This window comes from Amblyraja radiata, chromosome 18 (assembly GCF_010909765.2).
Source record: "Amblyraja radiata isolate CabotCenter1 chromosome 18, sAmbRad1.1.pri, whole genome shotgun sequence".
NCBI classification, from domain to species: Eukaryota; Metazoa; Chordata; class Chondrichthyes; order Rajiformes; family Rajidae; genus Amblyraja; species Amblyraja radiata.
Window position 1 is genome coordinate 41480593 of NC_045973.1, and position 72089 is coordinate 41552681.

The window sequence follows — 72089 nt, forward strand, 5'->3', positions numbered from 1 at the left end:
TTTGATCCTGACCTGGGGTGCTGTGTGGATTTTACATTCTCCCTGTGTCCAGGTGGATTTCCTCCAGGCACTCTGGTATCTACCACATCCCAGACGTGCAGGTTTGTAGGTTAACTGGCCATTGAATTTCCCCAAGTGTGTAGGATGAGAAAGTGAAATTACAGAGAATTGGTGGAAACAGGTGACGATGTTGAGTGTGGGCCCAATGGCCTGTTTTCATGCTGTATCTTTCCATCAGTCACAAACAGCTTTATTTACTGGTACCATTCGAACAATGACCTCAAATCATAAGCAAATATGTTTACCAAAATTGTAGGAACAAGCATGGATTGAAGTGAATCATTGATAAAGGTTATAAAATACTTTTTTTTTGTTGCAAATTGACAAACCAGACTACATGTCTTGCAGTGATAAATCCTTTTAATGTTACTGTTTTGTCAACTATGTTAAGGGAAGCTAACAAGAGCACAGAATGGAAAATTGAATGAACTAGTCCTAGAACTTGTCCGTATGCAATGAAAATATTCAATGTCATTCAAGCAGAGAAATGATTGAAGACTCATGTCAAGTCTCTGCTACAGAAAGCAATACAAATGCAACAAACCCTTTCCGTTAAACTTCTACATGTATGGGAAATAAGGGCACTATGAATGATGCCATTTTCAAATCGTTCCAATGAGTTAATTCGCTATGCCAGTTCCTAATGAAATGTTCAGAATCAACCAATTAATACAATTGTGCCTGTACATTTTATTCTGAACAATTACTAAAATTGGCCAAGAACTCGGCTCTCAAACAGTGAACAAGATATTTAATTACAAGTCAAAATGATACCATTGCTTTGGGCTGAAGTAGCTAGGTATTCAAGTGACTTGCTTTATTTAAACTGCTAACTCAAATGTCAACCAAGCACCACAACCAATCACTTCAGCAGTGCTTCCTAAGCAGGGTCCAGACCAGAGGAGGAACTGCAACAACTATGCTCCAAATAAAGGCCATCCATACAAGAACAGAAGGTTCTGAAGAAACAATATCAAAATAAATAATCCCAGTGTTTTATCCGCACACCAATTTTGAAAGAACAGGCCACTAGGCAAGTAGATTTAGTACTACAAACTGCCATACCAGTGGTACTTAGATTTCACCCACTTGTACTGCAGCCATTAGTTGTACATGTATTCCAGAGATCAAATGACTTGAGCTCAGTTACTAATGCTCAAAGCTGCTCATTTGCGGTCTATTTCCAGTCTACATTCATTTCAAAAAACAGCTGGCCAAACACAAGCTTTTCGACCATGGCATAAGCTGGTCTTTAAATGGTCAGTATGTTCTTAAAGACTATTTACAGCGATTATGGCAATTTTGTATATAAAGACCCCACAATGCAAGATATAGCACCCTAAAAGCACGCCACTACTTTCAAAACAATCTGCCTTTTGCTTGAATCATAAATAAAACAGATGACTGACAGCTTTGCAGAACTACAACTCAAGTGATACCAGTTGAACCCAGCTGTCGAAAGTACTCAAAAAATGCTCCCTGCCAGATCTGTCAACTTAAATGCTCAACCAACTTAAGCACATACTTTTCTTCTATCAACTCAATTCCCCATGTAATTTTTGATGATCTGGAAATAATCTTTAAAAAACCCACAACATTGTCAGCTAATCCAAGAACAGCAGCAACTATTACAATAAATGATAATGGGCAATCACAAATTAGTTTGGAAATATAGCTGAATTACAGGATTACATTTACAAATTTCCATTCTGGGATGGAGACATGGCCAGTACAGATGATACTGGTTTCCTTCTTGGATTAGCTGACTTTGAAATCCCAAATAGATTTTTTCAATTATAAATTGATTAATATTGCAACTCATTGTCAAAAGGTCATCTGGGAAGGAAAACTATCACCTCTGGTCAAAACAATATGCGTTATCTTGTTTCTAAATCTCCCAATTTCTTTAGAGGGCATTAAATACGTTGGTACTTGACAAAAGACAAACCTGTTGCCAAGAAATAAGGTCACCAACTCCAACCAGAACTCTATATCTAGAGTACTCTTTAGATCTAAAAAAAGTCTGGGTCTAAACAAAAATTCAATGTCCGTTAATATTTTCAACCTCTCCACTAATGTACTGTGTATACACATGCCACTTCCAGATGCGTTGCATTTGCATTGTTTTCCTCTATCAAATCTTCAGAATAATTGTACCAGTGATCAAATTAGTTTATGTAAACTAATGAATCTTAGAAAGATCACTCAGACAAGCTTTCCCCTTCCTCCTCCAGCTTTATTGATAGTTTAAATTTAAAATTACATTTCTATAGTTCTAAGACTTCAGTTGCTTTTACCTTGTCTTAAAAAAACCCGATTTCAAGCAAATGATTATCTACAGTAGTCTAATTGTATTATACAAAAATAACATCTTGATTTCTGTGTAAACACATTCATTCAACTGCTGTGTAGATCCAATCCTATTTGCTATGTGTTTCGGTTGTAATTTCATAATGGGTATAATAGATGCTAAACTACATTCAAAATTTTAAACCTCTGCTTGCACATCTGTATCTCAAATACCAACTTCGATTTCAGCTACTGTAAGCTGGTTACTCCTATGCTTTAAACCTGTACTTTTCCCAACCATGGACAGGTTTGCTCGTTTAGTTTTGTTTACTCCCACTTTGTTTACTGTACGTAGGGCCCCGATACAGATGTTGGTTTGTCTGATGAACTGCTCCCAAAGTCAAACAATTCAAAGCCAACATTTCAAGAAATCACATGCGGAAGTTTCAATGCAACTTCCAGGTTTGATTTCCTCACGGAATCACTTCCAGAACCCAAAAAGGGCCTCTGATCTGACTCATCTCTTCCCACTCATTAATCCCTATACACCAGTGGCATGGAAAGGGGGTTCTTTTACAAAGCATTATACATAACACCTCTACCAAACTAAACATAAACATTTGTAGTTAAATGCAGAATGCATTTTTCAACCCCTTTCCTTTCACATTTTTTTGAGTAAAGCTCACTGGCCTGGGACTAGCCTCTATCTGCCAACCATTGGCCAGTGAAGAGGATTCAGAGGAAATAATACAACCATCAATCAGAAAAGGAGGGGGCGACAATGCAAGGTTTAAGCTGTAGCCTCAATCGTGCATTCCCGTGCAAGATGTCCAGCTTCACCACAACGGTAGCAGTTTACTTCACTGGCCTTGCTGCAATTGATAGCGACATGACCAGTTTCACCACACCTGCAAGTTAAACAAGACAATTTCACATTAAGTTTTAAATACTCATTAGGTTTATTACTACACAATAATGAAACTCAATTTCAGTGTGAAAACACCATCCAAACCCTCAGCTTGCAGTTCATCGGTACACATGCTATATGCATATTACATACAGCGTTAACTGGAGATCAGCTTTACCACAACTGCAGAAATTGAAACAATGAGCCATTCCAACACCAAACTAGTATGAAGTCACATCTCCACTCCTTCCTTCTTGAGGCAATATTCTGTACAATAAGTATGCGAGTGAATCCTTGCAAAAGATCGGGTTTTCTTTAATAAAATGTGGCGCTGGTGACCCAGAGAATTGATAGTTATGTGGACATGCTCTATCGAGCCAACTGGTTCTAAACATAAATGCAGACACCCGGATTGTTTCACCGCAATAACGTTGCAGTTTTAGTTCATTTGTCCATCATGTTGCACACTCAGGGATTTCACACGTACTTGTAAAAAGATGCTTGTACAAAATTGTCACTCTGCTTGAAAATAGTGTCCAGTGATAATGAACACAAATTCCACCTACCAGAAATGAGCACGTTTCCAGGATAAGCAGGCCAATGACAAATGTGAGGTAGTTACTTAAATTTTTTCAAACCCTCCCCACCCTAAAAACACTGCCGGAACAATATAACAAATTGAATGTGCCCCGCCTTCTCAATGACATAACAAAGCAGCCAGCACCTAACCCATAATCATCAGTTCAAACTAATGGAAATGTAGGGCATTAAATTATCAATCAACAAGAGCTTTCATTTATATGCAATGCATGATTTTTGGATTAATTTGTAACATCTGCAGAAGTATTCAATTGATATTAAAATGTAAATCCCAATAAAACAAGGCATGATACGAACCACCAAGCAGATATGTGATTGATGACATTTTGATGGCAAGATTAAAGAACATAAAATTTACACTGTGCAAAAAAATGATCATGCATGCACCTTTGAAGAATCTAAAAGGTTTAAAAACGTTCAGATTGAAACAAAATTAAGCTGTGCTAAACAATTTATAAAAAACTGCACACTTTGGAATGTTTGATAAAGCTACAAGGGAGGTTGCAGAGTCTGAAAGAACCCAAAAGCTTCCTGTATTTCAATACCAAAGGGTCAGTTTATGTGTTATATGGTATAAGAACTGAAAGCTTAAAAGATTTTTGTTGCATGAAGGTACTCCACATGAGCTTCAGGGAAGTGTTCAAAAAACCATTATGATTTTTAACTGGCAGAGAACAGATTAAAGATAATTAAAAATAAAATATCAGAGGATCTGATATAGAGTTGAAGAAAACAGCAATAAAAGGCAGATCAAGAAGAAAAAGGCAGACGTTATGGATGAAACATACGCTGCTGGTTACAATAACTACTACAAATGGGAAAGGCTAGATGCATTTATTGAACAGAATTGGGAGAATGGAATTGGTTCAGTAGCAGGAAGTATGCAGACTTTTTGATGGATACGGAAGAAAAACATCAATAGATCATTTACCTGGAACCTACAGCAAACTCCATATGTGGATAATTCTTTATAATCAGAAGGGCATCTTCCACCCTGCACCTTCTCTCCATTAAGCCATGCCGCTATAAGGAATTCACTATCAAGAGATCTCATATTAAGGGCTTGAATCTCTCACTTTTGACCCAGTATAGTTTATTTGAATTTATTGTTTTGCAATAAGTATTTCTGGTTGAATTCACTTTGAGAGATGCACAACTGACTTCTCTATGAAGGTGCACAATGTGCAAAGTCACATTACCGTGCTAGAATATACTGTTGTTAACCAGGATGCCACTGATCAGCAAAATCTACGTACAAATCTAATTGAACAATAACCTACAGGAACATTTTGAAAACTATATACAGCATTCCTAATGAAAACTAAACCAGTAACAGAGAATAATCAGTAAAAACGACTGTCCCAACTGAAACATTCAAGCCCTCCTTGCACATATCTGGTGCCAATGTTCTTCAAGACTTCTTAGACATTGCACCATTTAATGAATGCACAATTATTTTAGCAATAAATTGTAACTTTCATGTTTAACCCATTTTCAAGTCACAAAATTATTTTAATGCTAACAAAATAACATCAAACGACACCCTCATAATCCCCAGCCACCCAACCGTCCCTCTTTCCACACGAGCCAACACCAAATTGAAAATCTTCAAGGATTGCAGGTGTGATACAGACCTCACTCCACATTCAATCCTTGAAGATACTTAATTTGGAAAGCAGAAAATAATTTCCGGCGTACAGGTTTGCACAGCGCAAGACACGAGCGTACGGGTTTACACAGCGCAAGACATGAGCGTACGGGTTTGCATAGTGCAAGACCCGGTCGTACGGGTTAGCATAGTGCACGACCCGAGCGTACGGGTTAGCATAGTGCAAGACCAGAGTTGGGAGACAACCAAGGCGTGGGACAGCACTGGTATTGTCATGGATGTATAAATATCAAGCGACAGCTTTTAATATAATACATTACAAGTTTTGATACCGAAAGATGTGGAAAAATGACAAACACTAGATAAAAAGTTGACAACAGGAAGTTACGTTTTGTTGATGTAAGATTTTTAATATTGGTTACATGAAACACCTAAAATTTAGCTGAGTAACTCATGACAAGAGCTGAGCCAGGTTGATTATTTCCATTTCTTTCCAAGCTCGATACAAAATGCAACATTTAAAGTTCACAGGCTAACAATAGTTATTAAATCACAAATTTCAAATATTTGATATGATTAAATTTAAAGTTCAGCAGATATTTCAGTTACTTATCCATTTTCATTATTGCATTACAAGTGGCCATGTACTGGCATTGCAAATAATACCCAATAATTTTCAAACATAAATGCATGCAGTACTTGTCATTTTATTTGACTCATCAGATGGCTTGAGCAACGGAGCAAGCTGCTGCATACCCAACAACTAAACAGTTTAAATTTCCTACATTATTTGAGGCTGGAACCAAAGTTCTAGCAGGAAACCTAACAAAAAGTTCTTGGTTTTTAATAATTTATTCTCACCTGTTAACAACATTTTTTTTAAAGTAGTCAATTTGTGCTGGCAAGTTACAAGTGGCTGAGCTACACTGGGAAGTTCCCATGATAATATTTGGTCCATTCAATTAGGATAGCATTGTAAGCAACTGCACTAGTCTCAGCAATCCAAGGTCAAGGGGTAGGGTTTTCTAGTGGAGAACAGCAGAGATGGACACTGGCCACCACTCTTGGTTCCAATTACTTCCCAATAATAGCCCCTTACCTTAAGTGCACTTGTGTAGATGTTAGTTCAGCAGCATTGCCTTGATTTTTGGATCAGCCCCATTGTTGAGGCACACATAATGGAAAAGCCAAATGTGCTAAACACAGAAAGGCACACAAGAGATTTTAGCCTAGTAGGAGTGTTCATATTGATATTAGAGGCAGGAGACAAACTAACCCTGGTCCCACCCCAACAAAGTCCTGTTTTGCCCATATTACAAAAATGTTACCCAGTGCATTTGAATTGCTGACATGCCCAGATGCTATTCTAGAATCAGGGCTGACTAAACATGCAATTGGTTACAACCCTTGATTACTCTTCGGAACACTTTACTACATTTACATTGCAAAAATGTTCATGTAGTCAGCCACGAGGACAGAAAATAAACAGTTGCATTGTGATATGGGTTAAATGAAAAAAGCATAAACAGTACTCAATGATTAAATGCAGTGCCATGAGCGTGTTTCACGTGTTACTTTGCAAAAAAAAAAAATCTTTCAACATTGGATCAAATATTGCTAATTTTCAGAATAGGTCATCTATGACTAAACAGAAATTAACAATTGAATATAAAGCACATTCACAAAAAAGATGGGTCCTCTGCTCCATACCTATAGCACTTGACTTTAGTGCAGTCCTTCTGAATATGCCCAAATTCTCCACATGAATAACATTTCTGCTCATCAGCATGATCACAATCACGGGCCAGATGTCCAGGTCTGCCACAGTTGTAGCAGCATTGTTCTCTCTCCTTCTTTGGCTCCTTGCAGTCTTTGGCAATATGGCCACCCTTACCACAGTTGTAGCAGGCTGAAATTCGACAGAGCATAAATTATTGGTAAGAAGTTACTTTACCACATACCATAGAGAAAAAAAAATATTTACCATCTTCCTGGAGTTCACAATCCTTTGCAAGGTGGCCCGATTCACCACAACGGTAGCAGATATCTGTAAATGGTTTAAAATATTTCAGCTCAGTAACAGCTCTGCACAATGCCACATATCTGTAGTAAATTTTGAAAAAAACGGCTCAATTTAATATGCTCTACTATCATAGAATATGCAAAAGTTCAACAAAGAAAATGCTGGAAGTACTCAGCCATTCAGGCAGATATCAATTCATCAGAACACAATGGCCTCTGACACAAAACATTTACCCTTTTCTTGTCTACATGTGATTTTCTCCAGTATATTGTTTTCAATCCAAAAATATCTGAAATAACTTGACACAGAATTTTAGTCAGATCACACTAACAGGCCCTGTAGCCCATCTTGTCCAAGCTGACTAAGAACACCCATCCAAGATATTCCCATTAGCCTGAGCCTGATCCATATACCTCCAAAACCTTTCCTATCCGACCTTAACAAATGTATTTTAAATGTTATTGTACCTACAGATTCCTATCAAATATTTCCACTGATACCTTAAACCCATGCCGTCAAGTTTAATTCCCCAACCCTTCAAAAGAACTGCACTCACCCTAGTTATTCCCTTCATGATTTTATACACCTCTAGTCATTTACACTTCAATCAAGGAATAAAGCCCTAATTTTTGCATCGCGAAAATCGGTATTGTCTGCTCTCAAATGGATCAGGCAGTTTAAATGGCAAGGAAATACTTAAAATGTACAATCTGTGGATCTTCTAAAAAAGTGCACTAAAAGTAGGAAAGTATTAATAGTTGGGAAAATCTGACAGGCCACCAACGTCCAGAGTGTGACAGATTTTTGGAATTTTACTGTATCTAGAAGGGTTTATACATGCTCGCCATAAATCGTTGAATTTTTAAATGTGACCGGAACAGTTATTTTCTGCTAAAGATTTAAAATGATGCCCAAATAGACAGCCAATTTTATACATACTAAAATTTTGGATTAAGCTATGCTCCTAGCTCGACAACCAACTCTAAGATTAACATCTTGGTATCGACCTGAGAATTATAGGCCAGTTTCACTTTTCTCGGGATAAAATATTCCATAAGTGATGGAAATCTAATGCAAGTTAGCCACATGCTTGAAATACCTCCGTTAAGGAAATTAAAATTGTACCCAGTACTCTGGTGTGGTCTCAACCTCCCAGTTACTGCAGCAGAATACCAATTTTATATTTGCAACATCCTGCAATTAATGACAACCCTGCCATTCTAAAGGTACAAGACATCGGTAGAATACCACATGGTGTTCTACTTAGGACATGGCAGCTAAAGTTATCAATTCAAATATACATTTATAATAGCCTGTCTCAACTCAAGATTTTCACCAAAATTAAAAATGAATCAAATACCACCCAGTTACAGGCCAGTTTTTTAAAACTGCTATAAACAAAATTTGTTTTTAAGAATCAGGATACCACTGATTACTTCCCACAATACTCAAGCTTTTTCTCAATCCCTTGTTCCCAGCTTACCTCTTGCAGCAGTGAAGCTTCCTCTTCCCCGGCCACGAGGTCGACCACGCACACCTGCACTACTTGGACACTCGCGAGCCCAATGCCCAATTCGTCCACATTTAAAGCACTCGTTGCTGCTCATGATGAAATCTATTAAGAAATATTATGACATTTATATTGCTTGACGTTAAATGATTGAAACTATACACAATCACAACTTCAAATGACAGCAAGTTGTCTTAAGATAGTCTGCAGTGTATTTCTATTTGGCATTTTATTCCACATCAAGGCCAAGTGTATATTTCAATCTTATTTAAAACTCAAATACCATCCCCAAAACATAGATAAAGAGGAATTCAAAAAAAGTTCACTTCAGTCAGTTTTTTCCCCCCCATTAGGATGATAGCTTGGAGAACAATTAAGGAAATTCAAACATGACACATAGCTACACAAAGCATCCAGTCCAAAAATGGTACTGCTCATGTTCGACCTTTACCTCTTGAACTATTTATAAATGTGTGTATGCAGGAGTCAACAGATCCAAGATAGCACAAATACAGTGAACCTCCAACTATTTGAAAATGTAAATGTTTGGCACCTGCCTCAGTGGGTGATGTTATCTGCACTTCTTGAAATTAGCTGGAAAAAAAGGTGCTGATCCAACAGTCTGGAAGATTGCTAATCTAGCACCAATTACAGATTATACCCTTTTGCAGCATCTTGAATTCAGATATCCACACTGCCGTTGGACTACTTATGAATCATAAAGAGCTAGTGTCTTTCTTGTCCCTTGACATGGTTCCACCTGTGATGTTGCAGTTTTGTTAAATACAAGCTACAATCATAGCCATATTCTGAAGATTTGCATTCCAAGCCAGATTTTTCCCAAAATGGCCACAATGGTACTGTCCAAACAGAAAGTTTAAAAAAAACAAAGCAGGAAGTGGAGGTCAAAGAGCAGTAAGTGAAATTAATAAGGGCAAACAACAATTGGAGTCCAAGTACAGGAAAATGCTAACATTATGGTACTCTACCTGCTTCACAATGTAGTTAAATAAATGACAAATGGAAATGAGTGTGATTTAAGTGCCATTACATAAACATTGCTGCAGATGGACTAAAACTGGATGCTGAGTGTTCATGGTGTTAGACACTGAGGGACAGGTAAAAGGATTTGGGGGGGGGGGGGGGGGGGGGGGGGGGGGGGTGTTAGTAAGATTGACATCAGTGGAGAGAAATAATCTTGGCTTGGTAGTTACAAAGGGCAAAAGACACAGGTAGTTAAATCATAGGCTATATTCCAGGTGCAATCTATTGCAAAGATGCACTACTTTGCAGGTTAATGCACTATCTAAAAAGTACAGCGTAGAGGGCATCAGGAATCTTCTCGGAGGTTACGTGCATACAAAATAATGGGATATAGGAAATAATAATGAGATTGATAACTTAAATTGGCTATAGTACAGAAATAAGATATCCAAAACTTGGTTTTAAATTGACAAGAAAGTGATAAAGATTTGAGTTGGATGCAACATGGAAGGTCCATTCAAAGACAGTGGACAGCCAAGAAGAATTTAGAAAAGCACAAAGAGCAAAAGAATATAATTTTAGGGCAACTTCCAACAGGAAACGTGGTCCATTGGAGAATAATTAAATGGTTTATCCAGTTGTCATAATTAATGTAGGCCCAGGGATTGTAAACATTGAGACAAGGAAATTAGAGAAAAGCACAGTAGACCAAGTAAACTGGTAAGACTGCAAGCACTTATAAAAGACTCAAGGGAAGTGTTGGTCCCATATTTTATTTATTTAGCGAATGCAAAGTCCTTTAGCCAAGCAGTTGCCTCTTGATCTGCTGTATGAAGGGTGACAAGTCCTCCTTTGAGTCTTTGTTGAGGGCATGCTTCAATGATGTGTTGCATTGTTTGCTGCTCTCCACAAGCACACCGTGGGGTTGGGCTAGCTGCCCCATTTGTGAAGGCTGGCCAAGCAGGGGCCATGCCCAGTCCTGAATCTATTCAGCGTCGTCCACTGCTGCCTTGGGAGATTGGTGCCAGGTGGGGTCTGACACCAGATGTTTATTTGGGACGTCCTTGGACTCCCATTCCTTTTTCCAAGCTGATTGGATGGTGAAATCAGCTGGTGGTGGGTTCTTCCAAATTGGTCGTCTAGATGGAAGTCGAGCAGTGGTTGGGTTGAAGATGTCCATGTGAATTGGCAGGTGAGGGGAGTTTTTGGTCTTTTGGAGCATCCTTTGAGTGAGGACTACTCGCCGGATGTGTGGAGGGGCTATGTTGGATAGGACAGGGAGCCAGGGGAGTGGTGTTGAGCGGATTGTTCCTGTGATGATCCTCATTGTTGAGTTCAATTGGGTGTCCACATGGTGTGTGTGGGATGACCTGGACCAAACAGGGGCACAATATTCGGCTGAAGAAAATGCAAGGGCTAGTGTTGAAATGCGCAGTGTGGGGGCTGCGTCCCATACAGATGCACAAATTAATATAGGCAACCCACGTTACAGCCGGTGAGGCTCTCGAAGTTAAGTCTTCGAAAATTCATAAATCATTACCCAAAAATGAAACTAAATGTGCTTTTATGGAATGTGAGAATGAAAGTAAATAAAAATCTTTCAGCTTGCAATTGGCTCTGCATGTGCAGAGGACATTGCTTCATGTTACATAAAATAAGGAATGTTTTCTAGGAGTTCAAGCATCCACCTGCAGCAGTTATTCAGCTTCCCCCATCATTATTTTATGTTATGAACAAATTATTTAAAAAACACTAGAAAATAAGAAGAAACTGAAAGGTGAAAATTACTATTGAGCTTAGCCTAGAGTTTTGAAAAAGACACACACAGATAGCAAACATTAGTTATCCTCAAATTCTAGCTTTCAAAACTGTTCCGATGAGTTTGAGGTTAGTGGCCATTGAATAAAGAAAATAGGGCATGTTAGCCATGGATTTTGTGGAGAAATATTGGTATCTGCAATGACTGAACACACTGAAAATAATAGGATGACACAGAATCAAGATAGACCAAAACGTAGGAGAAAAATGCATCAATTAAGTTAGCAAATGGCACACTGAGTTTACTGCAAATAAGTTGGACTTTAGAAATTGGGAAGTTTTGTTCCAATAGTACAGGTGTTGGCAAGGCTACAGCATAAGTATTAGACACTGATTTTGGCCCTCACCCGGGAAAGGATGATATTGGAAGCAGTCCAAAGGAAATTCCCTGGGACGAAAGGACAGTTCTATCACGAGAAGCCAAAAGGGTTGGATAGTATTTGTTGGGAGTTTAGAACAATGAAGGGTGAACTTGTTGAATTAAAGGTCCTAAGGATAGAATTTGAGATGTTTTTGTCAATGTGAAAAGATGTGACAGGACTTCAAAGGGCCAATCTTTTAAAACGGAAGTACGTAGAAATTTCTGAGCGAATATATCGTAACAAATTCTGCACTTCAGATATGTATGAAGGCAATCTCATTAAAAAATCTTAAAGGGGAGGTGGAACAGTTTTGTGGACTCGGGTTAACTAACATTTTGTTCAAAATTTAAATCCAGTACTCAAAATCTAAAAATGATTGAGATGGCCATATTGTGGTCAGAAGAAGCAGATCTGCTTGCAACCAACACTGTAAAAAGACAAGGGAAAATATATGGAGACACGGAAAAATTAAATTGTGGTCATAAGCTTTATTATTGCAATTAGCACAGTACTCCTGTTACGAAACATCACTATTCTTTATCTTTAACCCTTATAACACTATCTAGCGTTTAATTCTGATATCACGCTGACAAAAAGTCAAGATACATTGAAGGATATGGTTTATTCAGTTTCATACATTCTTTAATTGTGTCTTCTACTCAATTCTACCAGATCTCTTCTACCAACTTTTGATTTCTCTAATCTTGAATACTACAAGTTACACCAGTTGTTGTTTTTTTATCTGCTAAACTGCAAATGTAAAACTAAAGATTTAGAATTTAATGCCTGAAGCTTAATTCCAGCCATGTAATTCAGGCTTTTGAAAATAAGACTTGTTCATTTTTACTTTCGAGACTTTCAAACAGATATTAATAACTTTCATATTATTTGTGTGATATTATGTTGTGTATTCTTGTCTCAAAAAATATATTTCAAAGCTAAGATAACCCAAGGGTTGATAGTCCCAACTATAATGGCCAGAGCTAAAGTTGCAAGAAAACCTGGGTGTAAATGAAAAATGTCAAGCAAATTATAAGGCAAATACACCCTGACTGCAAAAATGCTTGCACAGATGTTAATATATATCAACATTAACTAGTTAGCTATGAAGATCACAACATGTTTCAATTATGCCTTGGTTCTGTTTAACGGATAAAACAGTTCAAGCAAACCAACTTGCATTCAATTAGAGATTTACAAGGTGGCAGCGTGTTTCAATGCTACACTGAAATAAATGAAACCCGGCGGGCCAAGACAGAAAGCAAAGCAGAGGAAAGAAACATGATAGGACAACACAGGAAGCAAAGCAGAGGATAACAAAATTCAAACCAAGAAACTCAATACTGTAGGCTAAATGTAAAATGCAAGCAAACCCAAAGATAAAATTTGGATACCTATTAAATATCCAATTCTTGGATGCAGAATAGATGATTTAAAATAAAATATAAACGTTGGAGAAAAGTGCTTTTCTATATTATATTAAAGAAACTAGAGAGGAAAGGGTGCTTGTGTGTCCGTGTTAGCCGAATCACCGCATACAATCCAAAGTACGTCACCTTAGGGGAAAAATAGACATAAACACATGTACAAGTGTCCAAAAATAATTTCCTAGTGAAGCCAAATTAGAGCATTTCCTATATGTGGAATGTATTGTTGGGATGGAGAATTATCTCCAAGAATTTTTAAATTACATCTCAAAGATTATTTTCTGAATCACTGAAAAGGGCTCAATTATTAATAGCACCAGTGATCATCAAGACAGAAAAGAAAAAAAACAGGGAGAAAGAGCAACTTGACGGTGGCACAGTAGACCAAAATTTATTTTTTGGATATTATTTCAAATCAGGGCGATTTTATACATCACTGACAGCCTCCCAGCATCATAACACGCATGGATTATATTAACCCCACCTCTTATTCCAGCACATAAATGACATTTTTCACAAATAAAAGTGAAACGAAAAATAAGACTACAATGAAATTGGCAGTTGTCTTCAGGCTGACGAGAAACCTGCTCATCATTTGAAACCACATTACAATTCACAAGTCAATAGTTACAATTATAAACGAGGGTTCCACCAGACCCCTGCTAGGTATAGGTTTAAATTTTAAATCTACCAGAAACCGTAGTCGTGACACTCTCCACGTGGGATATTGCAAGCCCCAGTCACTTTCCCGCCAAAGCCAGGTTAAGTAAAATTTCAGGTTAAAAAAATTAATTTTAAGAAACGTCTGATCATATCACTTAACGCTCTGAATCTCTCTATTAATTTCACTTTTACACTTTAGCTTGTGTGTGAATAAAACTCTGCTGTAGCCAACACGGGCCTAGCCGACTGGCCTCAGCCGCGGAATTTCCAAAGGCTGTGGTCCGTCACAAAGCAATGGCGGCAGGAAAACCATCACGGTGAGCAGTGGTGTGGCCCATCTCACGTGTGCGGGTGAACCAGTGCTGGAGCAGCAAGGGCGGGCAGATTCCACAGGTACCCCCCCTCCCCCCGGCCCCGCCACCAGCCACGACACGCTGCCACACGCACTTGGAGCCTAACATGGCGGCGGGGCCTCTGCTCGAAAGGCGTTGCGTTAATACGCAGCAGGCAAGTCATCGGGCCGACGCTGGGGACGGGCGGCGAGGATGAGAGGAACCAGGCCCGGGCTACGCTGGGCCCACAGCCTGACGCACAGGCCGCAATGCGCCGAAAGAAATCAATTTGTGTCCCTCAGCACTTCTTCGGCGTTCAACCCCCGGGAGAGGGAGGGAGGGAGGGAGAGGGTCGCCCTCCGTTAACGGTGAAGGCAAGGGAGGGGAACCGAGCCCGACCGCCCAACCGCGCCCGCCCGCCCGCCCGCGCCCACCACCCGACGGCTGTTTCCCCAGGCCCTCGGTGCCGGGGCCGGAGCGGCGGCCGCGCCCTGTCCTTACCGCCCGCCGCCTTCGCGCCGACTCCCTGCCCGTCCGCTCGCTCCCTCCACTCACGCGGTCCGACCCACGGCACCGCCCTCCGCGCACGCGCCGGTGCACACCAATCAGCTCGGCCCCAATCCCAGCCGCCACCTTGCTGATTGGACAGCCCCCACGACACTCACCCGCGGCTGGTCCCGCCTTCCGCCCTGCGCGACCAATCACGGGCCTACTCCTGGCGCTTGCGCACTAGCGTGCTTTGGCCTGCCGTCAAATTCCTTTAAGGTGAGTTTCAGTTCTCCCTGTTTGCGCCTTTCATAAGTTGGCTTGTCAGGTTTCATATTTAAGCAAGTAATACAACACTATTCATTAGAACTAATTCCTTTTGCACCAGCAACAAATCTATCTATTTTAAAATTGAATATAATTACACTAGTTTAGTTTATTGTCACTTGTACCGAGGTACAGTGAAAAGCTTTGTTGCCTGCTAACCATGCTGGTTATGATTTCAGCATGGTACTTCTTGGAGGTTGTAAGTCCAATTGGGTTAGGTTGGGGGAAGAATGAGCCAGATTTTCTCCCCTCATTCAACTACGGCTCTTTAATTTGTCAATGTGGAACAATATCACTAACTTCAGTCTGAACAAGGGTCTCAACCCGAAACGTCACCCTTTCCTTCCCTCCAGCTATCTTCAATAGCTCTGATTTTCATCCTGCACTCAAATTTACTTGGACCATCTCCGACACCTCCCTCCCGTTTCTTGATCTCACCGTCTCCATCATAGGTAATAGACCACTGACTGATGCCTATTACAAACCCATTGACTATCTCAACTACACTTCTTCCCACCCTGCTTCCAGCAAAGACTCTATCCTACTCCCAATTCCTCCGTCTATGCCGCATCTGTGCCCAGAATGAGGTGTTCCATACTATGACATCCAAGATATCCTCATTCTTTAGGGAACGGGGGTTCCCTTCTCATATCATAAATGAGGCCCTCACTCAAGTCAAGTCAAGAGAGTTTATTGTCATGTGTCCCAGATAGGACAATGAAAATCTTGCTTGCTGCAGCACAACAGAGTATTGTAAGCATAAATACAGAAAAGTTCAGTGTGTCAATATAGCATAGACCATATATATGCACACATAAATAAACAGATAAAGTGCAATAGGCTGTTATAGTTCAGAGTTTGTTTGATGGCGAGTTTAATAGCCTGATGGCTGTGGGGAAGAAGCTGTTCCTGAACCTGGATGTACCAGATTTCAGGCTCCTGTACCTTCTACCTGATGGCAGCGGAGAGATGAGTGTGTGGCCAGGATGGTGTGGATCCTTGATGATGTTGGCAGCCTTTTTAAGGCAGCGACTGCGATAGATCCCTTCGATGGTGGGGTGGTCAGAGCCGATGATGGACTGGGCAGTGATCATAACTTTCTGTATTCTTTCCGCTCCTGGACGCTTAAGTTGCCGAACCAAGCCACGATGCAACCAATCAGTATGCTCTCTACTGTGCACCTCTTTGACATACCGACTCTCCGTAATATTATCAGGAAGTAGAGGCGCTGATGTGCTTTCTTTATAATTGCATCAGTGTGCTGGGACGAGAAAAGATCTTCGGAAATATGCATGCCCAGGAATTTGACGTTCTTGACCCATCCCGTTGATATAAGCGGGATTGTGGGACCCTATCCTACCCCTTGCAAAGTCCACAATCAGTTCCTTGGTTTTGCTGGTGTTGATAGCCAGGTTTTTGTGCTGGCGCCATTTTGTCAATTGGTCGATATCATTTCTATACTCTGACTCATCACCATCAGTGATTCGTCGAGTGTGGAGTAAGGCAGGTTCAACAGAGAGGAGGAAATTGGTTGTACAGCAGGTACGTTGTCAGGAGGAAGCAGTGAGATGTGTTAGGGCAGTAGCTCAGGTTAAGCATGGACAGTGGATGAACTGGGTAAAGTGTAGAAAAGAGGAGGGATGGAGGGACTTGTGGTGTATGGAGGCGGGTCATGTAAGTTTCCTTATCAGGGCTATTTATGATGCGCTGCCATCTCCGCAGAACCTCAAACAATGGGTAAGTGGGGACCCGGCGTGTCCCTTGTGCTCAGACGTGGCAACGTTGAGGCATATTTTGTCAGGATGTAGGACGTCTTTCTCAGGGTTGGTATACATGGTGGCATAACCAGGGATTGAAGTGCATCGCTGCAGCAATTGAAAGGAGGAGAGTACAGGTGAATTCAGTAGGCATCAAGACTGGAAGTGTTACAATTCATTTTGTCCGTGAGGGAGAGGAGGGAAGTTTGCAGATAGGTACGAGTCAGGCTAGCTATGGGGAGCCAATGATTGGGAGATGCGAGTAGATATGGGAGGAAAGCTTGTTGTTCCGCAGGAAATAATCGCTACTAGTTTGAGGCCTCATATAGTGTTATGGTCAGTTAGTCAGCGGATGGTGTATTTTATAGAACTGACGGTGCCTTGGGAGAACCTAGTGGATGAGGCTTATGAAAGGAAAAGGCTTAGATATGTAGAGTTGGCAGCAGAAGTTGAGCAGCGAGGATGGAGAGCAAGAGTACGTCCTGCAGAGGTGGATTGTAGACGTTTCATAGCGAGATCAACCACGTCGCTATTTGGAGAGCTAGGAATTTGTGGACAGAGTTTGCGTCAGGCTGTAAAGCAAATGTCAGAGGCAGCCGAGCAAGGCAGATGGTGACTTGGTGGAGAAGAAATTGTGTCAGTTGGGGGCAGAAAGGAAACGTTTGATATGCAGTATGTGTATTTCTTTGTAATTGGGGGGTGGGGGTGGGGAGACTCCAGATCCAACTGTTGAGCCTTCCTGAGGTGTTGTGGGCCTCACTCAATGAATCACCAGTGAAGGGAGATGCCCACTTGATAACCCCAATGATATACTTGCATCTACAGGATTAGTTCTTTTAAAGAGCTAGTTAATATGTAGCTAGTAGTTTTTGCATATGGAGTCATTAATTGTAAGTTGGTGTATTTAGTTAGATAATACTTTGATTTTGGGCTTGGTTTTCACAGTTGAGTGCTTATCCTGGAGTTATAGCACGTGCTTTGTGTTTTAATTGTAATTCACTACAGGAGTGTATTAAATAGAAACAGGATTAGGCTATTCAGCCCTTTGTCTCTGATCCATCATTCAACAAGCTGATGGCTGATCTTTTACCTCGGAATCACTTTCCTGTCTTAATCCTATAATTCAAGATTCCTTTAATATCTATCGATCTAAGGATCTCTGTCTTTAGTGTGAGCCTCTACAGTCTCCTGGAGTAGAGATTGCAAAGATTCACTACCTTGACAAGTGAAGACGTTTCTTTTGATTATCAGTTTCCTCATTTTGAGAATGTGACTCCTGGTCTGAAACTGCCTTGCCAGGAGAAACATCAGTCCTGCATGCAACCCAGTAAGAATGTTCTATGTTTAAATGAAGGCAGTTCTTACTCTTCTATACTTGAGACAGTAAAGGCTTAATCTCTTCACATCTCACAGATCCATTATCCCAAGAATCAACCAGGTAATCCTTACCTGCAGTCTCTCTTCCACAAGGCAAAGCTTCACACAGTATTCTAGACGTGGTCTCATCTGGGCCCTATACAACTAGAGTGAGGCTTCTGTATCCTTATACTCAGATTTGTTTCCAATAAATGGTTTCCTGTTCAGCTGCTTACGTGGAAATTCCCTTTCAAGTGATTTGTGTACAAAGTGACTCAAGTCACTCTGAGCAGAATGCGGGGGAACCTCATTGAAACATACAGAATAGTGAAAAGCTTTGATAGTGTGGATGTGGGGAGAATGTTTCCACTAGTGGGAGAATCTAGGACTAGAGGTCATAGTCTCAGAATTAAAGGACGTTCTTTTAGGAAAGAGATGAGGAGAAATTTCTTTAATCAGAGGGTGGTGAATCTGTGGAGGCCGTCAGTGGATATTTTTAAGGCAGAGATAGACAGATTCATGATTATTACAAGTGTCAGAGATTATGGGAAGAAGGCAGGAGAATGGGGTTCGGAGGGAGATAGATCAGCCATGATTGAATGGCGGAGTAGACTTGATGGGCTGAATGGCCTAATTCTACTCCTATTCCTTATGACAGGGGTTGGCAGCCTTGTTCTGCATAGGGGCCAGGACCCATGTCTGTGAGTGGATGGTGGGCCATATCTATCGCCATAGTTAATAAATGGAGGTAATAATAATATACGAACTAAATTAGTAATAATACATACTAATAATACATAAATTAGTAATAATACATACTAATAATACATAAATTAGTAATAATACATACTAATAATACATAAATTAGTAATAATACATACTAATAATACATACTAACTAGTGATACTTGGTGTTGTTTTTCGCATTAGTTTTCATATGTTTTTCAATTAGTTTTCTGCAGTTCCCGGAACCCTTGTGACCCCTGGACTGGCTGCAGTTCCCAGGTCGCCTGCGAGCTCCGGGACTAGCTGCAGTTCCCAGGTCGCCTGCGATTCCTGGGACTAGCTGCAGTTACCAGGTCGCCTGCGAGCTCCGGGACTAGCTGCAGTTCCCAGGTCGCCTGCGAGTCCTGGGACTAGCTGCAGTTACCAGGTCGCCTGCGAGCTCCGGGACTAGCTGCAGTTCCCAGGTCCCGAAAACTAATTGAAAAATTAAACGCATGCGAGCCGGATGATTTTGGGTTACGGGCTGGATCCGGCCCTTGGGCCGTAGGTTTCCGACCCCTGCCTTATCAACACCTTTTAATATCTCATCATTTTTAAAAAGAATGTCTATCTTTCTAATATTTCAACAAATTGAATGATCTCACATTTCTCTACTTTATATTTAATGTCATCTCACTCGTCACCTCTTCCCATCTCCACCCCTTTCCGCCTTTCGCAGAAACTGTTCCCTCCATAACTCCTTGGTTAACTCATGCCTTCCCACCCAAACCACCCCCTCCCTATGTACCTTCCCCTGCAACTGCAGAAGATGCAACACCTGTCATTATACCTCCTCCCTCGACTCTGTCCAGGGACCACAACAGTTCTTTCAGAATAGGCAGAGGTTCAGGTGCACCTCCAACCTCATCAACTGTATCCATTGCTCAAGGTGTGGACTCTTATACACAGGTGAGACCAAACGTTGACTGGGTGATCGTTTCACTGAACATGTTCGCTCAGTCCGTCTGGACCTACCCGATCTCCCGGTTGCCAAACACTTTAATTCCCCTTCTCATTCCCACACTGACCTTTCTGTCCGAGGTCTCCTCCATTGTCAGAGTGAGGCCAAATGCAAATTGGAGGAACAGCATCTCATATTTCGCTTGGGCAGCTTACAACCCAGTGGTATGGATATTGATTTCTCTAGCTTCAAGTAACCCATGCATTTCCTCTCTGTCCACCGCTCCCCCACCCAGGTTGTACCAGCTTCAAAGACGTCTTGTTGTCTCATTGTCTGTATCTCGTTTTCACCCAGCACACGGCTAACAATGACCTGTTTCCTTCATCATCATTACTTTTTTGCACATCCTTCATTCATTGTACTATATCTCTCCACGTCACCATCTGTATCTCTCGAAGATAGACACAAAATGCTGGAGTCACTCAGCTGGAGAGGCAGCATCTCTGGAGAGAAGGAATGGGTGCCATTTCGGGTCGAGACCTTTCTTCAGACTGAGAGTCACGAAGAGGGAAACGAGAGATATGAATGGGTAAGGTGTGAAAACGACAGATCAAAGCAGACGGTGATCAACAAAATATAGAATGGTTCATAGGTACACAAAAATGCTGGAGAAACTCAGAGGGTGCAGCAGCATCTATGGAGCGAAGAAACCCTTCTTCAGAAGCGCCCGAAACGTTGCCTATCTCCTTCGCTCCATAGATGCTGCTGCACCCGCTGAGTTTCTCCAGCATTTTTGTGTACCTTCGATTTTCCAGCATCTGCAGTTCCTTCTTAAATAGAATGGTTCATTGTTGGCTCTGGGGGAGGTGACAACAAGGAATACAATCAGTAAAATTAATCAAGAGGACAGTGAAACTAATCGGAGAATGGAGAGACGAAAAGAGAAGGAAAGCAAGGGTTACTTGAAGTTAGAGAAATCAAGATTCATACCGCTGGGGTGTAAGCTGCCCAAGTGAAATATGAGGTGCTGTTCCTCCAATTTGCATTTGAACTCACTCTGACAGTGAATGTGGCCTACGACAGAAAGCTCAGTGGTAGACTGAACAAAGGTGTTCAGCGAAACGATCTCCGAGTCTGCACTTGGTCTCGCCGATATACAAGAGTCCACACAGAGTCGAGGAAGGATGTTACAGGGACAGATGTTGCATCTCCTGTTGTTGCAGGGGAAGGTACCTAGGAAGGGGAGTGTTTGGGTGAGATGGGATGAGTTAACCAGGGAGTTGCAGGGGGAATGGTCTCTGCGGAAAGCGGAAAGGGGTGGAGATGGGAAGATATGGCTAGTGGTGGGATCCCTTTGGAGGAAGAGAAAACAGATTATGTGCTGTATGTGACGGCTGATGGGGTGAAAGATGAGGACTAGAGGGACTGTCCCTGTTGCGACTGGGGGGAGGCGGAACAAGAGCTGAGGAGAGCCGAGTGAGGATGGAAGAGGGGAACCAACATTCCCTAAAGAATGAGGACATCACGGATGTCCTTCTGGGGAACACCTCATCATGGGCACAGATAAGCAATTTTGTGAAGGTCTAAACACAATATGTTAACCAATTTGCCCTTATGTACTTTACTAGATACGAGACTAAGTGGGACCTGTTGGGTCCCAGTCACACGGGAGGCCTGATACCCCCAACGCAACCAATTACCCAACGTAATATTCCACCACTCACCTGTTCCCCCAACGCAATCGTTCCCCGAAAGCAATATTCCACCACTCAGGGGAGGGGGTGTGGGGGAGGGGGGATGTGAGGGAGGGGGGATGTGAGGGAGGGGGGATGTGAGGGGGGGGGTGGGGGAGGGGGGGGGGTGGGGGAGGGGGGATGTGGGAAAGTGAGGGGTGGGGAGAAGGGGTGTGGGGAGGGGGGGGGGGTTGTGGTGGTCACAGCAGACGCAGCTCGCACTCTGCTCACCCCGCACCTTCAGCTTTCGGCCTCACACAGCAGATCCCGGTCCCACTCCGGCCTCACTCAGAGGCTTCCGATTCAACTCAGCAGCTTCCAGCTGGTCGTGCTGGTCGTCGCAGAAGCAGTCCGCACGCTGCACACTCTCCGCAGGCTGCTCACTCTCCGCGAGCTGCTCAGTCTCCACGAGCTGCTCAACAAACTCCGCCCCAGTTTTTTATTCTCCTCGCCGCGTTATTGACAGCGGGTTCCGGAAGGGGCGGTTTTTATGATTTTTAAACCTTCATAACTTTTGTACTATTTCACCAATCGGAAAAAAACTTATTTGACTTGCAGCAGAGGAGAATGGTGAGTAAGGAGGCGAAAAATCGTAGCGCTGTGGGGATCGTTTTTGCGCAAATTTAAATACAACGCAGACCAGAAGTGGTCAAGATGAGAGTTTTAGTAATAGTATAGATAATATGTAAAAAATTATAACAGATTTGCCAAACCTGCAGTTCCTTGTGTCCACATGTTACATGTTACATTGTCCATCTTGCAAATTATGGGAACTGCCATTCAATCTGGAGTTTTGGAAGATCGAAACCAGCATTTATCTCACTGTGGTTAAGCAGGGATAGATGCTCAAAAACAAGCATCTTCAAAAAGCAGAGGATACAAAGCATCAGATTTGGGGAATTTATAATTTTTAAGCCCCTTAAATTTATCCAGTATATATTGTTTGCTAATTTCTGTGAGTTGTTCATTGATTCTATACCTATATTTCTTCACTATTTCTGGAGGTTTTCTATGTCTTCCATGAAAACAGATATGAAACACAGATCAAAATTCACCACAGTTACATTATTTCCCAATATAATTTATCCTGGGTCTGTAAGATGTCACCATTGGTCTCGGGAATTCTTTTCCATTTTACAGGCATCTTTTACAATATGTTTTTTATGTTTCTTGGTAGCTTGCTCATGTGTTCTACATACCCTTTCCTTATCAATGATTTATCCTAATCCTCAGGGTTTCTTTTTTTTCAGGACTTTGAACAGCACACCACAAGATTGGACTCTTCGGCCCACAATGTCTGTGGAGAACGTGAGGGAATTAAACTATCCCCTTCTGTCTGTGCATGATCTATATTGGAGAGCTTCTAGCCCCAATGGCAATTATGGCTACATTCTTAAAACCTGTGATGAATAACTGCCTGGATTTTTTATGGACATCTTTAACCTCTCATAACTAAGATTATGAGGTTCTCATCTGCTTTAGTAATACCAAAGCCCAAGAATAGTAAGGTGACGTGCCTCAATGACGACTGACCGGTATCACTAATGTCCGTGGTGATAAAGTGCTTTGAGAGCTTGTTTATGATACATATCAATCCCTGCATCACTCGGGACCTGGGCCCACTACAATTTGCCTACCACCATTAAGATCAATATATAGGTTGTGATTTCGCTGGCTCTTCACTCTGCATAGGAGCACTTGGGCATCAGCAACATGTACGTCAGGCTGTTGTTCATCGACCACAGCTTGGCTTCCAACACCATCATCCCCTCCAAACTTATCACCAAACTTGGAACTGGGTCACTGCTCATCCCTAAGTAATTGGATCCTTGACATCCTCATCGGCAGACCACAATCAGTACAAATTGGCTGCAACATTTCCTCCTTGATAACCATCAACATAGGGGCACCTCAAGATTGTGTACTGTATTCCCTGCTCTACTCACTCTATACCCCTGACTGTGCACCCAGACACGACTCCACGCCATCTATAAATTCGTCAATGATACCACCGTTTTTGGACGTATAACAGGTAACGTGTCAGAGTACAGGGATTGAAAATCTGATTGTATGGTACAAGAACGACAATCTCAAAAACCTTGACCTCAATGTTAGCAAGACGAAGGAACCGATTTTTGACTTCAGGGGGGGCATTTGTCATGGACCTGTCTTCATCGATGGGATGAGTCAACAGTTTCATGTTCCCGGGCATGCATGTTTCTGAAGATCTGCCATGGGACTAGCACATTGATGCCATCACAAAGAAAGCTCATCAACACCTCTACTTCCTGAGAAGGTTGAGGAAATATGGTATGTCGGCAAATACTATTAATTTCTACAGGTGTACAGTGGAGAATGTACTGAGTGGTTGCATCACGGCCTGGTTCAGTAACTTGAATGACCAGAAATGATAGAGAATAGTAAGATTAAACGAGAACTTACCAGTTTGAAGTTTGATCTTTATTTTATGAGGAGGAACGTTGAGGGAATACGTGAAGAACCCCGCCAGGACGCATGCGTGTCATTCTTCAAAGCAGCGGTGTGGAATCACAGATAACTATAATGACTAAACAGAGTAAGATTAGACAACATATACCAGTTCAGACTATGATCAAGGGTGGGAGCGGAGGGCACGTATTCCCTCAACGTTCCTCCTCATAAAATAAAGATCAAACTTCAAACTGGTAAGTTTTCGTTTAATCTTACTATTTTACTTCGGAGTCACGTGAGGGACTTCGTGAAGATTTTAAAGCCCTGTGATTCCATGCCGTAGAACGAGTCCATGCTTCACTACTGCCTTGATTGTAGGGAGAATAATGTTAACATCATAGATAACAATAAGATTTTGATTTAACGAAATTTATTAAAATTCAAATCATAACCCCTATTTGTGGGTAAATCATATTACAGAACTTAAAATTGTATCTGCAAATTTCCCAGGTTCTATGACCGGTTTATGATAAAATTGTTGGAACGTCCTTTCCGTTGACCATCCTGCTGTCCCAAGGATTTGGTCCATCCAAACGTTTTGCTGCCGATGTAGCTGCAGCCCTGGTGGAGTGAGATTTAAAAATATTAGTGTCCACTCCTGCCTCCATTAAAACCTGTTTCAGCCATCGAGAGATGGTCTGAGTAGTCACTTTGTTTTGTGGCTGATTAACAGTGCCATTTCTTTCCCTCTGATGATCCTGGTTTTTTCTATGTATAGTTGTAAATGATTTATTACACAGAGGCGGTCATCCGTCGGGTAGGCCCTGAATTCTATTCTCTGCCCTGCTGTTCCTGGTCCGTTCTGTTTAATCAAGTCATGTATAATGAAAATCATGTTGCCTGATGAAATGGTCAAGTTGTCCAGCCTTAGTTTTTGTAGCGACTGGACCCTTTGTGCCGTGACCAACGCCATCAGCATGACCATCTTCATAGTGAGTTTCTGTAGGGACAGAGTTGTAGGTGGAGACCAGTTTCTTAACATGGTCAAAACTATACTCACATCCCAAATTTGGGTGTACCTGGTTTTAGGGGGATTGGTGTTGTAAAAACCCCTCATAAGTTTGGTCACCAGGGGGTGAGTCCCTACAGAATGTCGCTCTGTTCCTTGCCACAAGTAATTGGACAGAGCACTTCTGGCACAGTTGATAGCACTGTAGCTGAGTCCCTCATCGAAATGTAGACTGGCCAAAAATTCCAGAACAGACGGAATATGGTTGGATCTGGGGTTGAGGTTATTGTTGTGACAGTACTTCCCCCATTTCCTGATGTGCACCAACTACTGTTTTTTGGTGGACTGTCTGTGGGCCGATGCAATCATGTCCATTGTTCGGTCCGTCAATCCCATGTGTTGTAGAGGCGCCTTCAAACTCTACAAATTAACAAGTTAGTATATTTATAACAGGGGTGACTTTCCTGTGTTACTGGATTTACCAGCAATTTAGGTCCATGTTGAACCGTGATGTATGGTTCTAGTGCCATGTCTAGTATTACTGGGAACCATGGTTGAGTAGGCCAATCGGGTACTATGAGAATCCCAGATGCAGAGTCCTGTTGGATTTTCCTCAGTACCCGACTGATGAGGCAGAAAGGAGGGAATGCATAAAAGAACAATTTCCCCCAATGCAGCGAAAATACATCTGTAGCTGCTGCCCCAGGGTCTGGTTCCCATGAAACATAACTTGGTACCTGGTGGTTTAGCCTGGATGCGAAAAGATCGATATCCGGTGTTCCATACCGTGCTGTAATTTCAGCAAATACGTTTTTATCCAACATCCATTCAGTGTTTTCTTTGAATTTGCGTGACCTGGTGTCTGCCACTAAATTTAGTTTACCTGGTAAATAGGTAGCTGATGTCCAAATATTCCTCTGGATGCACAATTCCCAAATTGTTTTGGCCAGATTGTCACAAGATGTCGATTTGTTTCCACCCATATGGTTGATATATGCTACCACGGTGGTGTTGTCTATTTGTAGTCTAACATGCTGGTGATTTAATCCCAAACAATACGATTTAAGGCCATGGAATGCACTTAACATTTCCAGGTAATTTATACCTTGCGTTTCTAATAATGACGCTTCCTGTGCATTCCATCTCCCTCCACAGCTGGAGATGGAATTGGTGGCTCCCCAACCCAGTGCACTTGCATCAGTTTGTAGCACCATAGACGGGTTGCTAATGATTAGTGGGTTGGAACAATCCTTGATATTGTATATCCACCATTTTAATTCTATAATGGCTTCTGTAGGTAGTTCCATTGGCCTGTCAAAATGGCCCCTATTAATTTTGAGTGCTCTAATTTTAGCTCTCTGTAAATTTCGATAATGTAAGGATCCAAATTGTGTGGCTGGTAATGCGGCCACTATTTTCCCAATTATCCTGGCTACCAGTCCAATAGAGGGTTTGGATATGTCAATGATTTCGCTGCAAGCCTCTTGTAGGGCTGTAGCTTTTTCTATTGGCAAAGTCACTGACATGTGAATCGAATTAATGGTGAACCCTAGGTAATCCATTTGTGTTGAAGGCGTTAATTGGGATTTAATTGGATGGATAATGAAACCCAGGTGTTCGAACAGCTGTTTCGTGGCTGTTACTGCTTCTTTAGCTAATTCCAATGTTTTCCCAACAATAAATATATCATCCAGATATGCCATTACCATATGTTTTTGTTTTCGCAGTAATGCCAATGCCGGTTTCAAATTTTTTGTGAATAACCTGGGTGCTGAAGTTAGGCCATTTGGTAATGCCCTGTATTGTCAGAGCTGTCCCATCCAATTACATTTCAAATAACATCTGTGGTCACCTCTGATGGGTACTGTATAGTAAGCATCTTTTAAATCTATGCTTGCCATATTAAACTGCTGAAACTAATTCCTTGGCAGTAACAAAGGTTTCCATTTTGAAATGAATATATTGTACAAATGTGTTTAATGTAGTCAAATCGATGATGATGCGGCAACCACCATCCTTCTTGTTTTTTATGAAAATATTGGACACGAATTCCTGTGGTTCGTGTTTGGTGTGTTCAATTACTCCTTTTTTATGTAGACGTTGTAGTTCAGTATGTGCTTTAGATGTTTCTATGCCTGTAAGCACGAACGTTCGGTTTGGTGCATGTTGTACCGGAGGGTTATGTTTTAGTATGAACTCTATTGTATAACCCTGGATACTGCTTAGAATGTGAGTGTCTAGAGTTATTTCATTCCATGCATGCAAATAATACCGTAACCTTCCCCCAACTTTAGTGCTCCTATTTATTTTCGAGGAACCAGACCCACCTACCTCCATGGTTACCAGTGGTGGTTGAGTTACTTCCTTGTTGTTCTCGGAGGATGTTGAGGCGTTGTTGTTTGGGTCTGTTGGGTTGGAGGCTGGCGTTTTCTCCCGGGCGGTCGTCCTGGGCCATGCCCTAAAAAAGACCGCTGTTGGGTGCTCCTGGTTTTAGCGCTCCCTGCGCTATATGTTGCCCTTCTGGGAGGTCCGTAGGGTTGGTATCTCTTCCCAAAGTATGTCTTGGTGGCTGCTTTTATAAGCCCTAGTGCTTTAGACTCTTCATCGAGTTGTTTGACTTGTTTCGGCAAGTCCCCTCCAAACAATAGAATTGGCTGTTTTGAGGTGCCTGGTTTGCAAAGGCCGGCAAATTTGGGGTCCAATGTAGGTTGTATAGCACTTTTCCGAATATAATTGAGTTCGTACTGTGAATTGCACAGTAGAGCCAGTGCAATGTGCTTGTGGTCTTGGTTCATGTCTGATTCTTTTAAAGTTCGGGCAAATGCTGTGATTCCCGCCGTCAATACCTTGAGCACGTTTTGGATTTTGAGATCAGTATTGCGGATACCTATCCCCATATGTCTCCAGATACACTGGTTAACACTAGGCACTTGCAATGCCTTGCAGTTACCTGGGGGTAAATGCCGTACAATGGCGTCAGACATAGCCTGTGTCTGTAGTTTGTTACTAGACAAATAGTCCACACTGGCTGCAATTTTGGGCTCCAGGTCTTCCCCGGTTAGGTCTAGCTGGAAGAATTGGTTCACCATATCCAGCATGCCTTCTTTTACCCCAGGGCTACTGGGGGTATGTGGTTCTGTGACCCGTTCAGAGTCTACCCAGAACAGATCCTCCGTGTTCTCCTCTGACGAGGAGGAGATACTATGCAGCCCCGCAAGGGGTACCGCTGTGGGGCTTATTGGGTGCCCACTGTGGCTAGCCTCCCTCTCCCGGAGTCTGCCACTTTGGAGGATCTCCTGGAGCAACCGCTCTAACCGGCCCCCGTGCTCACGGGCACTGGCCGCTCGCGCCTGCTCCTCATCATGCAGCCGGTCAAACCGGCTCCAGTGCTCTCGGGCACTAGCCGCTCCCGGCTGCTCGTACTGCCCCGTCCGCTCGAACCGGCCCCGGTGCTCACGGGCACTGGCCGCTCGCGGCTCCTCAAAGTCCGACTCATCTGAGTCCGGCATTCGTGGGGTCTTTCTCTTCGCTTTCCCGCCCGGCCGAAAAGTGGATTTCGCCGTAGCGGGAGCGAAGTCGGGCACAGCTGACTCCAATTCAGAAGATTCCCGTGCCGTCGGCTGCTGCTGTTTCTGCTGGCTGTCCGCAACTCCGCGGTTCTCCCCCTCCAGCTTCTTCGCAGCCTTTCTCCTCGTTACTCTGTCCATCTTTCACCTAAAAATAAGTCGAAAAACACAGAGTCCCTTACCTGCTGTTGTCGGCTTTTAAAATACTGCCGCTTGAGGGAGACGTCCTCTCCCGTGCTGACTCGTTGCATAGCGTGAGGCGATAAAGACACGCATGCGTCCTGGCGGGGTTCTTCACGAAGTCCCTCACGTGACTCCGAAGTAAAATAGAGTGTGGTTGACACTGCCCAGTTATCACAGATATTGACCTCCCCACCATTGAAGGAATCTAGAGGAAGAAGTGAATCAAAACGGCATATTATCAAAGACCCACTCCACTCTGGTCACGCTATGATTTCAATACGACCATGGGCAAGGTGCTTTAGGAGGACTCAAAACCATACCCACCAGATTCAAGAGCAGCTTCTTCCCAGCAACTATCAAGCTCTTGGACACTACACACACTAACCTACGCAACTATGAACTTCTAAGGACTGCCTTTGTTTGTACGAAGGACTTCAGTTTTGCAATATCATGGTTGAATAGCATTATGGTTATTAATTTATTGTATTATTGAAAATTATATGTTATCTTTGTATTATTATTATTGTGTTTACGGGCCTGTTAAAATGCAGCAATTAAAAATGTAATTGTTCCATTGTAGGTACATATAACAATTGAATACCTTTGACTCTTGGTCTCTCCATTACCTGCAAGTTTGTGTGGCTTTCTAAAAGCCTTTTAAACACCAGTATTGTATGTGCTTCCACCATGTTACAGGCTATCGCTCTCTGTATAAATTAAATTGCCCCACACATTTCCATTCAACATTACCCCTCTGACCTTAAAGCTATGCCCACTAAATGTGGATTTCAAATATGTTGGAAAACCTCACATCTTGAAGAAATGCGACTCCTCCTAACAGACAAAGCAGACCAATCCACTTCTTACAAGCATATGGTGCAACATAACCGTAGAAATTAACTGTTTCAGGATCGGCTGAAGGGTGGTCAAGAATAATAAATAGCTATTTCTCCTTCAGTCCCCTGTTTTCTATCTCCTCTTTTTCTCTCTCTATTTTCTCTCTTTTCTTCTTTCCTTCACCTCTCTGTTCGACATCACGCACTTCTCTATTTTTCTACTATTCTCTTTCTTTTTTTCCATTTACTGCAAAAAAAAAACAAGAAGTTGTTCATAAAATGTAACATGTCAATATATATTAGGTATCTACAAGGTACCACATTATAGTACTTCTAATAAATAAAGAATTTAAAAAAAAAGCTATGCCCACTAATATTTGATATTTACACCTCATGTGTAAAAAGATTCTGACTTTCTACCAATCTATGCCTCATAATTTTATAAACATTTCTCAACCTATGACCAGGGAGCCATGGATTTGGACCCCAAGATCCTACTCTACCGTTAAGGATCCTGCCACCAACTGGAAAACTTTCCCCTTACAGTTGACCTCCCAAAATGCAACATCTCACGCTTGCCCAGATTAAACTCCATCAGCCATTCTCTGCCCGTATCGGTAACTGATCTATATCCTTCTTCACTGAGTCTTTTTCACTGCCTACAACTCCACCAATGTTTGGGTCATCTGCAAAATTACCAACCAACCCATCTACATTTTAATCAGAAGGTACACAAAATTGCTGGGGAAACTCAGCGGGTGCAGCAGCATCTATGGAGCGAAGGAAATAGGCGACGTTTCGGGCCGAAACCCTTCTTCAGACTGATGCGGGGTGGGGGGGGGGGAAAGAAAGAAGGAAAAGGGGAGGAGGAGCCCGAGGGCGGGCGGATGGGAGGGTGGGAGGAGACAGCTAGAGGGTTAAGGAAGGGGAGGAGACAGCAAGGGCTAGCCAAATTGGGAGAATTCAATGTTAATGCCATAAGGACGCAAGGTCCCCAGACGGAATATGAGGTGCTGTTCCTCCAATTTCCGCTGTTGCTCACTCTGGCAATGGAGGAGACCCAGACACCTCAGACACTCTCCGCCGCCTCCACGCATTCCACTCTCTGGGCCCTCACCCCCTCATCTTCACCATGGATGTCCGGTCACTCTACACCTCCATCCCCCACCAGGATGGCCTCGGAGCCCTCCGGTTCTTCCTCGACCAGAGGAGCAACCTATACCCAGCCACTGACACTCTCCTCCGCTTAGCGGAGTTGGTACTCACCCTCAACAACTTTACATTTGACTCCTCCCATTTCCTCCAAACACAAGGCGTAGCTATGGGCACACGCATGGGCCCCAGCTACGCCTGCCTCTTTGTCGGGTACGTTGAACAATCCTTGTTCGAGACGTACCAGGGCCCCATCCCCGACCTCTACCTCCGTTACATTGACGACTGCTTTGGTGCCACCTCCTGCACCTACACACAACTGACTGACTTCATCCACTTCACCACCAACTTCCATCCGGCACTCCAATACACCTGGACGATTTCCGACACTTCCCTATCATTCCTTGACCTCACCATCTCCATCGCAGGGGACAGACTCCTGACCGACATACATTACAAACCCACTGACTCACATGGCTATCTGGACTACACGTCTTCCCACCCTGCCCCCTGTAAAGACTCCATCCCCTACTCCCAATTCCTCCGCCTACGCCGCATCTGTTCCCAGGATGAGACATTTCATACCAGGGCATCGGAAATGTCCTCGTTCTTCAGGGAACGGGGATTCCCCTCCGCCACCATAGATGAGGCTCACACCAGGGTCTCATCCATACCCCGTAACACTGCTCTCTCTCCCCATCCCCGCACACGCAACAAGGGCAGAGTCCCTCTGGTCCTCACCTTTCACCCCACCAGCCGGCAAATACAACACATAATCCTCCGCCATTTCCGCCACCTCCAACGTGACCCCACCACTCGCCACATCTTCCCATCTCCCCCCCTATGTCTGCCTTCCGCAAAGACCGCTCCCTCCGCAACTCCCTCGTCAATTCTTCCCTTTCCTCCCGCACCACCCCCTCCCCGGGCACTTTCCGTTGCAACCGCAAGAAATGCAACACCTGTCCCTTCACCTCCCCCCTCGACTCCATTCAAGGTCCCAAGCAGTCGTTCCAGGTGCGACAAAGGTTCACCTGTATCTCCTCCAACCTCATCTACTGCATCCGCTGCTCTAGATGTCAGCTGATTTACATCGGTGAGACCAAGCGTAGGTTGGGCGATCGTTTCGCCGAACACCTCCGCTCAGTCCGCAATAACCTACCTGATAATAACTCAGCACTTCAACTCCCCCTCCCATTCCCAATCCGACCTCTCTGTCCTGGGTCTCCTCCATTGCCAGAGTGAGCAACAGCGGAAATTGGAGGAACAGCACCTCATATTCCGTCTGGGGACCTTGCGTCCTTATGGCATTAACATTGAATTCTCCCAATTTGGCTAGCCCTTGCTGTCTCTTCCCCTTCCTTAACCCTCTAGCTGTCTCCTCCCACCCTCCCATCCGCCCGCCCTCGGGCTCCTCCTCCTCCTCCCCTTTTCCTTCTTTCCCCCCCCCCCCACCCCCCATCAGTCTGAAGAAGGGTTTCGGCCCGAAACGTCGCCTATTTCCTTCGCTCCATAGATGCTGCTGCACCCGCTGAGTTTCCCCAGCAATTTTGTGTACCTTCGATATTCCAGCATCTGCAGTTCCCTTTTGAATACATTTTAATCAGAGTCATTTATAAATATGTTCAAGAGGTCCCAGCACTGATCCCTGTGTAACAACACTAGTCACAGATCACCATTCCACCCCCAGCACATTCTTTCGTCTATGGATAAACCAGTTCCGAATCTAAATGACCCCAGTCATTGTGGATCTTTATCGTAATCTTCTGGATTAGCCTCTTTCATGGAAATGAACGGTTTAGAGGGATATGGATCAAAAGTGGGCAAATGGGTCTAGCTTAGATGGGGCACCTTGGTCGGCATGAATGAGTTGGGCCGAATGGACTGTTTCCATGCTGTATGACTAGCCTATCATGAGGGAACTCGTCAAATGCCTGGTACTACTAAAGCCAATGTAGATAATATCCACTGCCACATTATTCTTATAAGCCAGGGCTGAACCACTTGTTTTTTGTTGATTTAAATGGATACTAATTACTTGTAAATTATGTATTAATTCTTTAAATGTAGCTCTTGCTTCTTTACTGTCTACCTTGCAATGTAGTTTCCCAGTCTACCACAACCAAGTCATGCCAAGAGCCAATTTAGTATGTTTTGTTTGGATTTAAGATCCAAGTTCAGATCAAACAAAAATCACAACATTTTCTTCTAATATTCTCTCATAATTCAATCCTTGCATCCTAAAAGCCACATACTTTCCATATCTTCAATTAAACTTCCGCTTTACACAATACTAGATCTAAAATAGCCTTTCTCTCATGAGTACCTCATGTTAATGTTCTGGAAAACCATCACTTCATGGTTACATCCTCCACACTGTTCACCTATTTGGTTTTCCCAGTATGTATCTAGTTTGAAGGTTTACGTGACTGTTCAAATTACCCTTGTTGATGCACTGTATTTTTTTAACTTATACTATGTTTTGTATTTCGACCACAGTTTGAGGGCTTTTATATAACTTCATAATATCTCCTGCTCCTTACTGGTACGTCTATCTAAACTGATTTTATCTTCTGAGCTAAGTTCCTTCCTTTCAATTGCCTTTATGTCAAAACCAGTGATATAATTACATCATGATAAATGGTTATTCTTCTTGTCACTGTTCTTCCAAATGATAAGTCACCCCTGATTTACATGCAATATACAAAAGATGCTGGATTTGGTTTATTAAAATTTCTTACACAGGAGATTTTACCACCCATCAAAAGTGATGAGCAGAAGCCAGATATCAGACCTAGAAAGTGTGAGTTTACAGGGCACGTACCAGTGTTAGAAGAAGATGGATGATATAGCTCTTCAGGCTAACTGAATCAAGGGATATGTGGAGAAAGCAGGAACGGGGTACTAATTTTGGATGATCAGTCATAGAAACATAGAAACATAGAAATTAGGTGCAGGAGTAGGCCATTCGGCCCTTCGAGCCTGCACCGCCATTCAATATGATCATGGCTGATCATCCAACTCAGTATCCCGTACCTGCCTTCTCTCCGATACCCTCTGATCCCCTTAGCCACAAGGGCCACATCTAACTCCCTCTTAAATATAGCCAATGAACTGGCCTCGACTACCCTCTGTGGCAGGGAGTTCCAGAGATTCACCACTCTCTGTGTGAAAAAAGTTCTTCTCATCTCGGTTTTAAAGGATTTCCCCCTTATCCTTAAGCTGTGACCCCTTGTCCTGGACTTCCCCAACATCGGGAGCAATCTTCCTGCATCTAGCCTGTCCAACCCCTTAAGAATGTTGTAAGTTTCTATAAGATCCCCTCTCAATCTCCTAAATTCTAGAGAGTATAAACCAAGTCTATCCAGTCTTTCTTCATAAGACAGTCCTGCCATCCCAGGAATCAGTCTGGTGAACCTTCTCTGCACTCCCTCTATGGCAATAATGTCCTTCCTCAGATTTGGGGACCAAAACTGCACGCAATACTCCAGGTGTGGTCTCACCAAGACCCTGTACAACTGCAGTAGAACCTCCCTGCTCCTATACTCAAATCCTTTTGCTATGAAAGCTAACATACCATTCACTTTCTTCACTGCCTGCTGCACCTGCATGCCCACTTTCAATGACTGGTGTACCATGACACCCAGGTCTCGCTGCATCTCCCCTTTTCCTAGTCGACAACCATTTAGATAATAGTCTGCTTTCCCGTTTTTGCCACCAAAATGGATAACCTCACATTTATCCACATTATACTGCATCTGCCAAACATTTGCCCACTCACTCAGCCTATCCAAGTCACCTTGCAGTCTCCTAGCATCCTCCTCACAGCTAACACTGCCCCCCAGCTTAGTGTCATCCGCAAACTTGGAGATATTGCCTTCAATTCCCTCATCCAGATCATTAATATATATTGTAAATAGCTGAGGTCCCAGCACTGAGCCTTGCGGTACCCCACTAGTCACTGCCTGCCATTGTGAAAAGGACCCGTTTACTCCTACTCTTTGCTTCCTGTTTGCCAGCCAGTTCTCTATCCACATCAATACTGAACCCCCAATGCCGTGTGCTTTAAGTTTGTAAACTAATCTCTTATGTGGGACCTTGTCGAAAGCCTTCTGGAAGTCCAGATACACCACATCCACTGGTTCTCCCCTATCCACGCTACTAGTTACATCCTCGAAAAATTCTATAAGATTCGTCAGACATGATTTACCTTTTGTAAATCCATGCTGACTTTGTCCAATGATTTCACCACTTTCCAAATGTGCTGCTATCCCATCTTTAATAACTGACTCTAGCAGTTTCCCCACTACCGATGTTAGACTAATTGGTCTGTAATTCCCCGTTTTCTCTCTCCCTCCCTTCTTAAAAAGTGGGGTTACGTTTGCTACCCGCCAATCCTCAGGAACTACTCCAGAATCTAAAGAGTTTTGAAAGATTATTACTAATGCATCCACTATTTCTGGAGCTACTTCCTTAAGTACTCTGGGATGCAGCCTATTTGGCCCTGGGGATTTATCGGCCTTTAATCCATTTAATTTACCCAACACCACTTCCCGGCTAACCTGGATTTCACTCAATTCCTCCAACTCCTTTAACCCGCGGTCCCCTGCTATTTCCGGCAGATTATTTATGTCTTCCTTGGTGAAGACGGAACCAAAGTAGTTATTCAATTGGTCCGCCATATCCTTGTTCCCCATGATCAACTCACCCGTTTCTGACTGAAGGGACCTACATTTGTTTTAACTAATCTCTTTCTTTTCACATATTGAATGCCAGTGCCGGCTTGAAGAGCCGACTGGCCTACTCCTGCACCTAATTTCTATGTTTCTATGACATTGGCAGATGTGCATGCTGATTACTGAATCATCACTCTTATGATGGGCCCTTGCATCCATCATATGGTCTGGTCAGACTGATCCCTTGCGGTGACATTGAGCTCCCAAGCTCAGAATCCCAGTGGAATCTACAACTTATTATGTTAATACACCTTGCCAGCTATCCTGGTAGCAGCCAGATGAGTCAGAATTCAGAGAGCAGGACTAACGTGGAGATTATTATGCTGCTGTCTGATAATTTCAGGTACACTGGGTGTTAGAAATAGTCTCCTTTTTATTTTATCTTTCTGAAAATGAATGTTCAAAATAATGTATTTTTGACTAATTTTATTTCTCTATTTACTTATAATCTATTGCACATAACTACCTGGAAATTAAAGTTTTCTAGTGAGCTATTTTGAATCTGCTGACCTCCAAATTCATTTCTAATGCAAAGCTAATCGGAAAGCATGAAGTTTGTTATGATTGGTGCTACTTATCATGATGTACATTTAAAAAAATATATAAGTTAATGATTAATTAACTTAATTAAGGTTGGAAGTTGATATTCAAAATGAGAATATATAAAACATAAGAATGGGTTGACACCATGTAGCCTGTTAGGATCATTCATCAGTCCATGAAAGTTTAGCTGACCTGTGACCTTAAGGGGGGGGGGGGGGTGGAGCTTTCTGGAGCGCTAGCATGGTGTTGTGGGCCGAAGGGACTGGTTCCCAGAGGGCTAGTATGGACATTGTGGGTCGAATGGATTCTTGGGCTGACAGCTCAGTCACTGAGACCACACACTCAAACACGCACTCACACACTCAAACACGCACACACACACACACACACACACACACACACACACACTCACACTCCCACTCACACACACATTCTCACACATACACTCACAAACACACATACGCTCATAAAGACACACATACACATAGATACACACATATACACTCACAAACATACACATACACACTCACACAGACAAACACACTCACAAGCACATACACACACTCACACACGCGCACACACATACACACTCGCACACATACGCACACACACACACATACACTCACAAACACACATACACTCACAAAGACACACACACACATAAATACTCACAAACATACACATACACACTCACACAGACACACACACACACACATGCACTCACAAGCACATACACTCACAAGAACATACACACACTCACACACCATATATATAGCAGTAAACTTTCTTGAATACTCACACAGCTGAGCGCGGCCTCTCCACTTTGGGGCTTCCGCAGTCAGCGGAACTTCTGCAATCAGCGTGACCTCTGCACTTACCGGAAATTACGCAATCAGTGTGACCTTTGCACTCACCGGAAATTACGCAATCAGCACGACCTGTACACTAAGCGGAAGTCACGAAATGAGAGGGACTTTTGAACCAAACACAGTCGGACCTAATAAAGCATTTATTCCTTCCAAACACAGCCGGACCTAATAAAGCATTGCAGTTTCAAGCACAGGCAGGGCAGCAGGCCAAACAACTCATCGCATTGTCATTAAGGGCTAACAAATCATTTATTGCAAGTACATTGCAGACTCACAGTTCAGTTGATTCACAGCTTAGAATGAGAGTCGTGGCCTCTCCCTCGCGATCTTGCAAAGTGAGTGAGACACGTCCAGGCATCCGGAGTTTTATAGTCCTGCCCCCTCCCCCCCCCCCCCTTCCTTTACCTTCATCGCGGTGATTGACAGGCGAGAGTATCTCAAGGTTTTTTAAACACATAACTTTTTTATTTTTCATCGATGGGAAATATCCTCGGGGCCTGCTCAGTGGAGGAGGACTGTGAGTAGTCCCCCCCACCCCCCATCAGTCTGAAGAAGGGTTTTGGCCCGAAACGTCGCCTATTTCCTTCGCTCCATAGATGCTGCTGCTGCACCCGCTGAGTTTCTCCAACATTTTTGTGTACCTTAGGACTGTGAGTAAGATGGCCAAAAATGATAGCGATATATGGTCGCGTTTTTTCTAAAATCAATATACAGCGCAGACAAGAAGTGGTCAAGATGAGACTTTTAATTATGTAGATATAACTATTTAGCATGAATTACTATTTGCTAAAAGTTTCCAAATTTCTATTAGACTTTGTGTGTGGCAAATATTTTCGACCTGTCGTGAAATGCTGATTCTAATTTTTTGACAATTCAGATACTACATGACGTTGCCTGAATAACATTGAATAAAATAGTTCAGTTTAGTGAAAGTATGTAAATTTAATTTGTGTCAGTGTAAATGCCAAGTTTCACTGAAGTGTATGATATAGTACTATCATCACACCAGTACTTTATATGGTTTTAAATTAAACTGACAATGAAGTGATATGTTTGAATTGACTAAATTCAGAACTTCTGATATGTAATGCTGGATGTTAGATAGAGATAAAGATGGTGCAGGGAAGTCTAAGATAACTGAAGAACCGTGTGACTAATACAAAGTTAAAGAGAAGCAGGTTAATGCTAAAATTGCAGAGGAAGTGGTTTGTATATTTATAGCTACACAACTAACATGTATACTAACATGTTAATATGCCAGCATTTTTTAAAGTCACAAAGCTGCTAGTAGACGAGGTGATAATTGGCGACTTTAAGTATCCTCATCTGTATTTTCATTCTGCTGCCCCAGCTTCAATGTTTGCATTTACCTATCTCCAGGGAAATCTAAACTGGAGAGATTATTTGTGTCCTTAAGTGGAGTAGACAACACAACTCATTGCTGTCAATAGGTGCCATAGAATATGTTTGAGGATATGCAAATTTTACATCACACACCTCCATTCATTGTGAATCTTGTGAAAGCTGCTTTTATTGTTTAAAACAGCCAACATTTTAACTTGTTCAAGAAGGAACTGCAGATGCTGGAAGATCGAAGGTACACAAAAATGCTGGAGAAACTCAGCGGGTGCAGCAGCATCTATGGAGCGAAGGAAATAGGCGACGTTTCGGGCCGAAACCCTTCTTGCTCTGAAGAAGGGTTTCGGCCCGAAACGTCGCCTATTTCCTTTGCTCCATAGATGCTGCTGCACCCGCTGAGTTTCTCCAGCATTTTTGTGTACCAACATTTTAACTTGTTTTGGTTTATTATCATTTGGAAGAACAGTGACATGAAGAATAACCATTTTTCATGATATTGCAGGACATTGATCATTCTGGATTTTAATTCATGTAATGTGTGAGTTTTTTAAATATATAATTTATGATGCTTTTATGTGATATACTAAGATTTTATATGTATTTTATAGTTTTTATATGCAATGTATTTATATATAATTTAAGATGCTTTTATAAGTGATATTCTAAGATTTTATGTGCATTTTATGATGTTTTTATATGCAATGTATTTTTGTAATGTTGTCCCTTGTCTGGACCTTGAGTCCGAAATAAAGTTTATTAATATTATTATTATTATTATTATTATTATTATTATTATTATTATTATTATTATTGTCACATATACTGAGATACAATGAAAAATGCTGTTTGCGTGCTCTCCAGTCAGATGATATTATACATGTGTACAATCAAGCCATGCACAATGACAGCAGTTAGTGCAAAGAGAAAAACATCCAAGTGCAGGATATGGTGTTCCAGCAGTATAGCATTACAATTATGGAGTAAGTGCACATATGGTGGCGCAACGGTAGAGCTACTGCCTTACAGGGCCAGAAACCCGGGTTCGATCCTGACTACGGATGCTGTCTGTATGGAGTTTGTACGTTCTCCCCATGACCTGGGTGGGCTGTCTCTGAGATCTTCGATTTCTTTCCACACTCCAAAGATGTACAGGTTTGTAGGTTACTTGGCTTGGTATAAATGTAAAATTGTCCTGAATGTGTATAGGATAGTGTTAATGTGCAGGGGTCCCTGGTCGGTGCGGACTCGGTGGGCCGAATGGCCTGTTTCCGCGCTGTATCTCTAAACTAAACCAAACTAAAAAAATGTTTTAATGTGCAAGGGCCACAATGAAGTAGGTTGGGAGATCAGGACTGCACCGTTAGTTGTTTAGAGGACCAGTCTAATAACTGTGGGGAAGAAGTGGTTCTTGAATTTGGTGGTATGTTTTCAAACTTTTGTATCTTCTGCCGAACAGGAGAGCGGAGAAGAGGGAATGACCAGGGCATAAATGGCCCTTGATTATGTGGGCAGCTTTCCTGAGATTGCGTGAAGAGTAGATGGATTCGATGAGGAAGGTTGGTTTGTGTGATGGTCTGGGCTTTATCCATATCACCACAATTTCTTGTGGTCCTGGACAGTGCTGATGCCAAACCAAGTAGTGATTCATCCTAATTGTATGCTTTGTATGGAACGTCTGTAGAAGTTTGTAAGAGTTGTTGGAGACATAATGAACTTCCTTACTCTTCAGAGGAATTAGAAACATTGATGTGCTTTCTTGGCCGTAGCTTCAATGTGGGTCAAATTGTTGGTGATATTTACGCCAGGGAACCTGAAGCTCTCAATCATTTCCATTTTGCTACCATTTATAAGGTAAGGTAGCGTACCTGAATGAAGACCGTCCAATGATTCCTACATCTACCATGATTAACTGCTTAGCTGGTGTGTGTTCAGCATCTTGTTTCCTGAAGTTGTTAGAACTATTTACTAAGCTCTCTATCTCCTTCCAATACTCCATCTCATTGTTGTTTGACATCTGGCCAACTGAGATGGTGTCGTCTGCAAACTTGTAAATGGGGTTAGAGTAATATTTGGCCACAAAGTTGTTGGCGTAAAGGGAGCATAATAAGAGGCTGATAATGCATCCTTGCGGACACTGCTATTGAGAATTATTGTGGAGGATGTGTTGTCGCTTATCCTCGCTGACTGTGGTCTATGGGTCAGGAAGTCGAGGATCCAGTAGCAGAGAGGGTGCTCACCCGTAGGTCCAGGAGATTGGAGATGAGTTTGTTTGAGATTATGGTGTTGAAAGCGGAGCTGTAGTCAATAAATAGGAGTCTATCATCGGTGATCATGTTATCCAGATGTTCCAGCAATTATTGTAAGTTCAGGGAAATGGTCTCAGACATGGATCTATTGCAATGGTTGGCAAACTCTAGTAGATCGAGCTGTCGGGGAGACTGGAGTTAATGTGTGCACCATGGCCAGCCCCTCAAAGCACTTCATGATGATGGATGTCAGTGCCATTAGACAATCGTCATTATCGACGGACATCAATTATAAACCTACTGCCTCCTCCAGCTATCAAGACTACATTTCTTTCTACACTGTCTCCTGCAAAGACTATATCCCCTACTCCCAATTCCACCGTCCACACCACATCTCAAGTCAAGTCAAGTCAAGAGAGTTTATTGTCATGTGTCCCAGATAGGACAATGAAATTCTTGCTTGCTGCAGCACAACAGAATATTGTAAGCATAAATACAGATCAGATCAGTGTGTCCACATACCATATAGCCACGATGCAACCAGTTAGCATGCTCTCTTCTGTGTGCCTGTAGAAGTTCGAGAGAGTCCTCCTTGACATACCAACTCTCCGTAATCTTCTCAGGAAGTAGAGGCACTGATGTGCTTTCTTTATGATTGCATCGGACCAGGAGAGATCTTCGGAAATATGCACGCCCAGGAATTTGAAGCTCTTGACCCTTTCCACCATTGGCCCGTTGATATAAATGGGACTGTGGGTCCCCATCTTACCCCTTCCGAAGTCCACAATCAGTTCCTTGGTTTTGCTGGTGTTGAGAGCCAGGTTATTGTGCTGGCACCATTTGGTTAACCGGTCGATCTCACTTCTATACTCTGACTCGTCTCCATCAGTGATACGTCCCAAACAGTGGTGTCGTTGGCAAACTTGATGATGGAGTTCGCACTATGTCTGGCTACGCAGTCACGAGTATAGAGTGAGTACAGCAGGGGGCTGAGCACGCAGCCTTGAGGTGCTCCCGTGCTGATTGTTAGCGAGGCTGACACATTTCCACCAATACGAACAGACTGTGGTCTGTGAATGAAGAAGTCAAGGATCCTATTGCAGAGGGATGCGCAGAGACCCAGTTCTGCGAGTTTGATAACCAGCTTGGAGGGGATGATTGTATTAAATGCCGAGCTGTAGTCAATGAATAACTATAGCCTGACATATGAGATTTTGTTGTCCAAGTGGTCCAGAGCGGAGTGGAGAGCCAGTGAGATCGCATCCACCATTGATCTGTTGTGGCGGTAAGCGAACTGCAGTGGGTCCAGGTTTTTATCGAGGTATGAGTTGATTTGCGCCATGATCAGCCTCTCCACTTTATCACCACCGACGTTAGTGCCACTGGTCGATAGTCATTGAGGCACGTCACCTTGCTCTTCTTGGGCACCGGTATTATTGATGCCCTTTTAAAGCAGGTGGGAACCTCAGACCTCAGCAGTGAGAGGTTGAAAATGTCCGTAAAAACTCCAGCCAGTTGTGCCGCACAGATTTTTAAAACACGCCCGGGTATACCATCAGGTCCAGGCGCTTTCCCATGGTTCACCCCTCTGAAGGATCTTCTGAGGTCGGCCTTTGAGACTGTGACCGAAATACCATCACGGCGAATGGGGGCTCGGGAAGGCACATCAGTGTTCTCCCTATCAAAGCGTGCGTAAAATGCATTGAGCTTGTTAGGGAGTGATGCTCGCTGACATTCGAGCTGCCTCCTGATTTTGCCTTGTTGGAGGTGATTGCATTCAGGCCCCGGCACAGCTGCCGAACATCGGTCTCATCCTCCAGCTTGGAGCAGGTCCATTTTGGCCTTTTTGATGGCCTTAGCAAGGTCGTATCTGGACTCCTTGTAGACCACTGTATCTCCAGATCTGAATGCTCGGGATCTGGTCTTCAGAACAATGCGGATCTCATGGTTCATCCAAGGTTTCTGGTTAGGAAACACTCGGAAGGTTTTTGTTGGGATGCAGTGCTCCACACATTTCTTTATGAAGTCTGCAGCGACTGTGGCGTATTCATTCAGGTCCGTTGCCGAGTTCCTGAACATTGCCCAGTCTAAAGATTCCAAGCTGGAGTTGTTCCTCTGCTTCCCCTCCCCCGACCAGATCTGTAGTGTCCTCACCTCTGGGGGTGCTCTCTTCAATTGCTGCCTATAGGCAGGAAGAAGCAGCACCGTGGTATAGTTGGATTTACCAAAGTGAGGGCGAGGGATAGAGCGATAGGCATCCTTGCAAAGAGTAGGAGTAAACAGGTCCTTTTCAGAATGACAGGCAGTGACTAGTGGGGTACCGCAAGGCTCAGTGCTGGGACCCCAGCTATTTACAATATATATTAATGATTTGGACGAGGGAATTGAATGCAACATCTCCAAGTTTGCGGATGTCACGAAGATGGGGGGGCAGTGTTAGCTGTGAGGAGGATGCTAGGAGGCTGCAAGGTGACTTGGATAGGTTGGGTGGGCAAATGCATGGCAGATGCAGTATAATGTGGATAAATGTGAGGTTATCTACTTTGGTGGCAAAAACAGGAAAGTAGACTGTTATCTGAATGGTGGCCGATTAGGAAAAGGGGAGATGCAACGAGACCTGGGTGTCATGGTACACCAGTCACACCTGGAGTATTGCGTACAGTTTTGGTCTCCTAATCTGAGGAAAGACATTCTTGCCATAGAGGGAGTACAGAGAAGGTTCACCAGACTGATTCCTGGGATGTCAGGACTTTCATATGAAGAAAGACTGGGTAGACTCGGCTTGTACTCGCTAGAATTTAGAAGATTGAGGGGGGATCTTATAGAAACTTACAAAATTCTTAAGGGGTTGGACAGGCTAGATGCAGGAAGATTGTTCCCGATGTTGGGGAAGTCCAGAACAAGGGGTCACAGTTTAAGGATAAGGGGGAAGTATTTTAGGACCGAGATGAGAAAAACATTTTTTCACACAGAGAGTTGTGAATCTGTGGAATTCTCTGCCACAGAAGGTAGTTGAGGCCAGTTCATTGGCTATATTTAAGAGGGAGTTAGATGTGGCCCTTGTGGCTAAAGGGATCAGGGGGTATGGAGAGAAGGCAGGTACGGGATACTGAGTTGGATGATCAGCCATGATCATATTGAATGGCGGTGCAGGCTCGAAGGGCTGAATGGCCTACTCCTGCACCTATTTTCTATGTTTCTATGTTCTAAGTTCTACGCTACCTTGCTTTCATTTGGTACTGGGATGATGGTGGTCTTTTTAAAACAGGTGGGAACCTCAGAATGGTGCATGAAAGGTTAAAGATATCCATGAATAATCCAGCCAGCTGGTCCACGCATGTCCTGTGGATGTGGCCAGTGACTCTACCTGGGCCAGTTGTTTTCTGTGGGTTAACTCTCATGAAGGCCAAACTGACATCTGCAACGCTCTCTGCCAGTACAGGCTCTCCCGAAGCTGTTGGGCCAAATGATGCCATTCCATCAACCTTTAGTTCAAAGCAATCTTAAAATGCAATGAGCTGGTCAGGGGGGTGGGGAGAGGGGAATGCATTGTTACTGGCGATACTGCCCACTTCACTGCGTACTCCATTACTGCATGTAAGGCTTGCCACAACCGGCAGGAGGCTGTCTGGTTATCCAGGGACTCTAGCTTGGTTTGGAATTGCCTCTTGCATCCTTGATGGCTCTGCAAAGGTTGTATATTGATTTCTTGCTTGGGATCAGTGGCATACTCATTTAGGTTAGCAGCAGAGTCCTTGAATATGGACAGTGCTTGTGGCGCTGGAGACCCGGGTTTGATCCGAACTACGGATGCTGTCTGTTAATTGTTAACTGTAGGTTAATTGGCTTGGCATATGTGTAAATTGCCCCTAGTGTGTGTGGGATACTATTAATGTGTGGGGATCGCTGCTGGCTGGTGCGGACTCTGTGGGCCGAAGGGCCTGTTTCCACACTGTATCTCTAAACTAAACTAAACTAAAACAGAGGAGTCTTGAAAGGTTAGATGCAGAGGTTCTCTTGTGGGAGAACCAAGACCTCGGGGTTACTGTTTAAAATGAAGATGTAGCAATTTAATATGGAGATAATGAGATTTTGTTTCTCAGTGGGTCTTGGTCTTTGAAACACCGTTGGAATCGGAGTATATGAATATTTTTAAGGCGGGGGTAGAGAAATGCATAATAAGAAAGCATGAAAAGTTTAGCATGAGTAGACAGGACTGCATAGTCGAGTTCACAATCAGATCAGCCATGTTCTTAATAAATGGTTGAATGGGTTTGATGGGCTGAACAGCCTTCCAGCGATTGAAATCATTTTATAATCAATTTATATATTCATATGCAACAAATTATGTTTGGATGAGATGCGGAAAACCTGAAATGAAAAGACAATATGTTGGCAACAGGTCCCAAGTCCATCGGATCCGTAGACAGGAAAATAGATTTCAGGTCAATGTGAATAAAGTTAAAAGTGACCTGAAATAACAACTCTTTTAATGTATATAAGTATTTAATTACTGGTAAGTTTATTGTTAATTTTTTTTTTTTTTTTAGTATTTTAAATTACTCTGGTGTGTGTCAATTGTGTTTAAACACATTCAATGGTGGACATGGTGGAATGGCCATGATAGCAATACATCAAAGACACTGGAAGTCATGTGACTGCCAGGATCCACAGGAGAAAATCCCAGGTAGCAGGCTTGGTCAAAGAACAGAAAAACATGTGTAGGCACCTGGAGAAATCTGAGTTGATTTAAAAAAAACTATGAGTTTGACAAGGCAAATCATGTGGTAAATACAATTTCTGATGAGGCATTAGAGAAGGTTAATGAAGGAAAGATGGTAGATGTTGTCTGCATGGATCTTTTGGTTGCATGAGATAAGTCCCATAACATTAGGGATGGATAATGCATAATATATTGCAAAAGATAAATTTGAATAAGGTCCATGTAATTAACAGGTTACTAATGAAAGGGAATTAGTTTCATGGCAAAATGTAAAGCAGGAAATTATTTTTTTAGAGGATGGCATATAACAGTATTCACCAGGGATTTGTGCTTTTTTACAGGGACCATTGTATTTTTGACATAAGTATTAGATGTTCACTTCAATGATACATTATTGTCACGTACCAAGGTAGAGTGAAAATCTTTGTTAGATCTGGATATATAAGATAAATTTTTAAACTTTGAAAGTGTAGTTAACAAGAATTAGTAACAGACTGCAAGAAGTTGGTTTAACGAGCTGAACAAGAGAAGTGTGCTGATACAACTTGCTTGAAAGACAATATAGAATAAATGACACAGTGTTAAAGAGTATGCAGAAGCAGAAAGTTTTGAGCGTATATTGCATAAATCCTTGACAATGGTGCAGCATGTTTACTAAACTGTCTGTGATTCAGGTATTCATTATAAAGGCACACAGCACAAAAACTGTAAATCTGCATAAAACACTCCTTAGACCATACGTCCAGTATTGTACCCAATTCTATTTGCCACATGTTCTGAACATTATGGAGATAAGATAGATGCACTAGAAAGTTTCCAGGTATGAGATATTTCTAGAATGGTAACGTTAGGCACCAAACATAAGAAATAAGAGCAAGGATAGACTGTGGTGCCACTTGGCAGCGAATGAAACTATCGGTGAACAGGGTTTGGGTTTGATGTTAGTAAAAATCTCACTTGGATGAATATTTATTGGGAAGGCAGAAAATGTTCCATTCAGTTGTTTCCTCCCTCCTATTTTTCACTTTTCGCAAACATCTTGTGATAGGTATCGTGCTCATTCTTTTGTTGGTGAAATTGTGGCAACCATGAACTTTGATCTGAAGGTAGACACAAACAGCTGGTGTAACTCCGCGGGTCAGACAGCATCTCTGGAGAAAATGAACAGTTGACATCTCGGGTGGAGACCCTTCTTCAGACTGCGTCACCTATTCCGTTTCTGCAGAGATGCTGTCTGACCCGCTGAGTTACTCCAACTTTTTGTGTCTATCTTCGGTTTAAACCAGCATCTGCAGTTCCTCCCTACACGTGAATCTGTTTTGTAGGTATGTTACAATACTTACCTTCAACGGCGCTGCAATTCTGCCACTGGCCGTGGGCGCGATTTTGGCGCCTTTGTGGGGGGGGGGGGGGCGGGGTTAAAACGCGGGTTTCTCCTACCTTGTCCTGGATTATATTTTGTTGGAGTGCAAGCTTTTGCTGAAGAATCGTTCCAACGGGCGGTCTGTGTATTTTTTTTTAAATCGCCCGACTAGTTCAGCGCTGGAGTAATTTTAAAATCAGCTTCTAAAACCGTCAACGCCGACAATGGGGACGGATTTCATGTACGGGACAGGTAAATGAAAGCCGTTTATTTTATGTATAAAAGTGCTCCTTAAGATGCCTATAATTCACATTTTACGTTGCGAAACGGTGATTTTTTTCGCCATACGAACCGGCAGTATTTTTCCTGCCGATATGGAGTTTAAATTCACCGCAACCGCAACGTTCCAATTGAACGCGTTCCAGAAAAACCCACTCGCAAGATGATTAAAATGGCCATTAATTTACAGGTATTAAACATTAAATTCCTTCCATTTGGCCTATAAATCCATGACAATGAGATTTAAAAATTATGTTGTATTGTGAATTCTTGTGTGAATGTTATTCGGACACTTAGGCTATTTAAAAATGTTAATTTATTCTTAAGAAATTGATAGATGTTTAGATCTAGTAATTGAATTTTGTAATTAGCTACAATTAGGTAACTAACTAATTATATGCTTTAATTTCATGTCATCTAAGTAAGATTGTTTCACATTTGTTTCAGAATGCTTCAATCTAAAATAACTGAAAATTTCTTTCAGTTCTCTTAATTTTTAAGAAAGTTATGGGCTTTTGACTGTCCTCGATCACAGCTTTTGTGTTAAGTCAATGGAAAAGCAATAGGGAACAAGATGCTAATTTCCAAGTATGAAAATGGCCATAACTTTTTAAATACTGAAGATATGAAAGTGAATTAGGTGTCAAATTAAACTTCTTTTTATGCTTTAACTGATGGGATAAATTACAGACTTGATTTTTTAAATCTCAAAATTTTGTAACATTGCTATGTTTTGCACCAACTGCAGAGCTGTTTCAAATCGAATCGGGTTATGGAACATATTTTAGCTTTATCTCATTTGGGAAGCAGCTTGGTTTTCATTGTACATTAGTTATTTATTGATGAATGGATTGCAAACTCATCAGCCATGCATATTGCCAATGCCAATTCCTTGTTGCCCTACCACTGCTACTTGGTTTGCTATGGTGGCTCAAGTACCCAGCATACTGCAGCAGAATATGACCAGGATATCCGGTGACCTCCAAGATACACCACCTATGGTCACACACACCTTTTGAATACAGAGGATGTGCAGGATAAAACATATGGCAACCCCTGCACGTTGGGGTCAATGGCATCTTATACAATAGTGAACCCACAATCTTTGCAACCTGTGTACTCTCTCCATCTGTTGGTCTCTGCTGAAAGAGATGGAAGAACTTGGCTCTCTGAAAATGGAGTCTCACTGACCTTCCTTATGTCATGATGAAAGGTTATCTGTGAGATAGTTCAACAATGTGCAACCTGAAACTTTGAGGAGCAGAAACTGTACATGGGAGTCTATCACCATTGTTCAACTTAACAGTCAAAGGCTCAGTATGGCCTTGATTATGACATTAAGTATAACGCTAAGAAAAGCCGCATAATGGTAGTTAGAAGCGCTGAGGACAGGGAATCAACTTTTCCGACGTTTTATTTGTCAGACAGTCCTCTTGCAGTGTGTGAGGAAATTAAATACTTGGGTCATGTCATATCTGATGACTGGAAGGATGACAAAGACCTCTACCGACAGCGCTGTAAAATTTATCATCAAGCCAACATGCTTATAAGGAAGTTTTATATGTGCTCTGACTCTGTGAAGTGTTCCCTGTTCAGAACCTACATCACACCGTTATATACTGCTCAATTGTGGTCTAATTATAAGAAAAAGAGCATGCAGAGGCTTACGGTAGCATACAATGATGCAATGAGGTTGCTACTTTGTGTCCCTAGGTGGAATAGTGCCAGTCAATTGTTTGTGTCCACTAGAGTGCCAACCTGTGAGGCACTCTTAAGACAGCTGATGTTTAGTTTTATGTGTCACCTGGACAAGTCAGAGAACCACATAATTGAAGCCCTAGTCAGCCCTCTGAAAAGCTGCTATAGATTCACTTCTAGGCTAAGACGGCATTGGTGCAATAGCTTATATATATTTTAGGCTAATATGCAATTTTTTAATGTATCTTTGTAATTCTTTGTACTGTTTGATGTGTTATATGGACCTGTGTCTGGAATAAAGCTTTAATAATAATAATAATAATAATAATATTGTGGTGGACTTCAGTAAACACTGTCTTAGGAAAGCACTGATAGCGCAGTGGTGCAGCTGGTGGAGCTGCTGTCTCTCAGGCACAGAGACCCGAGTTTCAATCCTGACCTCGGATGCTGCCTGTGTGGAGTTTGCATGTTCTCCCGATGACTGTATGTGTTTCCCCCACAACCCAAAGACATGCTGGCGTAAATTGATCCTAATGGTTAGGGAACAGGTACGAAAAAAGGATATCATAATACTAGTGTGAACGGGTGATCCATGGTCAGCGTAGATTTGGTGGACTTAAAGGCCTGTTTCAATCAATCAAATAGTTTCACACATTTTTCTTTGCTTATGCAAGTTGCTCGACAACAATCTTGGATACATTTAGCTTCTTGCTTCTCCTCGCTGTCTTCCTCCATTTTCTGGCAGTTTTTCCTGTTCAGCTTATCTTCTGCTTAATGTCACAGTCAAACTGTGTAGTAAAGGGAGTGCCCTCGAATAGACTTGGCAGAGAGCAACAAGCTTTTCAAGTCAGAAATAGAAACACTGGATCTGCCATTCCTAGTAGGTTGTTGGAACTCGAGGCAAATATAGAAAACTGCAAACGCATGGAATAGCAATAATAACCAGAAGAAAGCAATTGGCAAACTAACTTTTCAGTAGTTCATAATCAGTTAATTATGAATTAATAGGCGGCACAGTGGCGCAGCGGTAGAGCTGCTGCCTCACAGCGCCAGAGACCCGGGTTCGATCCTGTGTAGGGGTGCTGCCTTTACGGGGTTTGTACGTTCTCCCCGTGACCTGCGTGGGTTTCCTCCGAGATCTTTGGTTTCCTCCCACACTCCAAAGACATACAGGTTTGGTATGAATGTAAATTTTCCGTATTATCTTCTCCCCCAAAATCCACAAACAGAACTGTCCTGTCAGACCCATTGATTCTGCTTGGTGCTGTCTCACTGAATTAATATCCATATACCTCGACTACATCTTACCCCCCTGGTCCAATCCCTCCCTACCTATGTCCAAGACACCTCACACTCCCTTTGTCTCTTCAATTACTTCCGTTTTCCAGGCCCCAGCTCCCTCATCTTTACACCTCCATCCCCCACCAGGAAGGTCTTAAAGCCCTCCTTTTCTTCCTTGACCACAAAACCAGCCAATTTCCCTCTACCAACACTCTTCTCTGCCAATCAGAGCAGGTCCTTACCCGTAACAACTTTTCCTATGACTCCTCCCACTTTCTCCAAATCCAAGGCGTAGCTATGGGCACTCGCATGGGCCCCAGCTATGCCTGCCTCTTTGTAGGGTACATTGAACAATGCCAGTTCCAGGTGTAAATTGGCCCTATCCCTGAACTCTACCTCCGCTACATTGACGACTGCATCGGTGCTACCTCCTGCACCCATGCAGAACTCACTGACTTCATCAACTTTACTACTAATTTTCATCCTGCACTCAAATTCACTTGGACCATCTCCGACATCTCCCTTATGTTTCTTGATCTCACCATCTCCATCACAGGAGACAAACTATCAACTGACATCTATTATAAAGCCACTGACTCCCACAGCTATCTAGACTACATCCCACCATACTATCTGTAAAGACTCTATCCCCTGCTCCCAATTCTTCCATCTGCTCCGCATCGGCACTCAAGATGAAGTGTTCCATACCAGGACATCGGAGATGTCGTCATTCTTTAGGGAACTGGGCTTCCCCTCGTCCATCATAGATGAGACCCTCACTAAGGTCTCCTCGATATCCCGCAGCTCCGCTCTTACACCTCTCCCCCCAGTCGTAATAGGGACAGAGTCCCCCCTACTCCTCACCTTCCAACCCCTCAGCCGTCGCATACAGCACATAATCCTCTGACACTTTCACCATCTCCAACGGGATCCCACCAGCAGCCATATCTTCTCATCTCCTCCCCTTTCCACTTTCCACAGAGACCGTTCCTTCCGCAACTCCCTGGTCAACTTGTCCCTTCCCACCCGAACCACCCCCTCCCCAGGTACTTTCCCCTGCAACTGCAGGTGATGCAACACCTGTCCCTATACCTCTCCCGTTGTCTCCGTCCAAGGACTCCGATAGTCTTTTTAGGTGAGGCAGAGGTTCACTTCCACCTCCTCCAACCTCATCTACTGTATCTGCTGTTCCAGGTGTGGACTCCTATATATCGGCGAGACCAAGAGCAGGCTCGGCGATCGTTTCGTAGAACAACTCCGCTCGGTTTCCCTTAAACCTACCTGATCTCCTGTTTGCTGAACACATTAATTCCCCCTCCCATTCCCACTGACATTTCTGTCACAGACCTCCTGCATTGTTAGAGTGAGGCCCAGCGCAAATTGGAGGAACAGCACCTCATATTTCACTTGGGCAGCTTACACCCCAGAGGTATGAATATTAACTTCTCCATCTTCTGGTAACCCTGACTTTCTCTCTATCTCCATCTCTCCCCCTTCCCAGTTCTCCGACCAGTCTTACTGTCTCCGACTACATATTATCTCTGTTTGCTTTGTTGTTACCTTCTCCCAACTACCAATGTCTATTCTATGCCTTCCTTGATCTCCATTCTCTTTGGCCTGTTTACACAACTTACATGTCCTTATCTATACACTCCCTTTTCTATGTACCTTCCTCTCCCCTGACATCTGTCTGAAGAAGGGTCTCGATCCGAAACGTCACCCATTCGTTCTCTCCAGAGATGCTGCCTGACCCGCTAAGTTACTCCAGCATTTTGTGTCTACCTTCGGTTTAAACCAACATCTGCAGTTCCTTCCTACATAAATTGTCTCCAGTGTGTGTGGGATAGTGTTAATGTGCGGTGGTCACTGGTCGATGCAGATTCCATGGGCTGAAGGGCCTTTTTCCACGCTGTATCTCTAAACTTAACTAAAACTAAAATGGTGGGTGGTTCAACTTGCAGCTAGATTTTGCCATGTTCGTCTTAACTGGAACATTGTGCTCCAAAGTGGTAGAACTGGTGTCAAATCAGCATTGCTTGGTGATTGAAAAGTTAAGTTAATTTCTATTTTGACTATAAGTGTACAATTAGTGAAATCACTCCAGGGAAATAATAACACTGGTTAAAATATAAGGACACTTTCTAAATAACCTCTCTACTTAATAACATGCCGATAATGTTTGTTTGCTGAGCATTGGTTACGATAGTTTTCCATTGTAGAAATGTTGTAAGCTGTCTGGATGACCATTGATTTGCCAAGTGAGTAATAGCTTCCAAACATCAGCTACAGACGTTTAGACTCGGGGAATGGTCCTTATCCGTTTCTTCTCCCTCTTACAGTGTTTGATTAGGTTTCCATTTACTGCTTTGATAACCGGTTTCAGTATCATTGTGCATTTTAGACTTTTCAATTAAATCTCCATTTCCCTGTCAATTTATGACGTGGATTTGCTCATTTCTTTGGCAGCCATTATGTTTTTTCATGAACACGGCAAGGCTAAACCTGCATGTCAAATTGGTTGATTTGAAATGTATTTGCGGATTATAAACAAAAAGAGTATAACATTTGCATCATGGGGAGCAAGGAGATGTTATTCAGTTTACAGCTTGGGGATAGGAGGCAGGAAGAGAGCACACATTGTCAAATGAGGGCCTTATGCCCCTGTCCCACTTAGGATACCTGAACGGAAACCTCTAGAGACTTTGCGCTCCACCCAAGGTTTCCGTGCAGTTCTGGAGGTTCCCAGAGGTTTTTGTCAGTCTCCCTACCTGCTTCCACTACCTGCAACCTCCGGCAACCACCTGCAACCTCCAGGAACCGCACGGAAACCTTGGGTGGGGCGCAAAGTCTCCAGAGGTTTCCGTTCAGGTTTCCTAAGTGGGACAGGGGCATTACATGATCCAAATCTATTTGGTTAGATCGTGAGTAGTAAGTTTGCTGGTTCGTTGAAAGGAGCCCGGGGCACGAGTGATGTACAAATTATATCATAATGAATGGGAAAGCCATCTGAGTGTTGGGGCCTTGTATGTAGTGGTAGCGTTCAGAAAAGAAAAAAAATTCCCTCCCCTTACAAATCTTTGAAAACCTTAATTGTTCGGTGCTGAGCAGGCTGATCAACACCTTATACCAATTTTCATGTTTCATGTATATTGTGTTTTTATGACTGTTGGTAGATCAATTTCCCTCCTGGGATAAATAAAGTTCGTATCGTAATTAGCATTCCTAAATGGTATAGCAATCTTTAGTTCTTTTCAAGCCCCCTTTAGTATATCAGCATGGACTATTGTTTGAAACAATCTAATCACCTGATGAAAAGGCCTGAGTAACCATGACAGAGGCTATACTGAGAATAAGTTTGGGACAGTATAAAGCCCCTGTCCCACTTAGGAGACCTAAACAGCAACCTCTGGTGACCTTGCCCGCCACCCAAGGTTTCCGGAGGTCACCGGAGGTTTTGGTCACTCTCCCTAACGGTCGAAAGTGGTTTTCGCGTGGTTGAGGCTTCATCTAGGTTGCTGCTATTTTTTCATCATGATTAAAACCGGCCTCAACTAAAAATAGGTTGCCGTTTTAAAAATCGATAATTTTTTAGTCGCACGTCTAGTCGAAGCCGGTTTTCTTCATAGTCGAGGAAGGTTTTCAACATATGCGTGGGAGGTGGTAGGAGGTTGCAGGTCACCTCGATCTTGATTTTTTTTTGGGTGGCGGGCAAGGTCACCAGAGGTTGCTGTTTAGGTCTCCTAAGTGGGACAGGGGCTTAAGTGGTAAAATGGTACTTTTGACATTCTGCGCCATATTCCTGCAGGAGAGGCAGTGATAAAATTCTTGGCTGAGCAGAATGGTTGTAGCTTGAGTTTTGTAAAACAATAGACCCTGCCTGTTAAAGCCTTGGATTCACCTGGAATACCCATGTATCTAGCAAATGCCCTCCAATAGAGAATATAAACATTGGCTTCGGCAACCCTATCATCACAAACTTATTCCCACAGATTGGAGAGGACCTTTTGATTGCAGCACATGACATATACATTGAATCTCCTCTCATCCAGGCTTATTAAGTACAATTACGACAGAAATATAATTGCAGAGGGCTTACAGGAGAGAAAGTGAGTGGGGTTAGTGAAGGCCAGAGCTGTGGGGATGAAGTTGCTGATTGAGTATGGGTGGTTAGATGTTGGTGGATGGGAGGGTTTTGGTCTGTGAGTCAATTGTAGGGAAAGGCATCGGGTCAGTTAGTCCAGGGGATGGTTGATGGTTGTAATTGGCATCAGGTTTGTTGGGTGGGGTGGGTTAAGTGAAGGTTGTGAGACAGTTAATGACATGAGGAAAGGCATTGAAAATGGGCTGGAGAGTTGGGAAAATTCCTGAAAGTGATTCCCTTTTTTAATTTTTACAAAAGAGTATCTACCAGCATTCGTCTCTGGAGCAATGCCAGGCACTTGTCTAGGAATGTCTCCTATAAATCAAGAAGGAACAAAGTGTTATAGCTCAACTGTACAAATTATATATGCAAAGGTCGAATTTCCACAATGGGGCAATGTGACCTACAAATGTATTTGATTTTTGTATGCATACCTCTGAAAAGGCAGCACACTGCATCTAAATTTCTGAATATTGTCATGAGGTTAACTACCGGAATCACAACCTTTTAGTAGCAAAACCGCACATTGTTCCACCGGGTGACACTTCGATGGCAGCCTGTCTGTCCTTTCAGCTTATTGTTATTTTTAGTGAGTTTAAAAAGTATGTGTTAATGTCCTCTGGTTTGTTTTATGTGGGGGGTGGGCGGGGGGGTCGGGGGAAACCTTTTTCCAGAGATTACCTTGCCAGAGATGTGATTGATTTTCGGATCGTATCTCCGTTCGCTCTGCGGCCTAACATCGTGGAGCTAGTGGCCTTGCCCGGGACTGACTTTGAACCCCACCGTGGGGACCTAGACTTACCATCGGAGCCAATTCTTTGTGTGGGATCGACACTCCAACCGCAGCCTGCGGACTTTGACATCGAGGAGCTCGCAGTTTCGGGTTCAGACCGACGTCGGGAAGCTCCAAAAGCCACACGACGTTTGACTAGCCCCGACCCGGGGTAGATCGCCCAGAGTAGGGGAGCTGATATTCGCCCCCAATGCAGGAGCTTGATCACCCCAATGAGGAGGCCCGCCGTCGGCTACGGGATTAAGATCGTCCCGTCAACGGAAGGTTAGAGGCCTCCGACCGCTGTACGACAAAGAAGGCAGAGATTGAACTTTTTTTCACCTTCCATCACAGTGAGGAATGTGGAGGAGTCACTGTGGTGGATGTTTATGTTAAAATGTATTTTGTGTGTTCTTTAGCTTTTTATTGGTATGACTGTATGACAAATCCAATTCCTCATATGTTGCAAAACATATTTGGTTAATAAAGTATGATTATGATTATGATCTAAGTGGAGACACAAGGAATTGCAGATGCGGGCTCCCAAGAAATGACACAAATTACTGGAGTAACTCAAGGAGCATCTCTGGAGAACATGGAAAATGACTTTTCAGGCCAGGATCCTTCTTATGCATCTTAACTGGGAAGATTCCCAGTACATTTTTTGTACTCTTCATAAATGGCCAAGCAGCATGAATAAATCAGGCGCTCAATGCTTTTATCTCGTGTTAAATGTAGCAGCCTCAATGGAAACTGTACCTGGCTTTACATAAGCTGCCAAAGCAAAGAGTATTTGCTCAATGTCCCCATCTTTGAATGGAAGCTGTGTAACTGACAAATATGTGCTGGTTAGATGGCACAGCAGTTAGTGCTGTTGCTTCACAGCCCCAGGGAGTTAAGTTTGATCATGACTGTGCGGTATTTCTACATTTTTTTCAGTGGTTGTGTAGGTTGTGCCCCACTTCCTAAATATATGTTGGTTAGATTAATTGTTTACTTTCAATTAGCTTATTGGGGTAAGTTATGGGCCTGTTTGTGACTGCCATAGTCGTAGCAGGTCGCCGAAAAACCAGCGACTGGACCCCTCTACGACAATGTCCACGACAGTGTCTACAACAACCTACCGCCTAGGCGACGTCAAGCTACGGCAAACTACCGACAACCGGCGAACCATTAGGACGTCAATCTACGACCACACCTACGATAAACTACGTCCGCCCGCCACAAGCCACGACAAGGTACGACCCTGTCGGCGACAACGGAAGACAATTCAGTCGCCGGTACCTGTCGCTGGTTGACGTAGGTAGTCGCCAATGGAATTCACCGAAGTCAGTACCAGCGACAACTTAGGTTATCCTGGCAACAACCTTCGACAGCACCTACGTCAGGAGAAGTCAAGCTACGCTCATTGGCGTCAAACCAACTGTCGCCGAAAGGTTTTGAACATTTCAAAATCCAGCAGCGACCAGAAAAACGTTACGATTCTCTGGCCGATTGAGGAGACAACTCACGACCATACAGGCTACACCCCGGCAACCATGTGGCGACAGCCTAGTTGCCTAAAGAATTGCCTAAGTGGGACGGGGCATTAATGGCAAAGAAGAATCTCGTGCGAGAGAATAACATGCAGGAGTATAAGCAGCAGGAGAGGGGGACAAATGGGGTTGTTCTCATTGGAACTGCCATAGACATGAAGGCAGAATGACTCCGAAAGTACCATAGAGGACCCTTCTTCAGATCTCGCTACGTCCAGGTTCCTTCCTACTCAGAGGACCTCTATAACGTGCTGTGTTAGAGAGTTTAAAACATCATCTTTTTTCTTGCACCATTCTGGTAATACTCTCTCCCCCATGATATCAGAAATCATTTCTACTCTGAACATTTGTCAAGCTACGTTTAGCGCAATAGGTGGCAGTATGGTTCAGTGGAATGGAGTTCAAGAATGAAGGTCTGAAATAACTTGTTAAATTTTGCTCTCGTTTCCATCAAACTTGCCCTTCTATCACTTGATGGCTACACCAATGCACTCTAGACCTGATTTCCATTTCCTGTTTATAACAAAATTCATCTTACATTCTAGTGTCTATATGTTAACTGACACCAAGTCTTGCTCACACATCACCCACTCACTCTCACTCCACACATCTACCAAATGAACAACATATTGATTTGAAAATTCTCATTGTTGTTTACAAATTCTTTAAAAGCCTCACTTCTCCATATGGACGTAATATGCATCAGCTCCAGAGACATCTACATATCTCCATCCCCAACTTTAGTTGCTTCATCTTTGGCAGTTAAGTCTTCAGGTACCAAAGCCTTTAGCTGTGGGAATTGCTTCCTAAAGCTCTCTGCTTTTCACTGTTTAAAACTAGTCATTTTGCACAAGATATCCTGCACAAGAATTATGAGGATGGTGCCAGGACTAGAGGGTGTGAGCTGTAGGGAGAGGTTGAGTAGGCTGGGTCTCCATTCATTGTAGTGCAGGAGGATGAGGGGTGATCCTATAGCAGTGTATAAGATTATGAGAGGAATAAATCGGGTAGATGCACGGAATCTCTTGCCCAGGGTAGGGGAAAAAAGGCCCAGAGGACATAGGTTCAAGGTGAAGATGAAAGATTTAATAGGAATCTGAGGGGTAGCTGTTTCACACAAAGGGTGTTGGGTGTATGGAACAAAATGCCAGAGGAGGTAGTTGAGGCTGGTACTATCTCAACGTTTAAGAAACAGTTAGACAGGTACACGGATATGGACCAAATGTGAGCAGGTGGGACTAGTGTAGCTGGGTCATGTTGGCCGGTGTGGGCTTGTTCTGCCGAAGGCCCTGTTTCCACACTGTATCACTCTATGACTCTATGATTTAATTTATCTTAATTTTCCACATATCAAATCGTGTTTGAAGTTTTAATACTTTATATATTCTCATTAAATTAGTTATTGTTGTATATCCATAATGTTTTAATATATTTTCAATACATAACTAGAAAATGTCCACTATAAACATAAATACTGGGTTCTATATAAAATTGCATATTAACAAATATACATTTTTTAAGTTGAAATAATATCACTTTTGTTACAATCATCTGCTTGTCTGTCTGTCTCTGCCTGTCTGTCTGTCTGCCTGCCTGCCTGTCTGTCTGTCTGTCTGTCTGTCTGTCTGTCTGTCTGTCTGTCTGTCTGTCTGTCTGTCTTCGCAAAAACACTACGCGGTAACGATAACATTGTTACATATTCCAATTGACATTTTTCCTGTCGAGGCCGGGATCACCTTATCTGAACATTTTATGCTTTATTTCTCAACTTATTTTTGACTCATTACTGATTAACAGTCTAAAAAAGTCAAAAGACTGAAAGTAAAACCATCAGCTTCAACTGGTGATGGCACGTCTCAGCTAGCTGAGATCAGCCTCAATGAAGATTTCATCCTATATTTGACACGTTATTTGTGATCATAGCTTTAAAAATGCCAACCTTCACAAAATTTATACATATTCTGATTCACATTTCCCCCCTCTAGGCAGAGATCACTTTCACTGAACATTTTATGCTTTATTTCTTGACTTATTACTGATTAAAGTTCTAAAAATCAAAATACCTTGAATTTAAAACCGACCAGCTTCAACTGATGACGTCACAATGGCAGCTTCAACTGATGACGTCACAATGGATAGACTAGCAGGGAGAGGACAAATTGCTATTGCAACACGCAGGGCAAGCGCAATTGGAATTTGTTTTAAATATCAATGCTGAGGGAGGCAAGGTGAGTGCTGAAATTTTGCGTTCGGGAACGGCTTGAGTTGGAGGACCATGCCTCCCGTGGGGGCTATGGGTAGGGAACTGGTGCATTGGGGGAGCAAACCGAACTTGCACTTGGTCTTGTACATAACTAAAACTCTGATCTTGTGCTCTTCCGGTTTGTGGGGTTTTTCCATTTGTGCAAAAAACAGTACCTAATAGCGCTACGATTTTTCGCCAGCTAACTCATGTGCTGCGAGTGCAATAAGTTTCGTTCCGATTGATGGTATATTATAAAAGTTATTAAGGTTTAAAAATCATAAAAACTGCTCACACGCAGATTGCTGTCAGTCGCTGCCATGCAGATTGGTCGGCTCTCCTGTCAATCAAGAAGGGCGTCGCCGGGACAGCGGACGCAGCTGCACTGATTGGCTGCATCTGCTGTCCTTCACCGGCGGTACCCGCCTCGTCCGGCGTTGCCAGGCGTTGCTCGGCCACAGTCAGTTGGCCGGAGGGGATGGCCACAGCTGCGGCGGCCCGGCTTCCCTGCGGCCTGCGGCCCACGGCCCCGCAGCCGCTGATTCGGCACGCAAGGAGGGAAAGGAGAAGCAACCTAGAGATCCTGGGGAGGTGAGGAGGGAGAGTGGGGGTGGTTGAGGGAGTGGAGGGAGTAGGGACGGAAAGGGGGGAGGTGAGGAGGGAGAGTGAGGGAGAAGAGGGAATAGAGGGAGAGGGGGGGGGAGGTATGGTGTTGGGAATACCTAGAGAGGTGAGGAGAGAGAGTGGGGGGGGGATAGAGGGGTAGGAGGGGGTAGGGAGGGGAGAGGAGTTGTGGATGGAGAGAGGGAGTGACTGAGGGTAGGGGAAAGGCAGGAGGGAGAGGTGAGGGAGGGATTGGGGGAGGGGAGGAGTAGAGGGGAAAGAAGAGGGAGGATGAAGAGGAGTGGGAGGGAGTGCTGGGGGATGAGGGGAAATGAGCTGCGCCTGCGCAGTTGGGGGCTATGGGTGAGTGGTGGAATATTGCGTTGGGGGAACGGTTGTGTTGGGGGACCAGGCCTCCCGTGTGACGGGTCCCACTTAGTCTAGTCATTAATAAATTCTAAACACAGTTGCAATTTTCTACTTAACACCACAGAAGACATCTTACAAATCTCAAATAATCATTCCTTTTCAAATGGTAAATTGTATGACATTAATTCCTTGTCCTATAGAACATGGATACGGGTTTGAATAGAGAAAAAGATGGAAGATGTTTATAGCATTCCAAGTATTCAATGGGAATAAATAAAAACTCATCAATGTAGGAGAAACAATCTGATATCATGTCAGCAATAGGATAGTGAGGATGGTGAACTGGAGCCATGTGAAAATTGATCTTTGTTTATAGATGATATTCCAAAAGATTATTATACACTAATAGAGCAATTTGGCATAGCAGAAACCCTTTCAGCCTAATGGATGTGTACCAGCTCTTCGAAAGAGCTATCCAATTTGATCCATTCCAATTTGCTTTTGTAAGTAAGTATTGATCATCCTTTCAGGCGATGTATCTCAGATTATTACAACACACTGCATCAAAAGCAATTTGCATCCTTATTTTCTTCTTCAATTATCTTAACCTTGTCATTTTGTGATCTGTTTTCTTTCACTTTCCCTTTAACATATTCCATATTTGTCTGTCCTCTTCCTTGACTTCCATATCTAAACTCAGGAGATGAGGTGAGTAGCAAATATCAATTACAAGCCCACTGATTCAGACAATTTGACCACTTCTCCTTCCACCCTATGTGCTTTGCTGACTTCATTCAATCTCCGTTTCTTCATTTCTGATGTAAGTCAAGACCTTTCACGCCAGTGCCTTTGAGATGTCTTCCCTTTACCTTAAGTACTACTTTCCCTCCTAACAAAAATTTCAACTGCGTCTCTTCAATTTACCGCACCACTGCCCTCACTAATTCTCCTCCTAGCCAGATCAGTGAGATGGTTCCCCTTGCCCTCGCTCTCCACCTCATCAGCGTCCGCATTTAACAGATCCATAATTCCACTTATAATCACCACAACGCCTCACTACACTCATCATTCGTTTCCCTTCCACGCCAACATTCCAAAGGGACCATTCTCCTGATGACCTCCTGGTTCGAAAAGCAGAGCTGCAGGAGGAACTCAGCAGGCCGAACAGCATCAGTGGAGGAAAATGCGCAGCTAATGTTTCGGGTTGAGACCCTTCAACTGGACCGAATGGGGAAGTAGCCATAGATAAGGAGGTGAGGGAGAGTGGTGGGACATGAGCTAGCAACGAGGGGGTTGATTAGTAGATAACAGTCAGATGGGAGAAGTAAGGGGGGAGATAGTTACAGAGGCGGTATACAGGTGATAGGTGATGAACGAAAGGCTGCAGATTCTGGAATCTGAAAATAAATATAGGTGTCGAGTGGAACCAAATATGGAGGGGTGGTGGTAGTGGGTAAAAAACTACAGATAGCCTGCACTAATCTTCTTCCTCCTTTCTACCCTCATCCTCCCAACCCCCCTACTTCCCACAATACACCCCCCGGCCACAATCAACCAGTTTCTGTCCTCTCCCACGTGTACCCGAACGGCAACACATTCCTCCCACTGCTCACCCTTCTCCCTCTGGTGATCCCTTTTTAGTGAAATAGGCTGTAGATTTGTGAGGTGTTGTCAGAGTAAGGTGGGTAATTAGTACATGTTGGGTACATTCACGATTCTATTTAATTGTCGCATGTGCAAATTAAAGTACAGTGAAATTTGAGTTACCATACAGCCATACTAAGTGAAAAAGGCAACGATACACGCAGCCACATAAAATAAAGTTGAACATAAACATCCACCACAATGGAATCCACATTCCTCTCTGTGATGGAAAGTAATAAAGTTCAGCCATCTTCCTCCTTGTTCACCCGTGGTCGGGGCCTTGAACCCTCCGCAGTTCGCCAGCTGCCGACGGTCCGATGTCCAAGCCCTCGCGCCGGGATGATGGAAACTCCAGCGTCGGGACGAATTGGAACACTCCGCAGCATGGAGCTCCCGAGTTGGCCTCTTCTTACCGGTGACCGCGGCTTCACGGTGTTAAAATCCACAGGCCCCGCGGTCGGAGCACTCCACAATCCTCGGCAAAGGATCGCAGCTCCCGATGTTAAAGTCCACGCCGCTCCCGAATCTTGGAGCTCCTGGCCGGTCTCCAGGAAAGGCCACACCATGCCATTGTTAGGCCGCAGGGGGGGGGACGGAGATGCGACATGGAGAAAAATCGCATCTCCGTCGAGGTAAGTGACTGGAAATGTTTCCCCCGATACCCAACCCCCCCACCCCCCCACATAAGACATACCAAGAGAAATTAAAACAAACATTCAAGACATACTTAAAATAATAAAAAGAGAGATGGAACAAGAGAGCGAGGTGGCCATTACGGACGCCACCTGGTGGTCACACATTGCAGCCATTGTGTGCCGGTGGTGGAAGACTAATGTTTAAGGTGGTTGTTGGGGTGCCAGTGCTTTATGCTGGATAGTCGAAAGCTTCCTGAGGGTTGTTGACATTGTGTCTCTTTAGGCGTGTTGAGAATTCTCCATCACATTCTGTCTGGTGAATGATAGATGGTGAAGCAGTGAATGACTCAACATGGAATACCCTGCCTTATACCTGCCGTTATCGGCATTGCATTTACAGAGCCGGTCCAGTGAAGTTTCTGGTCAGCGGTGACTCCAGGATATTTATGGTGGTGTCAGGGGGAATCATTAGACTATGGCTTGCTGGATCGTTGTTGCATACTTCCTTTTGTCGCTTATTAGATGATTTATTTTATTACTTTATTATTATCACGTGTACTGATGTCCAGTGAAAGGTTTTTGTTTGCGTGCTATCCAGTCAAAGAAAATATGAATGCAATCAAGCTGTCCGCAGTGCACAGAAAAAGTATTGAGGGTACAACATTTAGTGCAAGACTGGACTAAGTGGGACCCGTTGGATCCCAGCTTCATGCTGGAGGGCTGATCCCCCAATGCAATACTCCACCTCTCCACCAATTCCAATATTGCTGGCTAGTGGGAGGGGGGCTTTCTGGAGCGCTAGCATGGGTGTTGTGGGCCGAAGGGACTGGTTTCCAGAGGGCTAGTATGGACATTGTGGGCACGCATACACACATACACATACACACACACACACACACACTCACGCACGCACGCTCACTCACTCACACACACGCATACACTCACAACCAGACACTCACACACTCAAACACACACTCACATACACTCACACACACACACACACACACGCATACACTCACACACACTCACACACACATACACTCACACACAGACAAACACACACACACAGACAAACACACACACACAGACACACACACACGCACGCACACACACTCACTCACACACACTCACACACACATACACATACACTCACAACCAGACACTCACACACTCAAACACACACTCACACACTCAAACACACACTCACATACACTCACACACACTCACAAACACACACACACATACACTCACACACACACACACACACACACACACACTCACACACAGGCAAACACACACACACACAGACAAAAACACACACACAGACAAACACACACACACAGACACACACACACACACACACACACAGACACACAATCACAGACATACACACACTCACATACATTCACAAATACACACACACTCACTGACACACATATACACATACTCACAAACACACACACACACATACTCAAACACACACACACACTCAAACTCACACTCACACACACATATACACACACACATGCACACACACAGACACTTACACACACACACTAACATACATTCACAAACACATACACCACACTCACTGACTCTCTCGTCATTATTCGATACCCGGGCCACCACGGCAAATTTGTAGATTGAGTTGGATTGGTATTTGGTTGCACAGTGGTGAGTGTATAAGGAGTGTAGTAGGAGGCTGAGAATGTACCCTTATGGGGCAAGAGTGTTGAGATTTTGTCACGGAATACCCAGCCTCATATCTGCCGTTGTTGTCAATGCATTTACAAGAATATTACAACATAGTGTAGCGGATAATTTGGCCACTCGTCCTCACTGATTGTGGCATGATGGTCAGGGAGTAAAGCATCCAGTTGCAGGGGGAGGTGCTGATTCCAAGTTCCACGAGTGTGGAGATGAGCTTGGTTGGGATAATGATAATGAAAGCAGATCTATCTGTAGCCGGTGAATCGGAGCCGGACATAGGTGTTGCTTCTTGTCAGTCCGTGGTTGAATATTCTCCAGGTCTTGCTGCAGGAAGGTATGGACTGCTTCATTTGCAAAGCAGTTGTTAATGGAATTGAACATTAAATAATATCAGCTACAATAACATCCCCACTTATTGACCTTAGTGATGAAGCTTCTGTAGATAGTTGGATCCAGGGCACCCCTGCTGCAGTCCTGGAATGGTTGATTCTCTGACAACCTCAACAATCCTCTGTGTAAGGAATGACTCCAGCCACGGGATAGTTTTCCCTTTGATTGCCAAAGATTTCAATTTTACTAGGGAACCTTGATGGCATACTTGGTTCAATTCAGTTTAGTTTATTGTCACGTGTACCGAGGTACAGTGAAAAGCTTTTTGTTGCGTGTTAACCAGTCAGCAGAAAGACAATACATGATTACAATCAATCCATTTACAGTGTATAGATACATGATAAGGGAATAACGTTTAGTGCAAGGTCAAACCAGCAAAATCCAATTAAGGATAGTCCAAGGGTCACCAAAGAGGTACACGTCAAAGCAAAATTGGCAAAGTCTATAGCAATATTGGGAAAATCAAGATACATTCTGGACCACAAATCATTACATACTCTGTATAATACACTCATATTGCCATATCTGAGTTACTGTGTAGAGATATGGGGTAACGCCTACAAAACCAACCTACAGCCGTTATGCACATTACAAAAAAGAGCAATAAGAATCATCAATAACGTTGGATATCTTAAACATACCAATTTATTATTCTTAAAGTCACATGCACTGAAGTTCACCAATCTGGTTAAATTTAAGACTGCACAAATCATGTACAAAGCAAGAAATAATTTACTTCCGGGAAACATACAAAAACTGTTTATGGAAAGACAGGGCAGGATATAATTTGAGATGGGAACTTAATTTAAAAAAAAAACAATGTCAGAACAACTCAAGTATGTGCATAGCAATCTGTGGGGTGAATTTGTGGAATGGTTTGGAACAGGAGACAAAACGAGATGTGGAATATTTCTATGTAACAAATAAATGAACCACATGCAAGCTTTGTAATGACAACAACATGCATGTGATATATGCACATGTGTTGCTATTAGTCTATAACATTAATACATCCATTTCTGAAGCTTTAGGTAACAACAGGAGATCATCATAGATTCTAGCACAGACACAAAATGCAGGAGTAACTCAGCAGGACGTTTCAGGACGAGACCCTTCAGACAGTCTGAAGAAGGGTCTCAATCCCGAAACATCATCCATTCCTTCTATCCAGAGACGGTGCCTGTCCCGCTGAGTTACTCCAGCATTTTGTGCCTATCTTCGGTGTAAATCAGCATTGCAGTTCCTTCCTACACGTAGATTCTAGCATGTACAGTCTGGTTTACAGAACACCTCCAGAAACTGCAATTCTAAAATAAATATTATAATCAATGCAACTCATAATCCATCCCTGATTTCCATTTTTGATTGCATTGTTATTGGAATTGGAAAAAAAAGATTGGTTATTGGCAGGAAACGAAGAACAAATTGATTATTTTCATGTTGTCTCTCTGTTATAGCAGGATGTCACTGAATCAATTCTAGGTCATCGGCTGTTCATGATCTATGAAATGACGTAAATGAAAGGGCATAGTATAATATTTCTGTTTGCTGATGATACAAAGCTAAGTGGGAATGCAAACTAGGAGAAAGGCTCCGAGTCTGCAAATAAAATAGACTGGTTAATGTAATGGTGAGGAAGATGACAGGTGAAATGTAATGTGGAAAAATCAAAATATAATGTGGAAAAAATTAATAGAAAAATTAGAAGCTTTTTATAAGTGACGGAAATTCAGGAATACCGAAGGGCCTTGGAATACAGGTACATATAAAACAATAATGTGTAGGTACTGCAGTGAGATAAGGCAACAAATCTTCATTGTGTATTTATTATAAGATGTTTATAATACAAGGACTGGAAAGTCATGCTGCAAGTGTCAAGGGTTTTCATAAATGCTTCCCATGTGTTGCTTTAATCTGCTTCAAGGAAAGAGCGTTCATGTCGCGGCCCTGTTTCCACCAATCTTTCCACCACCACGCACAAGAAGCGACAAGACAGACACCATTAGAATTAGAATTAGATTCCTTTATTGTCTTTCAGACCTTTCGGTCTGAACGAAATTATGTTGCCTGCAGTCATACACAGAACCAATAAAAACAAAGCATACAATAAACACAAATTAAACATCCACCACAGTGAGTTCACCAAGCACATCCTCACTGTGATGGAGGCAAAGTCTTTGTCTCCGTCTCTTCCCTCCTTGTTCTCCCTCTGCGCTGAGGCGATGGATCCAGGCCGGAGATGCCGCCCTCCAGTCCAGCGGACCTCCGTGGTGATGTCGCCGCCGCCGAAATCCGGAACGCCGTCTCCGCTCTGAGACGGCCCGCCACAGCATCAGCTCTGGGCCGCCGTCCCAGCTCCAGGCCGCCGCCCCAGCTCCGGGTCCCGCAGTCTCCGCTCCAGGCCGCTGCCCCAGCTCCGGGTCCCGCAGTACCATTGTATGCAGATGCCGAGAAGTGTGCTCAGCTCTGGCTGAATAACTTCTAATCTTGTGTGTGGACTCGATAAGTAAGTAAGTATCTTCATATCAAAGGAAAAAAATACTTTCATTGGAAACAGTATGGATTTGAATATTTCCTGGAATGCGATGTTGTTTAATGAAAGACTGAGAAGATTGTCCTGTAAACGTGAGAGATAAAGTACTGTATAAGATATTGAGAAGATTTGACAAGATAGGTATCATCAAGCTATTTCCCCTGGCAGGGAATTTTAGAAGCGGGGACCCATGGTATCAGAATAAGGGTGAGATTATTTATAGTTTGTATGCGAAATACATGAATCTTTGAATTTTTTTATCCTGAAGGCTGTACATATTCTTTGCCCTGGAATGTGGAGTATATTTAGATATGAGATTGTTTTATGTTTGGACACTGAAGGAGTCAGGGAATTTGAAGATTCGGAAGGAATTTGAACTGGAGGCTAATGCTCATCCGTGATCTAATTGAATGAGAGAGGGACAGACAATTAGCTCCTGTATTCATGTTCGTGTGCTTATGTTCTTCTTATTAACGTTGCAGACCAAGTTGGTTACCAAGCTCTCAGATCTGGGTCTCTGCGCATCCCTCTGCAATTGGATCCTCGACTTCCTCATTCGCAGACCACAGTCTGTCCGTATTGGTGGAAATGTGTCAGCCTCGATAACAATCAGCACGGGAGCACCTCAAGGCTGCGTGCTCAGCCCCCTGCTGTACTCACTCCATACTCATGACTGCGTAGCTGGACATAATGCGAACTCCATCATCAAGTTCGCCAACTATATCACTGTTGTGGGATGTATCACTGATGGGGACGAGTCGGAGTATAGAAGTGGGATCGACTGATTGATTAAATGGTGCCAGCACAATAACCTGGCCCTCAACACCAACAAAACCAAGGAACTGGTCCCAGAACACTGATGCAATTATAAAGAAAGCACATCAGCGCCTCTACTTCCTGAGAAGATTACGGAGAATTGGTATGTCAAGGGGGACTCTCTCGAACTTCTACAGGTGCAGAGTAGAGAGCATGCTGACCGGTTGCATCGTGGCGTGGTTCGGCAACTTGAGTGTCCAGGAGCAGATAAGCCTGCAAAAAGTTGTAAACACTGCCCAGTCCATCATCGGCTCTGATTTCCCCACCATCGAGGGGATCTATCGCAGTCGCTGCCTTAAAAAGGCTGCCAGCATAATCAAAGACCCACACCATCCTGGCCACACACTCATCTCTCCGCTGCCATCAGATAGAAGGTACAGGAGCCTGAAATCTGCAACATCCAGGTTCAGGAACAGCTTCTTCGCCACAGCCATCAGACTATTAAACACAACCACAAAAGAAACTCTGAACTATAACAGCCTATTGATATCTGTTTATTTTATGTGTATATATATATATTCTATGGTATATGGACACACTGATCTGTTCTGTATTTATGCCTTCAATATTCTGTTATGCTGCAGCAAGTAAGAATTTCATTGTCCTATCTGGGACACATGACAATAAACTCTCTTGACTTGAGACCGATCGGAGCACATGCAACCCAACGATCTCATACCTGACAAGTTGATGTTTATAAATGTTGTGTTTATGGTTGTTATAAATTACTCTGCTGTTGATCATCACCAACTGTTGTGTGTGAAGTTCCATCAATTAGAAGACCATCTATTGCTTCTTGGCCTATTGTCCCAGATCAAGTGTAGCTTCTGTTCTTATCAGTTTAATATTTGGTATGTCGTTAATATAGGGACCATGTATTGATTTTTGGAACAGAGAGCTGGAACAAGGGCTTGCCCTACCCACTCCAGTGTGTGAGCAAGTTGGGCTGAAGGGCCTGTTTCACACTGTACCACTCCATGACTCTTTGACCTCCAAGTAACTGTGGAGAGGAAATCAAAAGCAAGAGAGAGGGGTATTACTAGAAGACCAGAGATGTGGGACTTCCATTCCAGCAGTAATTACAAAATATGTTGCAATGACACCACAAAAAGTAAAATGTGTAAAGGGCCTGTCCCACTTTCACGACCTAATTCACGACCTCTGCCGAGTTTGCCCTTGACTCATACTCGCAGCATGGTCGTCACGAGGTCATAGGAGGTCGTAGGTAGATCGTAGGTAGGTCGTAGGTAGGTTGTGATGCTAGTCGTAGGTTCTCGTGCATCAAGTAGGTCTGGGTGTTTTTCTAGCCTGATGAAAAATGTCCGCGAGTAAAAAAGGTTGTGAATTAGGACCTGAAAGTGGGACAGGCCCTTAACTCTTCTTCTCACAGCCACAGTTACAAAATTATCCATCCTGCAGTAGTGGAATACACTATCAGGGGTGGTGGTGGAGGCAGATATGATAATGGCATTTAAGAGGCTTTTCATTGGCGCATGGAAATGCAGGGAATAGAGGGCTGTGGATTATGTGCAGACAGAGGAGATTCATTTGGCAGCATAACAGCAGTGCATCATGCAGGGAGATTGTTTTAAATGTAGAGGATAAATCACGCAAGTCCAGTCAGCAGAGCAGGCAGGCAGATTGGAGAGCAGGGGAGGGCTGGCAGGCTCAACTGTGTTTATTTGGAGTAATGATTTGATTACAATCACAGCAATGTAGCTGAAAGAGGGGCAGGACTGGAGTGTAGAGGGTGAGTATGTGACAAAGGGGACTGCGAAAGAAAAGGTGTGAGTTGCACAACTGATTGTGATGTACTCAGACTGGATATTCTGCAGGTGTCGTCCAACCAGGCTATTGGCAAATAAGAGAGTGGCAATCACTTCGCTGGGGTCGTGCAGTAGGGTCTCCCAATTGTCAGTGGGAATTTGAGGAACAGGTTTATTGGCTAATCGCATAAAGGTGTAAGTGCAATGTGTAGGAAGGAATGCAGATGCTGGTTTAAACCGAAGATAGACACAAAAAAGCGAAGTAACTCAGCGGGTTAGACAGCATCTCTGGAGAAAAGGAATAGGTGACGTTTTGGGTCGAGACCCACCAGGCAATGGGGTTGTAGTAGTTAGGGTTGTTAACTTTCCCAATATTGACCTGGATTGCTTTGGCACACAGCTTAGATGGGGTTGAATTTGGTAAATTAATTCAAGAGAGTTTTGAGGCAATATATGGTCGTTCCTCATTAGCAGACCACAATCCGTATGAATTGTCAATAACACCATGGCCGTCCGAAGGGGGGGGGGGGGGGGGGGTGCTTTGGGACCGAACCCCCCTTTTTCCCCCCAGAATAAGAAAAAAAAAATCGTGAAAAAAAAGTCGAGATAAAAACTGGCCCGTGGGATAAGGGAGTGCCCATTTCTCCGGGCCTGGTGGGGGTGGGGGGGGGGTGGGGGGGTGCGGTGTCTGCCCGCCCGGTCCAGCGTCTCCATCCGCGGCGTCGGAGCCTCACCAACGGCTTGCCTGGCGTCGAGGACAGGAGTGGCTGAATCTGAACCCAGCGGCTGTAACCCAAACACCAGACACCGCTGCGGCGGGGCCCACTCCCCTCGCCTCCCCCCACCGGGGCCAAAGCCATCTTCCCCCCACGCCACCCCCGCTGGGCCCACGCTACCCCTGCTGGCCTACGCCAACCCCGCCGGGCCCACACCACCCCTGCTGACCCCCACTGGGCCCACGCCACCCCCGCTGACCTCCGCTGGGACCCGCCACCCCCGCTGGGCTTACCCCACCCCCGCTGGGCCCAAGCCACCCCGCTGGACCCACACCACCCCCGCTGGGCCCCCACCACCCTCGCTGACCCCCGCTGGGCCCACGCCACCCCCGCTGGGCCCCCAACACCCCCGCTGACCTCCGCTGGGCCCCGCCACCCCCGCTGGGCCCACGCCACTCCCGCTGGTCCTAAGCCACCCCCACTGGGCCCAAGCCACCCCCGCTGGGCCCACGCCACCCCCGCTGACCCCCACTGGGCCCACGCCACCCCCGCTGACCTCCGCTGGGCCCCGCCACCCCCGCTGGGCTCACCCCACCCCCAGTGGGCCCACGCAACCCCCGCTGGGCCCACACCTCCCCCCCGGGGCCCACGCCACCACCGCTGGGCCTAAGCCACCCCCACTGGGCCCAAGCCACCCCCGCTGGGCCCAAGCCACCCCCACTGGGCCCACGCAACCCCCGCTGGGCCCACACCTCCCCCGCTGGGCCCACGCCACCACCGCTGGGCCCAAGCCACCCCCACTGGGCCGAGGCCAACCCCCGCTGGGCCCACGTCACCCCTGTTGGGCCCACGCCACCCCCGCTGGGCCCAAGCCACCCCCGCTGGGCCCAAGCCATCCCCGCTGGGCCCACACCACCCCCGCTGACCCCCACTGGGCCCACGCAAACCCTGCTGACCCCCACTGGGCCTACGCAAACCCCGCTGGACCCACGCCACCTTCATCTTCGTCCCCCCCCCCCCGCCAGAAAGAGGCATCAAGCCGATAGCCTAGTCGTTAAAGAGTTAAAAGATAGCCTAATCGCTAAAGAGCTGAGAAGAGGAATTGGAGCTGCCAAGGAAAGGTACTCTGAGAAGTTGAGGAGCAAGTTCTCAGCTAGTGACTCTTCTTCAGTTTGGAAGGGCATGCAAGAAATCACCAGCTTTGGACAATCGTCAGCTGATGAACTACCTGAATGAGTTTTACTGCAGGTTTGAAAATCAGAAACGTAACCCTGGTACCCCCTCCCCAACAAACACAGCCATAACCCAGTCTGCAAAGAATGGACCCTGCATCCTCTCCTTCCCATTCACCACCTCACGCCTACTTAAGGCAAGACTCCAGTAATGAAAAGAGTGGACCCTTTCCCATCCCCACCAACACTTCACACCCAATTAATCATTTTTAACCAGTACCTGCAAAGATGCACTGTCCCTGGCTGCTTCAAAGTCTCCACTATTGTCCCTGTACCCAAAAAGGTAAGGATTACTGGTCTTAATGACTATAGGCTTGTCGCACTGACCTCTGTAGTCATGGAGACAGTTGAAAGGATTGTGCTGGCCAAGCTGAAAGATATCACAATCCCTCTGCTGGACCCTCTGCATTTTGCATATTGCGCCAATAGATCTGTGGATGATGCAGTCAATCTGGACCTACACTTCATCCTCCAGCACCTAGACCGCCAGGGGACCTATGCGAGAATTTTGTTTGTTGATTATAGCTCTGCATTCAACACCATTGTGCCAGAGCTACTACGCTCCAAACTTTCTGAGTTGACTGTGCCTGAACCCCTCTGTTGATGGATCACCAGTTTTCTGACTGACAGGAAGCAGCATGTAAGACGGGAAAGCATATCCAGGTTGGGGACTGGACATTGTGCCTTCCCTCATAATGGGAACCATTGTGGGGGGATGATCTTTATGTTTAAATCTCTTATTAATGTTATGTCTGTATTCTTTCTTTATGTGCTGCACTGGCAAGAAGCATTTCACTACACCTAGGT

At 43.8% G+C, this 72089-nt stretch overlaps 1 protein-coding gene, 1 long non-coding RNA gene and 1 other non-coding gene across 3 annotated transcripts in view; 1 reads left to right on the forward strand and 2 right to left on the reverse strand.

Moving 5' to 3' along the window:
- Positions 1 to 402: 402 nt before the first annotated feature.
- LOC116983448 (CCHC-type zinc finger nucleic acid binding protein) lies at positions 403 to 15171 on the reverse strand. The gene is made up of 5 exons (XM_033037226.1): positions 15086 to 15171; positions 8972 to 9103; positions 7450 to 7512; positions 7176 to 7374; positions 403 to 3257 (listed from the first exon to the last, which is right to left on the reverse strand). Exons 2-5 carry the CDS (start codon positions 9093 to 9095, stop codon positions 3140 to 3142), a joined length of 504 nt encoding a protein of 167 aa, XP_032893117.1. The 5' UTR covers positions 9096 to 9103; positions 15086 to 15171; the 3' UTR covers positions 403 to 3139.
- Positions 15172 to 68356: 53185 nt separating this feature from the next.
- LOC116983603 lies at positions 68357 to 68542 on the forward strand. Its single transcript, XR_004414758.1, has one exon. It is a non-coding gene; the product is annotated as a U2 spliceosomal RNA (small nuclear RNA).
- Positions 68543 to 68817: 275 nt separating this feature from the next.
- LOC116983552 overlaps positions 68818 to 72089 on the reverse strand; it is an 8134-nt gene continuing 4862 nt past the window's right edge. The window contains exon 3 of the long non-coding RNA XR_004414740.1: positions 68818 to 68943. This is a non-coding gene — a long non-coding RNA (uncharacterized LOC116983552). The remainder of the gene's footprint in view (positions 68944 to 72089) is intronic.

Excerpts from the sequence above, each read along its gene's own strand:
- LOC116983448 (XM_033037226.1), bottom strand. The coding sequence starts at position 9,095 with ATGAGCAGCAACGAGTGCTTTAAATGTGGACGAATTGGGCATTGGGCT. Across the intron at positions 7,513-8,971 it reads AAGCTTCACTGCTGCAAGAG|ATATCTGCTACCGTTGTGGT; the intron begins GTAAGCTGGGAA and ends AACCATTTACAG. Across the intron at positions 7,375-7,449 it reads TTGTGAACTCCAGGAAGATG|CCTGCTACAACTGTGGTAAG; the intron begins GTAAATATTTTT and ends GTCGAATTTCAG.